The following is a 55,774-nucleotide window of genomic DNA, read 5'->3' as shown; positions in this document are numbered from 1 at the left end:
GGCACCTTTCCCCGCGCCAGCTGCGCTGCCTGGCACCAAGTCCGCACCCAGGGGAGTCCGCGGCGCACGCCGCTGCCCGGGGACTGGATGCGTGACTCACGCCTGCTTGCTAATCACTCCCCTCCCCTCCGCCCCGCGTCTCGCACAGCCCTCCTTCCCCTGGAGGGAAGCGTGCCCATCTGACACCCTGCCCGCCCGCTCCCCGTGACACATTCATCTGCCCTTGCGGCTGCCCCGGCTCAGCGCAACTCCCACACCGCGCTCCCCAGCCTGCCGCCTCCTGCTGTCGCTTCCGCCGGGGCCAGCGGGCCGGCGCGGCTGTCCCCTACCCTCTCCAGCGCCGGCACGGTGAGCCCTGAGCGCCTGGCGGTACGCTGTGTGTCCTTCCATAGCCTCTCTGCCCACCTCCACACGGAAGGGCCCAGGCCCCCAGCCTGCAGGCATCTGTGGAGAGGAAGCGGCAGCCCACAGTGGCCAACCTTTTCAAGCCACCATTCAGCTGTGACCTGTGGCACGTCCCCTAAAAGGAGGCAAGAAGAGAGTGGCTCCTGGTTTTGTCTCTGCCTTGATCGGGCAGGCTGGAAGAAGAATACAGCCCAAGTAGACGGTGGGAGGACCTGGGAGGATCAGCGGCGCCTGTGGCCTGACCCCGCAGAGCCCACCTGCTGGGGACAAATGACTCGGTCCTGCTGCACAGCAGTCTGAGGCCCAGGCCTTGAGAGTGGGCTCTGCACCAGCACCAAAGGGGACCCTGGGCAAGTGGCAGGCCCTCTTTGGGCTTCGAGATCTGTAAAAATTAGTCCAGCTGCTTGGTCCCCAAGACCACGTCTAAGTTTTCTAAGCCATGACAAGGAAAAAAACAATCTTACCTAAAAACTGAAGCAACCCCAAAGCCAACAGGCCGTGCATGTGGTGTTTCACAATATAAAGAGCTCCTTCCTTTTGTCCGGCTGAATACAGAGCTGGCTTCACAGGCCTGCCACCTGCACGGTCGCACAGGACCTTACACTTAGAAGGGCCTAGTGATTGGCTTAATGCTCTGTGGTGGCTGTCTTGAAATTCTTGGTAATTTTTAACAAGGGACCCCACCACATTTTCACGTGCCCTGGGTCCCACAAATTATGTAGCTGGTGCTCGCCAAAAATACTCAGAATGTTGGTCAAGGAGAAGCATTTGTGGATGTCCCTGCCATGTTTTGCTCTCCAGGTCTTGGCATCCGGAATACAGAAATGTGGAATGTTTCCTTATTTCAGTGCCTGGGGACCAGGGAGAGGGTGAGCCGGTTAGGAAGCCCTTGGTGAGAGTTAAATTGTTCAAGGGGACGATGAGTCCTATTACTGTCCTTGGAGTCAGACACAGGCAAGGCCCTATGGGTTTGTGTGGACATGTCCTACAGTGACACGCTGCTGTTGTTGTCCAACATCCAACCCGTCCTTCTTCTGCAGTGCTGGGATTATTAGCTGGCCATGGCCAGGATCGTGGGAAACAAAAACTACTTTTCCCAGATTCCTCTGTAGTTTGATGTATCCATGTGATTGAGTAGCTGGCCAATGGGATGGAGGTACCCAGAAGCGTCCGCCACCTTCCAGGAGCCTTTCTAAAGAAATAGTTGGTATGTGTCCTTTCTTCTAAGTTGCATTAAAAAAAAAAAAAGATTTTATTTACTTATTTGACAGAGAGAGCACAAGCAGGGGGAGCGGCAGGCAGAGGGAGAAGCAGGCTTCCCGCTGAGCAGGGAGCCTGATCCGGGGCTCAATCCCAGAACCTGGGAACATGACCTGAGCCAAAGGCAGACGCTCAACCAACTGAGCCACCCAGGCGCCCCAAGTTCTAAATCTTTAGAGTAAGATCTGGAGTCAGAAAAATATATGCTCTTTGTTGTTATCATTTCACAATAGAAATTGACATAGAGTGAATCGGCACGCAGCTGCCCATGACGTTCATTTCTTCAGATGCGAAGATGGCACCAGCGTCCTGTCTCTAAAGCGGATGCTGGGGGGGGAGGGTAAGTACAGGCTCGTGTGTGCACAGTGAAGAGCTGAGCGGGGTAAGGGAGATGGTGAGCGCCAGGGGTGCCACTCCAGGGTGGCAGGAAAGGGCCCCAGGTGGTGGTATTCGAGCAGAGATCCTCCGGAAGACGGCAGCTGTTGCAGATAGCAGGGGAAGAGCCTTCTGGGAAGAGGGGCAGGTTCAAACAGTGTCGCCAAAAATGGGGATCTCTTCCTCAAGATTCAGACTTCTGTTTGCAGCTCTCTGTTGTCCTCTCCATCTGGAGGTCCCAGCAGCAGCTCCAACTCAACGTGTTTAGAATTTCTCTTCTTCTTCCTCCTATTTCTGTTAGTAGTGCCACAATCTTCCTAATCACCTCGACTGAAATCTTGGAGTTGTGTGTACCCGGTTACCAAGTCGTGAGCACTTTTCTTCTACAAATGCTCCCCGATCTTTTCCGCCACATCTGGAGTCCAGGCCTGGGACTGGGCCCCCACAGGCCTCCCTGCCTGCGGCAGTTCCGGCGGCTGTCATTCTGAGCACTGTGGTTAGAGTCCCTTTCCTTAAGCACACCTTGGACCTCATTCTCTGCTCAAAAAGTTTCAGAGTCTCTACTGTAAAGTCTGCGGTCCTCAGCCTCGTAGCGCAGGCGCACCTTTCCTTGGAGCCCCACCTTTCCACACTCCCCTAAACACATCGTGGTTCGGACTCTTGGCACTTTTCCAGAGACAGCTCTTCCTCTCCAGCCTTCATGGCTCAATTCCTGCTGCTTCCCTCCTCCTACTGAAAATTCAATTGCCACCTCTCCCACCTCAGCTTCGCACTCGGCAGAGCCTTCTCTTCCTTTGACCTGTAAAATTCTATTTGCACCACTTCCCCCCGCAACCCCCCCCCCCGGACTTTTTCAATTGTAAAAGCACCGTAACATTGAGAGGGAGTTGAAAATGGAAAAACGATCATTCACTTTCCCATTTCAACAAGTGAGTTCACATTTGGGTATTCTGTTCTAGTTGGCGATCTGCATGCATATTTTTACATAATTGTAATCACCGTAGACATACAACTTTGATTTGTTTTCACTTCTACCCGACATTTCCCCCATCTTTTTACACAGTCTTTTTAAAGTTGGAGGGATTTTTAAAAGGGCTAAAAACTAAGTCTATAGGTATCGCATTCAAGGAGCTGTCTCACAGAGTTGAGCTACTGTCATTTCTTGAACTGTTCTATCATTAAACATTTGGACGGGTTTTGTTTTTAGCTGTGACGGACGAGAAGGGGAAAAAGGGTATGTTGAGTCTTCTCTGTATTCCCAGCACGAGCTCACTACGTCAAACAACAGTTACCGGGCGGATAGATACATCGGTAAACAAGTGCACACGATGAACATCGTTAGGCATTTTTTCCTGTTGAAGATTTTCCCGGGATCTATTTTCCTGGGATCGATGGGCCAGAGTATTAATATCATGGGGGGCGGGCACTGCACACTGTGGCAGATTCTATTTTTCAAAAATGGGCACATCAACATATGACCCATCCTACAGGATGTGCTGTAGGACTTCTCCCCACTGAGAGGTGGGGTCTAGGCTCCCTCCCTTCGAAAATAGTCAGTTCTCTGTAGCTGCCTTGGTCAACAGGATGCAGTGGAAGAAATGTGGAACTTTCAAGTCTAGGTTATAAAAGGTACTATGCTTCTGTCCCTATCTCCCCCTCTTTCTCAAGAGACTTGCTCTTGGAATGCGGCCACCATGTTATGAGGCGCCCCAGGCCACATGGTGGAAGGCCTGTGCGGGCGTTCTGCTCATATTCCCAGTTAGGCCCCCAGTCAACAGCCAGCATCAACCCCTAGACATGTGAATGAACAAGCCTTGAGACGATTCATTTCCAGTCCCCCATGGAGAGAGATACTAAGGGATTATTTTTGTTTGGGGTTACTTTGTTATGCAGCAGGAGTGGCGGACACACACACACACACAGCCCCACGTTGTGTTCTCAAAGGGTTTACCGCTCTGTAGTGCCTCCCACAGTGAAGGAGCGTGGCAGATTCTGTGTGGCCAGGAGGCACAGACTCTCACTGTGGAATAGACGGAGGCTGGCTTGGTTTCCTCTTCAGAGAAAGCACATCCCCGAGTCCAATTAGACACGTACTTGGAGGAAACCCCGCAGTGTGTCAGGAAACAGGTTGGCATCCTGTGACGCATCATAGCGTTCCCAGCCCTCATACCTCACATCTACCCCAATACAGCCCCAGCCGTGTCTGTAAGATGCCACCATTTTTGTAGCCAACTAAGAAACTACCTGCGGATGTGCATCTAGACCCCCGGCGTCCCCGGCCCCTGCCCCCGGGCCATATACATACTCTTCACTACTGAACCCATTTCCGGAGAGCCCAACAAAGAGGAATGCCTGGAAATGCAGAGTGGGCCCTCTGGGCTTCCTTTCTACAAGTGTAGGTCCAACTGCCGACCCCTTTTCTTCTCTGCCGCACTTCTACTTAACTAGCCAGACAGCTCTCTGTGGTCTTCAGCATGGAAGCACATCGAAAATTCCAGTCCAAAACAAGAAAAGGATTGGTTTCCAAATAAATTCTGTCCACTTAATCCGATTGTTAATCCAAAAATATTTCCTGAGCACCTCACAAGCACCTGCCCTCAAGCACCTTGAGGAAGCCACAGTCTAACAGAAGTTCCATCGCTTACAGGAGTCCGTCTAAGACATCTGGTTTTCCCTGGGTATTTGTTCCAGCACTGCCCACTGTTCTGCCTACCAGGACAGGGTCAGGAGGGCAAGCCAGTGAGAGCTGCAGCACCCTCACCAACAGAAACTACTGGGGGCTGAGTGGGGAGGGAGTATGTGTGGGAAAATAAGAGTTTTGAGGTAGGAAATAGTAGTATACAGTAGAAAGACAGTAGTTTCAATGAAAAATACTTTCTCTGGCTGCTTAGAAAATGTGTAGTGTCTCACTTAAGAGAATCCGTAATTCTAGGATGTAGACTTTACCTTCAAGTTCCATCCAAGGCACTTGATCTAAGTGCAGCCTAAGCACAACTTTAAGGTAGTTAACTCCAGGAATTTTCAAGATGGCTTAAAAAAAGACTTTAAAGAACTCATGTAGAACATTTCACTGGAAGCAGAGTATCGAGCTGAATTTACTTTTAGGAGTGGTTAACTAACTTGAGATGGACACCACGAAACGTCTTTCAGCTCCCAGGTTTGGGGGCTGACCTCTCTAGTTCGGACTTCCTTCTGCCAAGTCTCCCGTACACGGGTTAGCTGGACTGCGGCTCTGCCCCTCAGGCTGGCCGGGGGAGGATACCCCTCCCCGTTAGGAACACAGGGGCCTTTCTGTGGGGCTGGAGCTCAGTAAGCTAATGCCTGTAGTCTGGGCCAAAACTATCACAGAGCTGCCTGATTCCAGTCTACACACCATGTGTTTGAGGAAGAATCATGCCTGGCCGCTGCTCCTGAAAAAACAAGTTTTGCCCCCAACAGAGCAGATCACCACCTTCTGACTTTCCTCCTATGGGATGAAGATCATGAAAGCAGAGTCTGATTCAGGGTTGTTATTTTTTCCTTCTAGTTTAGAAATGGGAAAGGAAAGAGAGTGTTTTCTTGGTAGACCAGAAAGCCCAGGTTTCACGCGTACAAGGGCAGCACTGTCTATGCTGGGGAATGGCCAAATCTGGGGTGGGGGAAGGAAAGGGGGAGCAGGAGGCAGATCCAGCTGGGCGAGGGCGGTTGGGGCGGGGCGAGGGTGTGTCAAGACCATGAAGATCTCATGGTTCGTGAACGAGATAGTTGCTGACAAGGCTCAAGGGGCCATTTCCTACTTTTACACTAACATGCTGTTTGAGACTTAAAAAAAAAAAATTTATTTTAAAGAGAGTGAGCATGTGTGTGAGTGAACACAAGTGGGAGGGGCAGAGGGAGAGCAAGAGAGAGAATCTCAAGTGGACTCCATGCTGAGCGTGGGGCTCAATCTCATCACCCAGAGGTCACGACCTGAGCCGAAACCAGGAGTGGGACACCCAACCGACTGTACCACCCAGGTGCCCATTTTGAGACTCTTTAAAGCCATTTTTTTCTCTTACCCAAAACGACTGTCATCCATTATTTTCATTTAGCTTCTCCGTGATCACTGAATCAGAATCCGTGGAGAAGGGAATTGCCCTGCCCCAGTCAGGGAAGAGCTCCGTGCCCCCAGCCTCAGCGCATTCAGGCTGGTGGCTCCTCCAGCCAGACTTTGGAATATTCATTTTGCTTTGGGGGCATGAAAGGATGTAAGTGGAGCTTTCAATGGCAACGCTCGCCTCCACAGCAGTGCCTGCAACCGTGTGCACGCGGCTCTGCTGTGAACTCTCCCGGGGTGCACAGGTCCCCGGGTGCACGCCAGCCTGCTCTCCACACCCGCTCTGCTGCACCAGATTCCTCTTCCCGACCCCGGGAACCCACAACCTGTCAGGACAGCTCAGGCCGTGCGGAAATGGAATGGCTGATGATCTTCCAGGGGTCAAATGAGAGATGCGGCTCTGAACTAATACCTAACAATCCTCGCGACTCAGCAGAAGGCCCCTGGCACACCAGGGGAGATGGGGCAACGTCACCAGGGCCGGTCGTGCAGACCCCTCTCATTGTAAGGGGGCAGCTCCGCAGGTCCTCCTCCAAAGCCTCCGCCGAGTGTCCTCACGCAGCTTTGCCGCTGCCCGCAGTCCGGGGCGGCTGAGCCTGAAGCCTCCCCATCCGGCGGACGGGCGGCCCGGCAGCCCCTCCCGGGGGATTCCGTGCTGCTAAGTGCAGCAGCCTCGCCCCGGCTCACGGAGGAAGACCCCCAAGGGGACAGGAATCGGCTGTGTCATCTCCCTCACAGCCCGCTCAGGCAGTCCCCCGGCTGCCGGCCAGTCCTGGGGCTGCTTTGTCCTCAGGTCTCAGCCCAGGAGGACAGCCAGTGCGCTTGGCTGCTTGAAAGGCGTCCTTCGAAGAGGAGAAGGCGAGCCTTTCCCAAAAGGTAGCTTTAACCATTGTCGAGTCCTCCTGAACAGCAGGGCAGCCCGGACTAGGAAAAAACTCCATTGTTTTACGAGGATGAGAAACGACAAGAGGACGCACTGTTAGACTAAGTCACTTCTGAATCCATTCACATGGCTGCTGAGTGCCAGAGAAGGGGCACAGACCCAATCACCCCGGGGGAGAAATGACTGCCAGCTGGAGCGGCCAGGACGAGCTCCAAAAAATAGGTTTAATCAGAGTGAAGTCGCAAGGCAGGGGCGGACGTGGAGGGGCGGGGGGTCCCCGGAGAGCCGCGGGCAGGAGCGGCCTGCTCCCCTGCTCCGGCTGGTGCCCAGGATCTGCGAGGCTGAGGCTAGCTTGGGGCCAGATTGTGGAGGGCTTTAAATGTCAGGCTAAGGAACCGATCAGGGGCCTGAACTGATCAAACAGGTGTTTTAGGAAGATGAATTTGAAGAGAATGTGCGGGATGAATTGGAAAGTCTGGAAGCACAGCAACAATTAGGAAGCTGTGAGATTCATCAGGCTGTTGTAGTGGTCCTGCGTGAGTTGATAAGGGTGTAAATGAGCACAGCGGCAGCAGGAGCGGAAGGGGACAGCTGCAAGAGACATTGTTCAGAAAGAACGGATGAGGCTTGCTGCCTGATTGGACTGGGGACCCGGGGAGCTCAAGGAATCAAAGATGACGCCAGAGTTTTGAGTGTGGGCAACTGGCAGTACAATGAACAGAGAAAGGGAGGCTAGAAGAGCAAGCTGGTTTCAGCAGACGTGAATTCAGTCCCAGCCACAGACAGCGTGCAGGACATCCAAGTGGCAATGTCTGGCAGGTCAGAGGAGACACACCACCAGAGCTCAGGAGAGACGTTATGGCTGCTGCTGAATTTGGGAATCAAATGCAGAGAGGTGATAAATGAAGTTGTGCAGTGAATGAGATCTCTGAGGAAAAGCAGAGACGGTGAGATAGAGGACCAAGCCCGACCTTTGAGGAATGTCCACATGTAAAGGATTTCTATTCCAAAGCTGAGTTTAGAAGTGCCACCCACATGCCGCTTGGCTTCACCACTGAAATATCAGTGTAAAGTGTTCATGTATCAGTTTGAGAAAGCCGAGCAACATAGCAGTGTTACATCTCAGCGGGAACTAAATTATAAACACCTAGGTAAGCTCCCAAAACAAATTTGGCTGAAGAAAAGGCTGATATTCATAGAGGGGAAAAAAAAAGGATAAATGATACAGTGAACATAATATAAAAGATCGGTGGATCTGATCCCACAAGGATGAGTCAAGCAATGAAAAAAAAAAAACTTGTGAAAAATATCCTATAAATAACATTTAATTAGAGAAAAGTAGATATTTACTCATTTTAACGCAAAGACCAAAAAAACCCCACAATTTACCATATTTATGCAGTGCACTGTCTTCTTGAAGTGTGAATTCCAACTAATTCATCAAAGTATTTTTAATAAAGGCTACATTAAAATATAAGCTGGCTCAAACATGTGTGAAGACCGGTCAGTATCAGAAAGCTACCTAGACTACAGTAACCCCCCCACTAGACTCACAGTCGGCAAACAAAACAGCTTTTTTTTTTTTTTTTTTTTAGTGTGGCTCTCTAGTCTTTTCACATGTATATTTCCTGTATATGGTATTTTCTTGACAGTCACTTATAAAATAAAATATTATAGCTTTGAATTTTTGGACTAAACGCTGCCTAACTTAAGTCCTATAAAAAAAAAACTTTTTGTCTTATGTGTTAAATTTTTTCTCCTTATTCCCTTTAATAAAGATGCAACTGAGTAGTTTAACGGAATAACAACCGCTCTCCCATGACAGCTTCAATAACTTTTGAAATAGTACTTAGATTTTGACATGTTCTTATATTTAACATGTTTAATTGATATTTTCTTCTAAAATATCACAGCAAACATATTTAACATACATCAAAAGCAGTTAAGAGAAACTTGCTTTCCTTTGGACATAAGACCTTTATAAAACAGGAACAACTTTTTGAAAAACGGAATTTACAAATGATTAAAAATGGGCTGCATATCCAGGCCCAACAGGCAGTTACTCAGAAGATACTGGTCTTAGCCGTTTTCAGGTTTACATAATGTGACAGAAATATCTCTATCTATAGTCTCTAATAATATGTCAAACCAGAAAACAAATGCAACTGCTAGCTTTAGAGATACTGTAAACAGACACAGAAGAAAACAGAGTCAAGCAAAACCTACAAACTTAGTCACTTCTTACTCTCCAGATATTCGGAACATATCTAAAAATTTTAAACAGATATTATATGATCTTAGAGAACTCTTAAAATAATACAACATCATGGAATAGTCAGATTGAGTTATTAAAACCAAAGCAGCCATTTCTTGTTGTCTTCAGCCTTTTAACCTAAGACCCAAATAGTTTAACTCTATCAGTTAACATTTAATCCAAGAGTTGACTTTTTTAAATGCCAATACTGTTAAACCTCTTTCAATAATACTTAAAAATACACGTAGACTAATACATTACTGAGATTAAATATGGGCCATGGGCTGACCTGTAGAACAGCGGCTAGGTATAGAGATAAAAAAAGCTGAATTAGCAATTGCCTTGTTTCTTTTCAAGTACTTACACCAAATAATGCAACTGAAAAAACAATTTTTGGGAAAAATTAGGTGGATGATTCTTATTTGTAGGTTACAATGAAAAAGGACTCAAATTTCTTAATGAAGGGGAAATTGCACTGTTTTGGGTCAACAAATATCTGAAGGGTTGCGGTTTTATAGGCAACTGAAACATCTGAAAGGTAATAAAAAAGTAAAAGTAATGTCTCTTGGTGTAGAAGATTTAGGACGTACTTTTACAAGGAAGTTTCGTAATAGCTAATTTTTCGTTAAATCTAAAGAGTCTGTAACGCACACATATGTATCTTATTTCAAAATCGGCAGTGACTCAGAGATGCTTAGATTCAACTTCTGGTTCAATCAAATAAAAGTCCAAATGTCTGGAGTTAAATGACCCACTACTCGCCAAAAATCCACAAAACATTCACACCGGACAGACCAAGATTAACTCGCCTATAAAAAGAAAAAAAAAAAAGGTTTTAGTGGAATTGATTGCCAAGCATTTAAGGTCTTTTTTCAAATAACGAAAACAAGAGCCTTGACAAGGAACACAATATTTAATCAATGACATTTAATGCTATTCTGTAATGAGTTATGGTACATATGGTTTCTCAGGTGAACCCTAGTAATAGTAATTGCTTTCTTAACTGTGCTTAAAACCCAAATTTAGAACAAATGGATTTATGGGGTGTGGAAAATTAATTTTTCGGTTGATCTCTACAACTATTACACCAGATAGAGTTAACTGAATAATTTTAGCAAGTAAGATTAAAGTAAAAGTATCAATTAAAATTTTAAAATAAAGGATACAGAGATGCTAGGCCTCTTAGAGAATGTTACCTATTCAACTTGAATTAGGGATTTACTAATTATTATGGATGCTTTAGTGAATTTGTATATGGGGATTACTGATTTAGCTTAAACTAAACCCTACTGTATATATAACAAAAAGAAAAATCTACTTCTACTCCACAGAGTACCATAGCACATTCAAAGTATAAAGGGAAGAGAGGGCTATAAGCTAAATTACTCATCTAACAAACTAAGAAATAAACCTCCAATGTCTCAAACTGAAGAATCAAGAGAGCTACATGCCTCTATTACGTGGAACCACGAGAGTAGTATTTGAAGAAAAGGCTAAATGAGTTTCAGGAGGTCGCCTTCAGTGGGCTTGGGGAACACAGGGAACTGCTCATTTCTGTCAGGAACTTCTAGCATTACAGAACTTTTAAAATTATGAGTAGTTGTTAATTTTGATTAAAAAAATTTTAAAATATATATACGACAAAAATGCCCTTCAAAAGAAGGTAATTTCTATATTAACTGGTTTTCCCATTTCTTTGAGGAACTTCTTCACCAAAACTGTAAATGATAGGGGCACCCGGCTGGCTCAGTCAGTGGAGCGTGTGACTCTTGATCTCAGGGTTGTGAGTTTGAGCCCCACGCTGGGCGTAGAGATTGATTAAAAAAAAATCTTAAAAAAAAAACCTGTGCAAATGATAAATCTCAATTTGATAGAAAGGAATGTTTTGATTTTGGCTTGTTTGTATGTAAGGCTAAGCATCTTTTCATGTTTATTAGTCAGTTAAGCAACACTTCTGTGAAAGTCTTTTCTGTCTACGACCATTTTCGGTTTTTCTTTTCTAATGAATTTATTTTATTATTTTTAAAAAATATTTTATTCATTCGAGACAGCGAGAGCACAAGCAGGGGGAGCGGCAGAGGGATAGAGAGAAGCAGGCTCCCTGTTGAGCAGGGAGCCCAATGTGGGGCTCAATCCCAGGACCCAAGCATCCCACATAAAATGATTCTTAACAGAAACATGAAAAAAGAAAAGTATATGTGAGTGTATAGGGTGAAAAAAATGGATTGTAATCCTATGCCTCCTAACATATTTTAATAATAAACTTACATTTTTTTAAAAAAGATTTTATTTATTTGACAGAGAGAGAGGCAGCGAGAGAGGGAACACAAGCAGGGGGAGTGGGAGAGGGAGAAGCAGGCTTCCCGCTGAGCGGCTTGATCCCAGAATGCTGGGATCATGACCTGAGCTGAAGGCAGACACTCAACCATCTGAGCCACCCAAGCGCTCCTCTAATGAATTTATATATGCTCTTTATATATGATGGATATCAGCCTGGATTTGCTATATGTGTTCCAACCATAATATTTTGTCTCCGTTTGTCATTCAGCTTTAAGCTTTATTTATGGTTTTTTGCTAACAGAACACTAAAATTACTGTGCAGTCAATTCTGTCTAGATTTTTTTTTTCCCTTTTGGAAGTAAAACATTCATCTCATTCCAGTAACTGCAAAAATATCTGGCATTGAATTGATAATGTATTTGGATCAATCTGTTTTATGGGCATGATTCCAAATGGACTATATTTGAGCTACTTGCTTATTTCCTTTAAGTTATAGGATAGTAGTTTTTACTCATTTGATTGTTTTAGAATGTATTAAAAAGGTTGATCAATCATATTTAAAAAGTTAATTTCAAAGCTTCTTTTCCCTTGGTTAAGAGAAGACCCTCAAATAAATAAAACACGTATTAGTTTTAGTCTAAAGTGTTTCTTTCCCACTGTAAGTTGCTCATTAAGAGAAGGTAAGCACTTCAAGAATTTTATCAGTTCTTTTTGGCCTCTGGTAAGTTATTACCCCACTAAGGTTTTTGTTTTTGTTTTTTAAGATTTATTGGTCTGAGAGAGACTAAGAAAGAGAGAGAGCAGGGGGAGGGGCAGAGGGAACCTTCAAGCAGACTCCCTGCTGACCATGCAGCCCGATCCCACATCCCCGAGATCGTGAACTGAGCAGAAACCAAGAGTCGGATGCTCAACTGACTGAGACACCCAGCACCCTCCCTAATAAGTACTTTTAGTTTATTTCATTTTAATTAAGTTCTACACCCAACGTGGGGCTTGAACTCACGACCCTGAGATGAGAAGTCATACACGGGACGCCTGGGTGGCTCAGTTGGTTAAGTGCCTGCTTTCGGCTCAGGTCAAGATCCCAGGGTCCTGGGATCAAGTCCTGCATCAGGCTCCTTGCTCAGCAGGGAGTCTGCTTCTCCCTCTGCCTGCTGTTCCCCCTGCTTGTGCTCCTTTCTCTATCTCTGACAAGTAAGTAAATAAAATCTTAAAAAAAAAAAAAAAAGGGTCACACGCTCTACTGACTGAGCCAGCCTGGTGCCCCCATAATTTAAATTTTCTAACAAACACCTTAAAAATTTTATAAAAAGGAAAAAGAAATAGGTGAAATTAATCTTAGTAATATATTTCATTTAACCCAATATATCCAATGTATTAATTCAACATGTAGTCAATGTACAACATTATTAAAGAGATCTTTCACTTTTTTTTTTTTTTTGGTCTTCAAATTCTAGTCTATATTTTACACGTACAACACATCTCAATTCAGATTCGTCATGTTTCAAATGCTCAGTGCCACATGTGGCTGGTGGCTGGTCTACGAGACAATGCAGTTCTAGAACATGCCTAAAACAGGACAGCTAAGCAAAAGTGAAAACAGGCGTGCATATCAGAACCGGAGTGGACCCTAGATGTTTTCCACTCCACGCCTTTCCCTTCACATTTTCTTAACCTCAGGGTTTTAGACTCTCAGACCCTGCATTATCAGATTACCCCAGCTTTACCTGCAGTCCTGTTCCTTCAAAATTTTATGATACACTAAAATTTCAAATCACCAAAATGACCATACAATTCTGAATTTATTGTTAATAGCATGTGAGCTTCATTACTACATATTTAGAATAACAAAGTAAACAATTTCAACTGCTCATTTTTCCATCCCAGTTAACAATAATATGGAACAGGTACTGACTCAGTCTCTCTGAAATATAAAACATTTTGCAGAAGGCTTTGTGTCTGATATGGGATGGCTTTTGTTTTGTTTTTAAATTTTAAAGTGGCCGGAGCCTGATACAGATCTCGGAGTTGCTCCTCTGAGGGACACAACTGTAAAGCCAATGATGTGGTCCAACGGCCTTTTCTCCAATAGGGAAATGCAGGTCGGTGAGGAAGGAAGGGACTTGCCCAAGAGAGAAGAATGGGTTAGTGACGGGGCTGGGCTTACACCAGAAGCCCGATCTCTTGTTCAGTCCACAGTCTTTTCAGTATACGATGCTGCCTTCGGCAGAATCTTAACACAGGAAGAAAAACAGTAAATAAATTAAGTACTTGTGTTTTTAAAACATCAATACTTACCCAAGCATTCCTGACTCTTTGGTCTTTATGATGTAGAGGAACATTAACAATGTATGAAACATATTATTTCGGCCCTGGAATCAAGACAAAAAGACAGCAGGATTTAAACAAAGCCAAACAAAAAATTATGCAAACCAAACAAAAAGATAAGTGCAGATCCTATCAATTCACATTCTACTAACTCAGAATTCCGTGCAATTCAGACTTTCATTTGCATGGATTTGGACAGAAACTTCAATAGCCCAAACTATTAACACTTACAAAGTTGAAATGTTAAACTTGAAAAAAAGGAAATTAATATTCTCTCCTAGGAATTTGATGGAGAAGACAATTTATGATTACAGTCAACGTAAAACTTCTTAGTAAAGAAACTGGTAACTACAGTAAGTGCAAAGGTCATCAGCAGAACTGATGTTTGCAGTCAAGAGTAAAATACCTGAACAGAAACGTAAACTGGTACAATAATCTTTTGTAGAAAGTAGTTTGATAATGTATTTTAAAAGCCTTGAAAATATTCTGTAACCTAGAATTCCACTTTTGGACTTTAAACTAACGAAATTACCCAAAATGCAGACAGCTATATCCATAAAGATGAATACTCAGCAGTGTTCATGATAATGAAGAATTAGAACATCCAAAACGTCCAACGGTAGGGGGATGATTGAATAAATTAAGTTATAATCCTATGATGAACTTTTTTTACAGCCATTAAAAAGTGTTTCTATGGAAGCTTTTTAATGGAACGGAAAATTATGGCTTTTTAAGGTAATTAAATTAAGAAGTTAATTTTTTAAAAGGAAATAAAATTATATAAATATGATTTCAACCCATAAAGTGGCACAGAGAAAGACCAAAATGAAATTTACCAAAGGCAATACACCAAAAATTTCACAACACCTGCCTTTAAGTAATGGAATAATGACTGATCTTTCTTCTTTTTCTTTATCCTTTCCCAAATTAAGCATATATTACTTTTAGAGTTAAAAAAAACCCCGGGATATTCAAGAAACACATTTTCCCTAATTTAAAACATTTACCTAATCCATAAACAAGAGACTCTAATTTAAAAAATATTATCAAAGCAAGTCATCCGTGACACACTGTAATAGCAATTTCTACATTTAGAAGTACCTTTGGAAGGTTGTAGACATGACGCTGGTAGATTAGCTCATAATGGGGAGGGTTGATAGCACTCTGATAAATGCAAAAAACATTCTCATTTGTCACATCTGTAAAGAAAATATGCTACATTAAAAAAACAAGCCAACCTCTCTATATATCTCATGTGAAAATCTCAACTCATTCTTTTAGGAAGTTTCTACCTGGTTTATTTGGTGTCTGAACAAAGTGCTGCGAAGTAAATGTTTTTCCGTCAGGGTACTTAGGGTGCGGAGGTAATCTGGAATCGAGGTAGGTGCAAAATACGTGCATGATGATCTGAAGATGAGGAAACAATTTTTCAAAATCAGCATTAAATCTATCATGGCTTTAGTCTTTGCTTATAATGACTCCAATTTTTAAATTTTTCCCTAAAGAGAGAACTAGCAAAAATGCTTTCAAATGATTACATTTATAAGATGAAATCCGTAAAATGAAAAGAGAAAAGACATTCTCCCAGTTTTCTGTTAAGTGGATCACTCATACCCATATAGTTAACAGAAAACCGAGATAAAAATACACATACAGGGGCGCCTGGGTGGCGCAGTGGTTAAGCGTCTGCCTTCAGCTTAGGGCGTGATCCCAGCGTTCTGGGATCGAGACCCACATCAGGCTCCTCCGCTGGGAGCCTGCTTCTTCCTCTCCCACTCCCCCTGCTTGTGTTCCCTCTCTCGCTGGCTGTCTCTCTCTCTGTCGAATAAATAAATAAAATCTTAAAAAAAAAAATACACATACATTCTCAATTTCAGTATCAGCATTTGAAGCTTCATTTTTACATATAACAATCATTATGAAAACAATAAAGAACATGATTCTGAAAAACTCTTAAATGCTCAAAAACATTATACTCTTTGATCTCATCAATCTTAATTCTAGGAATCTGTTTTAATTTTTTTATTTAGAGAGTGTGAGTGCGGGGAGCTGCGGTGGGGGGAGGAGAGGGAGAGAGAGCATTTTAAGCAGGCTCCACTCCCAGAATCTTACGGCTGATCTCACAACTCTGAAGAGATCATCACCTGAGCTGAAAGGAGTTAGAGGCTTAACCGACTGAGCCACCCAGGCTTCCCTAAGAATCTTTCTTAAAGCCATAATCCCAAATAAGAAAAAATAAGCATCATGATATTCCGTGCAATATTATTTAAAATAGAAACTAAATAATTCTCAAACTTCCAGCTCCAATATAGGAGAACAGATAATTGACAGTGTGTAATAATGAAAAAATACTTAAACACTGCAAAAATGAAAAAAATACAAAATTTTACATGGAGGATGATTACAACTATGACAAAACATTAAAAAACGGTGCATCTAAGTAAAGGGAAAAAAAGAAAAAAAATACACCAAAATAACAGTGGTTAAGATGCTGGTACAATTTAAAGTTTTTATCTCTACCTTGGTTTCTAAATTCTAATACTTATTTTTATAATGGAAAAATAAAAGTACATAAATCCAGTAACATGGAAAAATGTTAAACTGAAAAAAAAAAGTAGAGACTTACGGCAGAATCAGTGGGCAGGTCTGTATCCCATTTGCGTCCTTTGAAGTCTCCACCTCTATTCCATCGAAATGAACTCATACAGCCTCCCTGAGAAAGTTCTGGAGCAACAAAGATGAAATTTAAAAAGCCAAAAATAAATAAATAAATAAATAAATAAATAAAGAAAGAAAGAAAGAAAGAAAGAAAGAAAGAAAGAAAGAAAGAAAGAAAGAAAAGAAATAAAACAACGTAAGGTAATGTGTGAACCTACACTCTATTCTGGTTAGAAAAAAATGGTACGTAACATTCTTTGCACAATTGGGAAATCTATATAGAATACTTTATATGGGGGCGCCTGGGTGGCTCCAGTCATTAAACGTCTGCCTTCAGCTCAGGGCGTGATCCCAGCGTTCTGGGATCGAGCCCCACATCAGGCTCCTCTGCTGGGAGCCTGCTTCTTCCTCTCCACTCCCCCTGCTTGTGTTTCCTCTCTCGCTGGCTGTCTCTCTGTCAAATAAATAAATAAAATCTTAAAAAAAAAAGAGAAGACTTTATATGTACTTTGCATACATGTGCGCGCACGCACACACACACACACACACACACACACACACACACACACACAGTTTTTTGGATATACAAATATCCTGCTATCTATCAGGTGATCTTGCCAAAAACTGCAACCTGAATTTACAGGAAATTCGGAGGACAGAGGATCACGTAAAATTACACCCCATGGGGATGTATTCGGTAAAAATCCATGGCAACTCTATAGGACAAACCACCCAGTTTTTTCAATAAGTAAGTTGCAGAGAAAAAAAAAAAAAGGATGGACAGGAAATCTATAGCTTAAAAGGAACTTAATTTTTTTTTTTAAAGATTTTATTTATTTTTTTGAAAGAGAGAGAGCACAAGCAGGGGGAGTGGTGGGCAGAGGGAGAGCAAGCTCCCCATGGACTAGGGAGCCCGACATGGGACTCGATCCCAGAACTCTGAGATCATGACCTGTGCAGAAGGCAGACGCTTAACTGACTGAGCCACCCAGGTGCCCCTGAACTTAAATGCTTTATCAATCAGTCATACCATGTGGTTATATTTGAGTCCCAATTCAAATAATACCAGAAAAAGTAATTATACATTTTATGAGATGGTTGGAAATTCAAACATAAGTTACGTATTTCATGATATAAAGAAACTGTCAAAAAATATTAGGTGTGATAATTGTACTGAGGTTATGTTTTTAAAAGGCCTTATCTTTGAGACACATAGAGAGCTATATATAATACAGAAAGGAAGGAGAGAGATGGGGATACGGATAGGGCTTGGGATGCCCAGGGACTGAAGGCTGCAGGGACCAGGGGCTATGTACAAGAGGCTTCAGCATACTCTTGTGTCTAGTTTTATGAATATCTGAATTCTCCTTACAATAAAAAGTTTCTTAAAAGTCATGATAAATGATTACTCCTGAACCCCAGTCCAAACCTAGGGGAGAGAGGGGGCACCGTAATGTTTTCAAATTAAAATAGTGATAAATCTGAAGAGTGAAATACTTTTTTTCTTTTTAAAGATTTTATTTATTTATTCGACAGAGACAGAGACAGCCAGCGAGAGAGGGGGAGTGGGAGAGGAAGAAGCAGGGTCCTAGTGGAGGAGCCTGATGCGGGGCTTGATCCCAGAACGCCGGGATCACGCCCTGAGCCGAAGGCAGACGCTTAACTGCTGTGCCACCCAGGCGCCCCTGAAATACTATTTCTAAAACTCGTTTTAGTGATGAGAACATTTTACAGTTTATCCAAATAAAAGCAGGGAAGCATAAAGGGAGAGTGTGGGAATATCAGGGAGGCTAAGTTTCCTGATTCTCACATCAGTCTCCTCAGAAGATCACATTTCTCTCCGAATAATCGGACATAACAGAAATACAAAGAAGCGGGGTGCCTGGGTGGCATAGCGGTTAAGCGTCTGCCGTCGGCTCAGGGCGTGATCCCGGCGTTATGGGATCGAGCCCCACATCAGGCTCTTCCGCTATGAGCCTGCTTCTTCCTCTCCCACTCCCCCTGCTTGTGTTCCCTCTCTCTGTCTGTCTCTACCTCTGGCTGGCTGTCTCTATCTCTGTCGAATAAATAAATAAAATCTTAAAAAAAAAAAAGAAATACAAAGAAGCAACATATTAAATATGAATTATATGAATTGAAAGAAAGAAGGATCAGCATGGTGACACTATAAAGAATGTCATAGTGGTATCCATTCTTGGTAGTTAAAGAGTAGAAAATGAGTCTGAAATATTTACTTGAGCCCATGTAGCTTGTATTTAAGTTTCCCTAGACAGAATAAAATTAACTAACATATTCAAGGCTAGCTACATCATTTTGACAATTTATTTATTTATTTATTTATTTGAGAGAGAGAGAGAGAGAGAGAGAGAGGGAGAGGGAGAGCGGGAGGGAGAGCGCATGCACAAGCAAGGGGAGCAGCAGGCAGAGGAGAGGGAGAGGCAGGCTCCCCGAGGAGCAGGAAGCCCAACGTGGGGCTCGATCCCAGAACCCTGGGATTAGGAACTGAGCCAAAGGCAGATGCTTAACCAACTGAGCCACCGAGGTGCCCGCTTTTGACAATTCTTAAGCATATGAAATATAAAAACCAAAAGTTGTTCAAGTATAAGCCTTAACTGAGCCATAATTAAATATATATTTATAAAATAAAAGATACTTGGTAACGCTTGAAAAAAATTTTTTTCCTTGTTATTTTTTTTGAGAAAGAGTGCGAGTGAGTTGGAGGGGAGGGGCAGCAGAAGAGGGAGAGAGAGAATCTTAAGCAGGCTCCACCACTCATGCAGAGCCCAACGCAGGACTTGATCTCAATGACCGTGAGATCTTGACCTGAGCCGAAACAAGAGTCACCACTGAGCCACCCAGACACCCATCCTTGTTACTTTTACTTAATAAAATCTCAAAGTAGTGAAATTTTTTCCTCTTCAAATTACTAGTTACCTTTGATCCTTTCAAACAAGTATTCCTGATTTGGTGTAAGGTCTAGATACTGCACAATTGTATTCAAAGTTGGAATGAGAGGAGCTTTGACCAGGGCAGCTTGTTTTAGACTCGTAATACTAGCCTCTGTTAAAAATAAAACACACAGGACAAATTATTCTTCATGTGGGTCTCTAAAAGAACTTAAAATGCTCTTTCCTCAATAGAGGTTGAAGGAATAAATGAAAGCAATTAGTAGTTGAACAATTCGCATTATTTACTTTACTTACAACTTCTTTTTATCATTTCTGGCATGGTGGCCAGATTTATAAACACAGACACCACATGCACACACACACTCCAAAAGCAGCAGCCAAGTCCATTCTGACAAATCTATAAACAGCTAATATATAAAATATTTTTGTGGGGTACATGTAAAAATTTCAAAATCAGGTTAAGTTAAAAGTTGCCTGTTATGTCAGTGATAAGCAGAAACTTTATTTGACAGTGATTTCTCTTATCACGAAAGACAACTATACAAAGAAATTAATAAACCAACAGAAATTTCCACAACGTCTAACCTTACTTCTCAATGCTGGGAAAAAGGCATTCTTCTATGTGACGTGGTTGCTAGAGTATAAACTGGTATAAGCTTTTAAAGGGTTACGTACGTCAAAAGCCTTAATGTATTTATTCCTACTGAACTAACTCCACTTCTAAGAAATTATCCCTAAAAAATAATTACAAATGTACACAAAAATTTAGATAAAAGGATATTTACTCATAGCATTACTAATAACAGTAAAGGGCAAAAGCCCTACATTTTAGATAATAAAGATCAGTTAAACACAACATATTACCCAAACAAAAAGAAATGCCATCTAGCCACAAAAACAATACTGGAGAATATTTAACAAAATAGAAAAACTGGGGGGTAAAAGTAGGCAACAAAACAGTATGACCCCAATTTAATTAAAAATATGTACATACACATGTACCATATTCCCTCAACTCCTGAATATATTTTAAAAACTTTAATGTTCTTAAATTATGGTGTAACATACAACTGAGAGACATATGTATATGCACTAACATATATATATTATATACACTAAAATATATATTGTATATACCAATACTATATATAAGTATGTAGCTATATATATTAATATATATATACTATGAAAACTATATGTATATACATACACACATGTACACACACTTACACAGCTATACAGATATAGTTAGTATTATAACCAAAAATAATAACTGATTGTGACTTAAAATTGACAGTGATTTATCTCTGGAAGCAGAATTATGGGTAATATTCTTCTACATGTACTTCTGTCTCTACTTTCCAGCCTTTCTACAATGAACATAATATATACTGCATTTGTACTCACAATCAATGTCATTCTTTTTAAAAAGCACATCACACTGGTAAAATGTTGTGGAAAATACACATTTTAATAGCTTCCCCCCCAGCCCCATTTTTATAGCTTTTAAAGAAAGCTCAACGACAACAGGTACAGGTTCAATAACATTACCAAGATCTAGAAAGTAACCATTCTGGACTTTGGAGTCAAAGAGCTCTGGCCTCAAATCTGTTCCGTGACACTGGGCAAGTTACCTAAGCTCTGTGTGTCTTAGCCTTACCCATAAATGGGACACTAACAGCTAGCTTTCAAGGTTAATATGAGAGTACGTAAATTACATATGAAACATTTGGATATTCAATGAATAGACACCTTTGGGATATACAATTCTACTCTTAGTCCAGAGAACAAAGACTGATTAGAAGACACCCAAAATAAGTAGAAATTACTAATGTGCAATCAAAAGCACTTAAGATTTTCAAGGAGAAATTTATTCCCTAGAAAGAGGTGGTTGACTATGATATTCCTTATTTATTTTGAAATCTAATTACTTAACACTTTAGGCAGATTGTATGGAACCTTAACAGTTTTATTTTTCTGTAGGTAAGAGAGTTGAAAATAGGTGATTTTAAATTAGCATTATTACACATTCTTTATGCTTTGTACAACTTTGGAATTAATATCTGATAAGGGACTTGTATCTAGAATATATAAAGAACACCTCAATGATAAAAAAGACAAATGATTCAACTGAAAAATGGTAAAGGATCTGAAAAGATATTTCTCCTAAGAAGATATATGAAAGGCCAATAAGCACATGAAAAGACGCTCAACATCAGTAGCCATGAGGAAAACGCGAATCAAAACCACAATGAGAAAACTGTTTCACACCCATTAGGACAACTATAATAAAAAGGACAGATAAGTATTGGTGAAAATGTGAGAAACTGAAACCCTCATACACTATTGGTGGGAATGTAAAATGGTGCAGTTGCTTCAGAAAGAGTCTGGCTCTTCCTCAAAAGGTGAAACATGGAGTTACCATATGGCTCAGCCACTCTACTCCTAGAGAAATTAAAACGTATGTCCACACAAACACCTGTATACAACTGTTCACAGCAGCATTATCCATAATAGCCAAAAAGTGAAAACAACCCAAATGTCAATCAACTGATAAATGGGTAAACAAAATGCAATAGATCAATATAATAGGATATTATTTGGCAATAAAAAGAAACAAAGTACTGATAAATGTTACAACATGGATGAACCTTGAAAATATGCTAAGTGAAAGAAGCCAGTCACAAATGACAACAGATTGTATGATTCCATTTATGTGACTATCCAGAACGGGTCTGTCTAAACAGGTAGTTGTCTTGGGCTGGGGAATGGGTGATGGGGGAAACGAGGTGTGTGGGGTTTCTTTTCTGGGTGATGAGATACTCTAAAATTGACTGTGGTTGCACAACACAAACCTCTGAACTGCAGACTTTAAATGGGGGAACTGTAGGTAAGTAAATTCTATTTCAATAAAACTCGTATTAGAAAATATATATAAGTATATAAGAAACATTTAGTTTTGTCTTCACCTCAAGATAACAAAGGAAGTTGTTAAATAGCCCAGTACAGAAAGTAAATTTCTATTTCGCAGATTCACTGACTGTAAATCAAATGTTGGGCTCTATTTTCACATACCTCCTATCTGAAGCTCAGGACAGCCCATTCGTCTCATCTGTGTGCTGACAGACTCGATTTCTTGTACCAGTGGCACTAATATTGTCTCATTGATCCACTAGGAAGAAACGAAGCAAAGATTTTACATGCATAATTCTAAAGCATTTCTCAAATAATTCTTTACTTTTCTTTTTTTTTTTTAAAGATTTTATTTATTTATTTGAGAGAGAGACAGCCAGCGAGAGAGGGAACACAAGCACGGGGAGTGGGAGAGGAAGAAGCAGGCTCCCAGCGGAGGAGCCCGATGTGGGACTCGATCCCAGGACTCGGGGATCACGCCCCGAGCCGAAGGCAGACACTTAATAACTGAGCCACCCAGGCGCCCCTCAAATAATTATTTTCATGAAACGCTAAGAATATTTTTACTGTCCTCTACGTGAATATCAACAGAGCACAGAGGAGGAAAACGAACTAGCAGCTGCTGCAGTCCCGAGTTACGTAAGCAAGCTAGCAGAGGGTAAGTTAGCGATGTCATATTCTTAAAGCACGTACGCCTGCCTATTGCTGAAGAAAATATAAAAATTTCAGTTATATCTTAAGTTTTTCTTTTTTAAGATTTATTTATTCATTTGACAATGAGATAGCACAAGCGGGAGGGGCAGAAGGAGAGAGAGAGAATCCCAAGCCGACTCCGTGCTGAGCATGGAGCCTGATGTGGAGCGTGATCTCATCACCCTGAGCTCATGACCTGGGCTGGAACCAAGAGTCGGACGCTCAACAGACGGCACCACCCAGGCACCCCGTGTTACGTTTTTCTTAAATTTTAATGATTATTATACTTAGCTAAAAGGGTAATTTCCGACTTACATTTCTACAGTAATTATCACACATTTTTTTATGTCGTTTATATTTTGTAATTAATAAGACAGCTTTTCAAACTAACGTAACTGATTAACTCAGAAGGCTTACCCAATTCCCTAGCTATGTGGAAACAGGTCTATTATACATATCAGATCTACTGGTTTACGAAGATTACAATGTTACTTTAGAACTAGAAACCTCAAATGCCATTTTGGATGGCATTCTGAGATGTGAAAAGATTGTCCAAGGAAACACCCCATTTGAATTGCCTGCGTGTTACGTGTTTTGTGTATGTGTTCATGGCAACTTCAACTACTACTTTCGTTTAACCACAAAAATGGAAGGATGAAAAAGTTTCAGATGAAATAGAAGTCTGCAGCTTTTTTTTTTTTTAAAGATTTTATTTATTTATTTGGCAGAAAGAGAGACAGCCAGCGAGGGAGGGAGCACAAGCAGGGGGAGTAGGAGAGGAAGAAGCAGGCTCATAGCGGAGGAGCCTGATGTGGGGCTCGATCCCAGAACGCCGGGATCACGCCCTGAGCCGAAGGCAGACACTTAACGACTGAGCCACCCAGGCGCCACAGAAGTCTACAGCTCCTTATACAAATTTGTGAATTAAGAAATCTTTTATAAAAACACACGGTTTTCTGGTAACCCATTTAGCAAGCACACTGAATATACTGGCAAGATCTGAACTGAATTCCCACGAGGCTATTTACAGACTTTATCCCACTTAGTGTGACTATTCATAGGCTTTGCTGCAAATATTAATGTGGTTGATTACTGACTGAGTGCTCATCAGACTGCTAGTGGTATTATAAAATACATGGTATATGCATACTGCTTTTTAAAAAAAAATCCTAAAAACTTGAAATTTCAAGCCTGTAAGTAGAAATAAGAGAGTATAGTTCTAGGATATCATTTTACTTATTCATTCTTCCAACATGTATTCAATGCATTCCACTTGCCAGCCACTCTTGGGCTGCAACAAAATTACCTAAGGGGTTCAGGACTATATTCCCTATGCTGTACCTTTCATCCCCATGAGGGAATTTTTATGTTTAAAAAGCGATCCAGGCTTCTGGTTCAAGAAAACAGGCTGCTATTTTCATCATTCCCTCTCAATACCCTATTAAAATTATAGTAAAAGAATAAAAGAGGAGCATGAGTGATTTCAACAGATTTCTAGAAGATATAGAGCGATGCATGAGTGCTGAAGGATGGGAGTGGAGGCAGTGGCAGCCTCTGCAGAATCTACGCGGAGCCCTGAGTGGAGGAGGGCCCATGTGCCCCTCAGAACTTGGGACCTCCACATCCTTCCCAGAGTGGGAAAGAGGCAGGGCTGAAACAAGGAAACTCACTCACTCTGCATGAGTCAGCCTTCCCAACCTCCAGGCCAAAGATGAGAGGGTTCTTCTCCAAAACGATCGAAGAAATTGAAATATTCTGAAGTAGCTTCTAGTATTTACTACATTCTCTCTCTAACTTAAAGTTCTCTAAGGGTGAGGACCTCATTTGTTTCCCTCGCATTTCCGGACATATAATAGGTTCTGGCAGAAAAGCTCTTGGAGGAAAAAAATGAAAAAAAAATTGAAATATAATAAAACAAAACAAAACAAAACAGGGGTGCCTGAGTGGCTCAGTTGGTTAAGCATCTGCCTTTGGCTCAGGTCATGATCCCAGGGTCCCGGGACTGAGCCCCACATCAGGCTCCTTGCTCAGTGGGGAGCCTGCTTCTCTTTCTCCCCCTTGCTCGTGCTCTCTCTCTCAAATAAATAAATAAAATCTTTAAAAAAAAAAATGAAAAAAAATAAAATTGAGCTGCTGGGAAAGGGAAGAAGATCTTAATAACTAAATATATTATCCCTTAATCCACTCAAAATAAACTGATTGACTAAAATGGAAAGAAAAAAATCTGATGAAAACAGACACCATAAGGTAAATGTCGTGTTTATTCTTATATATGTGCCATCCATATTGTACTTTTAATAATAATTAAATTGCTAATTATTCTAATTAGCAATTAACACCTCAAATTATATTCTAATAACATTCTTTGCATGTTAAGAGGCACTAGTATTGTCCAAAGAGTAATGTCAGCACTTACATTTCTGAACTTTGCTGTCCATGAATCCATATGATCAAGAAGTTGTCTATTCATAGTCACTCTTGCCCAAACCTATTAAAAATATGTTTAAAATGAATAATGAGTGAGGTAAAATCCTGCCAGAAATTAGTCATTTTCCTCCACTCTCAAAAATACGTGGAAAAAGATACCCGACAAAGAACTTCACAAACATTGACATTGATCTAATTAATACGTGATAATTTTCTTACTTCCCACTTGGTTGCTATTCATGCACAGACCCATCTTTAAAATTCCTTATGTTGGTATGTTTAAAGAACATTCTTGCTTTTATGAATAAAATAAAAATTTCATATTTGATATTAAACTGATGGTTACAGACTGTTGAATGTTCTAATCCAAGTGTATTTTATTATTTTTTCAAAAATTTATTTATTTGAGAGCGAGAGACAGCAGGGGGAGGGGAAAAGAGAGAGGGAGAGACAGAGAGAAGCAGACTTCCCACTGAGTGTGGAGCCCGATGAGGGGCTTGATCTCAGGACCCCGAGATTATGACGTGAGCTGAAATCAGGGGTCGAACATTTAACCGACTGAGCCACCTAGGCACCCCAAATCCAAGTGTATTTTAAAAGCAACAGTTTTATATATTAAGTACAAACAGATACTTGAGATACCTTTTTATAAATGAATGCAGAAAAATGTTTTAGGCAGGATGGTAACATCAACTATGTGTTATAAAGAATAAAACATACAATATAATTCAGCTTTTGGTGCACAAAGCTAGATAGGAGCTTTTCCACTACTTAATGTGTGCCAGATTTATGTTTCTAGCCAGTAAAAGTGAAGGTTACAGGGGTACCTGGGTGGCTCAGTGGGTTAAGCGTCTGCCTTTGGCTCAGGTCATGATCCTGGGGTCCTGGGATCGAGCCCCACGTCGGGCTTCCTGTTCAGTGGGGAGTCTGCCTCTCTCCCTCTGTCCTTCCTCCTTGCTTGTGCTCTCTTTCTCTCTCAACTGATAAAATCTTTTTTAAAAAGTGAAGATTACAGAAAAAAAAAAAAAGTTCCAGAAGTAGAAGAGACTTTCCAACAATCTACAATCGAAAATATGAAGTCACTTTTATTTTCCACTTACGTCCTCTGCGGCTTGTTTAGAACTGAGATCCGCTTCATCTTTGTTAGCACAGGGGGCCTGAGACCTACAGGCAGGTTGATACTGAAACTTCTTTAAAGTTTGTGCATAATCTCCCATAGAACGATTGTAGTTCCAGAAAGTAGGACTGGTGGAAGGTGAGGTAGAGTCTGGACTCCCTACAATGATGAATGTAAAGAGCATCGGTGTGCGCTGTGGTAACTTTGACCTCCAGAGTTAGCTCACGGACACTGGGTATCTAGACACCCAGGCAAGGGCAAACGAGAGAGACAAAGCCCCGAGGGACTCTTCTCCTCCCTCGTCCCTGACATTTTTTCTTTACAGAACAGATTTGAGCTTGTGCTAAAAATTAAAAAGAATATTTTCTGAGCAACATCATGTGAAGAACTCCAAGTGGTTGAAAGTGTCTGTTTATTTTTGTTGTAAAATTCAGCTTGTTTCGTTCCCTAAGACTTCCAAATGATTCAGCAAGAAACAAAAGACACATTTCTTCAGGAAAGAAACAGGCTAACGAAGTTTCTTGCTTGAATTTTTAGTAGCTCTTTCTGAATGGGACAACTACAGTCTACTATTAATAAGCTACTCTTCGGGTCAGCAGCTACACTCGCTTTTCCCTGCACTACACTGCGTTCTTTATAGTCCATAGTAACTCCTGTGTGTATTAAGAGAGACTGCCGGTCACACTTCTAAACGCATACATTTACTCTCGGGAAATATTAATAGTTACATATGGGAACCTCATCCTCTAGAGGCTTCTACCAGAGTACTTATCACACTTTAAGGTTATAGTTTATCTTTTTACCCAAACAGAATTTGAGCTCTTTGAGGGCAGGAAGTATTATTTTTCCCTAGCATCCCTGTGAGCGGTGCTGTGGCTGCTCTGGAGAATTCTGCAGGCTTTGGGAAACTATCAGCTTGGATTTCACTGCCCGAACGGGAACTGTAATGAGGATGCAGGCCCAGGAGAGGTAGAGCTGGATTGAGACCCTTCTCTTACCTCTATCCCCTGTACCCGGCAGAGGGCCAGGAACCTCAAGGGCCACATTTTTGGTCGATAAGAGAAAAATCTGTCCACTGGCACCAGGAGATAACAAGGAAATTTGTCTGTCTTTGGTTGTACAGGGATTTAAAAATTATCCATTTTCGTATGGGTCTAGAATACCCATTTATACTACCTGTGAAGTCCAAGAACCTCCTAGTCCAGAAATTACCTAAGTTAGTTCAAGGTCAGTGATACTCCTTCGGCACTTGGCAGAGGCAAACAGAAAATTGCTCGGAGGAGACAAGGCTTCTGTCCAGGTTGCCCAGGATAGAAAAGCACAGAAAAATAAAACCCTACTGCAGATGAGCTCACCAAAAACAAATAAAAAAACTATAAATCACAAGAGGAAAACAGGGTTCCAAGCAAAGGAATCAAGACAAAAATGTTAGTATTTAATCTCCAAGAACTTCAGATAACTGAACGACTGGACAGAGACTTTAAAAGTTACGTTTAAAATGACTGAGATAAGAATTGAAAACATAAGAACAAAACAAGATATTCTAAAACAAATCATGCATGTTTTAAAGAGAACCAAGCAAAACCTGGAAAACTGGGGGAAAAAACACACACCTACAGCAAATTAAAAAACTCAATGAGTTAAACAGCAAGTTAGAGCTTAAGGGAGAAGCAAGCATCAGGGCAAACTGGCTAAAACAAACGGTGGGGTGAGGGGTAAAACATAAGAATGCCAAGCTACTAAATGCGGAAGAAATGGAAGTACTAGAAAGTCTCCACGTTGCCACCACCACTGCATTAACTCATTTGGGAAGAGGACCATCACTGGATGCTAAAACCACTTGGTGAAAGGCTACTGGGGAAACAGGATGCACAAGTCTCAAAGTATTACACTACACATTTTTTATTAAATACAAAAGGGAAAGCCAAGGTTGCCATCATCTCGCCCAAGTGATCCAATTTAATGTTACCAATAAAGGGACAAAATGGTATCACGTGTTTCCTGATATGATATATTGAAAGGAGCACACCACCACCAACTTGGCAAGCTGTATCCGTGCCAAAAAATTATATTTAAACTGATTCTCATCTAATCTAATAACGAAAAATGACCACACAAATCCAAATTTGCAAAACAACTGGGCTGATCTCTTCAAACGTAAATGTCATAAAAAATAAAATAAACAAAAAAGGACAAATGTTCTACATTAAAGAAGACAAAAGAAGCGTGACAAAGAAACACATGATCCTTGAACCAGATCCTCCATCAGTAAAAAGAAGAGAAAAAATGCTGCAAAGGCCATTATTGGGTCAACCGAGAAGAAATGTGAATATGAATAACGCTCGTATCTTAAGTACGATAACTATGTTGTAGCTAGAAAGGAAAATGTTCACGTTCTTAAGGGATGCGTGCGAATTAATGAAGGATGAAGTAGCCAGGCAGCAAAAAAAATGCATGACTAAAAGTAAATGTGACCTGGTTTCTTACTGTTGGAGAAAGGAGTTATAAACATGAAAAGGGAGGACGCTGGAATAAACCCTGTGTAGTTGGACTGGAATTGGAGGTATCAGTATGAACTCATGGTTTTTAATATATATAGATGGACAGATACAGAAATACATATAGGCGCCTGTGTGTACATATATTTCCAGTTGTCTGTTGAAAGGACCTAGAGTAACGACGTCCCATCAACAGTGACATATCCAGTGCCCAGACATTAATTTCTTAATATCATTCTCCACTAAGCGTCATCATGGCCCCTGGAGAAACAGACTGACTCCAGAGCTAGTGAAACAGGGAAAGTACAAGAGGAGCCTGAAATATCTTCGGGTGCTAGAAAGTAAAACAAAACAACAAACAAACAAAACAGAAGGCAGAGGATCCCACTAGCCCAATCTGAGACCATGTACCCGTCAGAATAAAGGACATCACTGGGGAGAAAAAGCTCTATCTCACAACAGAACGCCAACAAATAAATGTAAAAGCTGGCTGCACGACACGTCAATGTCCTCACCACCACTGACTTATACACTTAAGAATGGTTAAAATGGTAAATATTATGCATATTTTATCACAAAAGATGTTTAAAAAATGTAAAAGGGAGTAATAAAGAAGGAATGATGGAATTAGAAAGTCACTATGAGAACCAACATGGCAACAATCAGTTTTGAAAAGAAACTTGGGGCGCCTGGGTGGCACAGCGGTTAAGCGTCTGCCTTCGGCTCAGGGCGTGATCCCGGCGTTATGGGATCGAGCCCCACATCAGGCTCCTCCGCTATGAGCCTGCTTCTTCCTCTCCCACTCCCCCTGCTTGTGTTCCCTCTCTCGCTGGCTGTCTCTATCTCTGTCGAATAAATAAATAAAATCTTAAAAAAAAAAAAAAAAGAAAAGAAACTTGAAAGGATGTTAAAGCTACTAAGACAAATATGATGAGGAAGAGGATATTTATACCGCCTCAAAGTAGCTCCTCACAAAATACTTATTATTTACAAATTAATGTATACAAAATACTAAATTACCTAAAACCTACAGGTAATGGGTTAGAAGTATGGGGATGGACATAAATATACTAGGCAAACACGAACCAAAAGAAAATTAGTACAGTTGTGTTAATATCAGAGAAAATAGACTTGAAGGCAAAAAGTCTAAGAGATAAAAATAAAAGGAATGACCATGATGATATTAAGAATCCTGAATTTACATGCACTTAGCATAATTTCCTACATATTTAGCAAATTTGACGGAATTATGAGGAGACACTTAATGGAAGACAATCAGTGGGAGCTTTTAACGGACTTTCTTCCTAACTAATAGATCAAGTGGATGAAGATTAATAAGATAAAGACTTAACACCTTCAAGAAGTTTGGTTCAATGAACAAATATGGAGCCCAATATTTAGAGACTATGCATTCTTTTCAATATACCAAGAACCATTTATAAAAAGTGAACACAAAGCAGGCCTAAATGCAAGTCTTAAGAAATACCAAAGAATTGACAGGGTACAATTCACAATCTCTAGCCACAGCACAATTCACTTAGGGGAAAAATAAAAGATAACCAAGCCTTCATTTCGTACGTTGGAAATGAAAAGCAACACCAATCACTAATAATACTTCTAAGCAATACTAATGACACTTTTAAATAACTCCAAAGGATCAAAGAAGAAATAAAAATGGAACCCAGAAAATATCTCAATAAGACAAAGATATGTAGAGGGAACAACCTCGGTTGTTCTTTGCATTATACTCTAATAATTTTCAGTAAACGTGAAATACTTCAAAATTTAACAAGAAGAAAAAGCATGCATCGACAAATAACAAGATAATATTGATTTGTTTCTTTGACATTTCTGGCACTTTCAGGCAAAATTAAATTAAAAATCAATGGGGAGATTTCAAGTGACACAAAGAGCCATGGCCCAATAACGGACTTCCTCATTGTGGCCATACTTTAGCACCTAATGTGCTTTCTGTGAAAGTTCCTGAGGGGAAAAAATCATTACTTGGCTCAATAACCCAATTTGGTTTCAAATAATTGACTTTGTTATAATCAAATCCACCCCAAATAGATTAAGATTTGCTAACATTGTTTCCCAAAGTAAACTAAAGACAAGTTCAAAATGTTAAGAAAAACAGCAGCACTTTTGTAGTAAACCCATTCTCTCTTCATCCCTCCCCGCCACACCAATCTTCCCAAGTACCCAAAGGAGACAATGATCACTTCAATAACCTTTGCTATGCACTGCTTTAAAAACATATGACAGCCTCGACTTTTAAATAGAAAGTATAACTTACATTATATGAAAAAGCTTTCAATCTTAATGTAGATGAAAGGCTGAAGATTTCTCGTTCAGCTATATTTTACTTCTTAAATTTGGTGAGCTTAATTCTAACTATACAAAATATAAAACCAAAATATATTTCTCTCCTAAGCTATACAAGGTATGTTAGTAAAAAAGAAACATTTATGGACAGGTATCAAAATACTGAAAATGAGTTAAGGATAATTGTAAAGTAACACCAAAAATATGTACATTAGACTTAACGAAAAATATACATACATACCCAGCTTAACTCTGTGCTGTTTCTCTTCTTCACTTCTAAGAAAAGTATCCAAGGTTCGTAGGTCTGTCATGTAGTCTTCTTTGTCCGTAGGGGAATTATAGACAGTGGGTGAAGACCGGTAGCGTGATCTCAATCCACTGCTCTCCACTGGTCCAACAGTAGTAGGGTATGGAGAAGAAGGAGAGGGACTATAGCTTGCCAACTATACAAAATAAAAGAACTTCTTCTTTATTGAAATTTATTTGTTTGGGTTCTTGACTTTCAAAAAGTAATACAACACCAATTAGAATGGCCTGAATCCAGAACCATGACACCACCAAACGCTGGTTAGGATGTGGAGCAACAGGAACCCTCAATCACTGCTGGTGGGAACGCAGAATGCATGCACAGCCACTCTGGAGACAGTTTGGCAGTTTCTCACAAAACTCAACTACACTTAGCACAGGATCTAGCCATTGCGCTCCTTGGTATTTACCCAAAGGAGTTGAAAACTTATGTCTACCCAAAAACCTGCATACAGATGTTTACAGCAGCTTTATTTATAATCGTCAAAACCTGGAACCAACAAAGACATCCTTCGGTAGGTGAATGAACTGTGGTACAGCTGGACAATGGAGGAGTATTCAGCATTAAATTGACATGAGCTATGGGGCACCTTGGTGGTTTAGTTGGTTAAGCATTTAACTCTTGATTTCGGCTCAGATCATGATCTCAGGGTCATGAGATCAAATCCCCCAAGTCAGCTCTGGGCTGGGTGTGGAGCCTGCTTAAGATTCTCTCTGGCCCTCTCCCTCTCCCCTCCACCACTCACTCACTCTATCCCCCACTCACACATGAGCGTTCTCTCAAAAAAAAAAAAAAAAAAAAGAAAAAAAAGAAAAAGAAGTGACCTATCAAGCCATGAAAAGACATGGAAGAAATTAAATGCACATAACTAACTGAAAGAAGCCAATCTGAAAATGCTACACACTGTATGATTCCAATTATATGATATTCTGGAAAAGGCAAAACTATGAAGAAAGTAGAAAGATCAGTAGTTGCCAGGGACTGGGGAGGATGAAGAGGTAGGGCACAAAGGATTTTTAGGGCAATGAAATGACCCAGTTATGATACCGTACAATAATGGCGGATACATGTCATTATTTATTTGTCCAAAACCACAGAATGCACACCACCGAGAGTGAGCCCTAAAGTAAACTATGGCCTCTGGGTGATAATGATGTACCAATGTAGGTTCATCAACTGCAACAACTGTACCACTCTGGTGGGGGATTTTGATAGTTGGGGGGAGGCTATGCCTGTGTGGGGGCAAAAGGTATATAACATGTCTCTGTACCTTCCTCTCAGTGTTGTTACAAACCTAAAACTATTCTAAAAAATAAAGTCTATTTTTTAAAAAAGCAATATATGCATGTTTTAAAAAAATGGAAAGTTTGAAGAAAATAAGTCATACTTTTAACTCTACAACCTAGAGAGAATATAATCCCCTTTCATATTTTATGTTCAAATCTTTAAATGTACACAGCTATATCTATATATTTTTGCTTTTACATAATTGAGATAATACTGTTTAGCTTTATAACCTCATTGTTTTTTTATTTTCATTTTTTTAAAGTTGAATTTATTTATTTTAGAGATGGGGACAGAGAGAGAGTGCGTGCACGTGTGTGTGTTGGGGGGGGCAGAGGAAAAGAGACAGGGAGAGAATTCAGACTCCCTGCTGAGCCAGAGGAGGGCTCGATCCCACAACCTTGAGATCACAACCCAAACAGAAACCGAATGAGCCACCCATGTGTCCCCTCGTCTTTTTTTTTTATTAAGTTAACCAAGGTTTTCCTGTAAAACCCTTTTTAAGTATTTCTTACTGGCTGTATAATATTTCATTGTACAAATATACCATAATTTATTTTTACATTCTCTTATTCTAGACATTTGAACTGTCTACAATTTTTGGCCACTGTAAATAATGTTATGATTAACATCTTTGTACATAAATCTTTTCTTAATTTCTGAGGACGCCCTTCAGGGGATTCCTAGAACTGAAATTATTGGATCAAAGCATATGAATATTTAAATACATATTCCCACTTTATTAAATGAAAATGTTAAACTAAGTACAATTCATAAGAAAGCTGATAGGAGGACCTATTTTGGTATATATCCATCAGCATTACTACTTTAAAATGTTTATTTGATACAGAAGAATTTTTAAAAATTTACATTTAACTTGTTTCCTTACACTTAATGAAGTTAAACACTTTAAAAATACAATTACTGGTCACTGTATTACCTATTTTATCAACTATTTACTCCATACATTGATAATTATTTTTACTGGGGTCTCATGATAAATTTATATTAGCTTGTGGGGCGCCTGGGTGGCATAGCGGTTAAGCGTCTGCCTTCGGCTAAGGGCGTGATCCCGGCGTTCTGGGATCGAGCCCCACATCAGGCTCCTCCACTATGAGCCTGCTTCTTCCTCTCCCACTCCCCCTGCTTGTGTTCCCTCTCTCGCTGGCTGTCTCTATCTCTCTCAAATAAGTAAATAAATAAAATCTTTTAAAAAAAAATTTATATTAGCTTGTGATAAATCAAGGATTAAAAAATCTTTTATTAGTTTAATGCTGTTTGAAAATAAAAATGTTAATCCTCTTCCACAATGGCGTGGAGCCTACTTACAAAAAATCCTTACACATGCTATGATGATATTTGGGCTGTTGTTTCATTAATTGGTTTATTCTTAAGGGGCATATTTTATGCATAATATATATTACCTTATTTTATCCTCTCAATAATAGGTAAATATTACTACTTTACTAATTTTAGATATGAGAGGCTAGGTAACTCACTCAAGATCCTACCAGGATTTCAATCCAGTTTTCTGACTATAGAATTTATGCTTTTAACGTGTTTTACTGGATCAGAATTAGCTGTCCATGCACTAGTAGAATGTAGGTAACTATTGAAGATGGGTAACAGGTATGTTTGAAAACTTCCATAATCAAAAGTTTAAAAGTAACTTGTTTCTTGAAAATTTAAAAGAACTCAAAAAGCAAAATTTCAGGGCTCTAATATATTCTGCAGATATATTTGATTAAAATTTAAAATTTTTCTTCTCTATTTATTTAGGTTTTCTACTTCTTAGTCAATCTTGGCATTTTTCCCCTAGAAAAATAATTATTCCATTTCATTAACTTTTCCAAGGTATTAGTTTGGTCCAACAAATACTTATATAGCATCTATATTCCATACACTGTGCTAAGAAAACAAAGATGAATAAAAACACACAATCTTGGGGCGCCTGGCTGGCTCAGTCATTAATCGTCTGCCTTCGGCTAAGGGCGTGATCCCCGCGTTCTGGGATCGAGCCCCGCATCAGGCTCCTCCCCTGGGAGCCTGCTTCTTCCTCTCCCACTCCCCCTGTGTTCCCTCTTGCTGTCTCTGTCAAATAAATAAATAAAAAACAAAACAAAAACACACAATCTTATACTTGAGGTTATAATCTAGTAGAAAAAGATACTTAAACAATGTTACCAGCTTTATGTGAAGAGCTATTTGGTACAGATTAGTAATAGTTTCTAAGAAATAAAAATAACTTACTTATTCAAGAGTAAACTATAGTATTTTCACTAGATGAGTATTAAGTGACCATTAAACAAATTATATTTGGGTGGTAAGACTAGGAGTGATTTTTCTTTTCTCATGAAAATGAAAGCTATTTTTACACATCATATTTACCTATGGGTTACGAATTATCACTACATATACATTTCCTCATAATACTTAACTTGAACAAAATGTCCTAAATTCTGTTACTTGCCAAAATTATTATCAGGTAACCAGTAGTATGAAATTTCATTATAAAGAAATATTATGTAAAGAGTAAAGGAAGTGTGTTGATTTCATTTCCAGACATTCCTCATTTAACTAGCAGCTATAGAGATGTTAGTCTAACTAGCGAGAGCATCTGAAAATGTGATCATCCCCCCCTTCTAAATGATGTTTTTTCTCAAGATTTTATTTATTAGACAGAGAGAGACAGAATAAGCAGGGGGAGCAGCAGAGGGAGAGGGAGAAGCAGACTCCCATGAAGCAGGGAGCCCTATGTGGGGCTTGACCCCCAGGACCCTGGGATCATGACCCAAGCCAAAGGCAAACGCTTAACTGACTGAACCACCCAGGCGCCCCTGATTTTTTTTAAGTAATCTTGACACACAACATGGGGCTCGCACACACAACTGTGATATCAAGAGCTGTACATGCTACTGACTGGGCCAGCCAGGCGCCTCTGACCATCTCTTTAACGCTCCTTTTATGTTCTTATGCTTCAGGCAGGAGCCATAATTTCAAATTTGTCAATTTTGCTTCTATCAAGTCCAAAAATGAGAACTACATCCCACTTTACTGTGGGAGTTGGAATGAAGGTTTCTAATCATCCTTTTCGAAAGGGGTGTCCATCCTCAAGAGTCCAGCTACCAACGCTTTTTAGCTTAGGAGGTAATCCAACATGATGAAAGCATTAAAATTTTATTTATTTATTTAGGGTTTTTATTTTTTATTTTTTATAAAGATTTTATTTATTTATTCGACAGAGATAGAGACAGCCAGCGAGAGAGGGAACACAAGCAGGGGGAGCGGGAGAGGAAGAAGCAGGCTCATAGCGGAGGAGCCTGATGTGGGGCTCGATCCCATAATGCCGGGATCATGCCCTGAGCCGAAGGCAGATGCTTAACCACTGTGCCACCCAGGCGCCCCTATTTAGGGTTTTTAAAAAGATTTTATTTATTTATTTGTCAGAGAGCACAAGCAAGGGGAGCGGCAGGCAGAGAAGTAGGCTCCCCGCTGAGCAAGGAGCCCGATGCAGGACTCGATGCCAGGACCCTGGGATCATGATCTGAGCTGAAGGCAGATGCTTAACCGACTGAGCCACCCAGGCATCCCAGAAAGCATTAAAATTTTATAAGGATATACAAAAGTTTCACATAAACAAGCAAGAAAGAAGGCAAACATGAATTTAGAAACTAAAGTAAAAAATTACTATAGTCTCAAATAGGATGAAAAACCCTGCAAAAGATCCTAGATGGTGACCCTCAGTCCATTATCTTTGCAAACTAATTTTTTCCCTTTTATTTTAGGATGTAGTATAAAGAACTTCTGACTAGGTATCAGGATCTGGGTTCTGTTCTTAGCTCTTATAACGGCAATTTGGGCAAGTCAATTACCCACTGTTCTTCAGTTCCGTCAGTGAGAAAATGAGGAGTTTTGACGCATTTGCTGATTTTCAAGGTAGCTCCCAATTGTAAAATAATGTTACTGGCCAAGAGAAAGGATTCATTACCTTGTTATAACCACTGATAGGAGAGTAAGTCACTCCAGGGCTATAGGAACCGCTGCCCCCTGATGACAGACCTTGCAGCTGAGGGCTATATCCAGTTATACAGCTGGTGGTGAACTTGGGGCTGGTACTGGGTGAACGAGATGGGCTATAACTCAACACACTCTGACCCTGAATTGAAGGAGAAGGTGGAGAGGGAGGGATTTGGGTTGCTGCCAGATCATGTGGAGGAGTAGTCTGTACAACTAGAAGGAAGGAAAGAATAAATAAATAAATGAGCGAATAAATGCTGTGTGTGCATGTATAAACAAAATTTCTATAAAAACAGATTTAATGAACGGAATCTTTTTCAAGAAAAGAGAAAGTAATAGGGTGACTTGGTTGTCAAATTACATAACGTATTATTACCTAAGGACACAAAGTAGTTGTTTACCATTTCCACAGATTTCAAAGTAAGAGACTGGCTTCAATGCGATAAGAGTTAGTCATTTAATTTTAACTGTATTTAAACAATGGAACAAACTTTCATGAGGCTGTTGAATATTATTTCCACTCAGTTTATACAAATAGGAATGATAATCTTTGGCCTTAAGACAATTTATTATAGATTTGCTTAATACAGTTGAACCAGATGGCCTTAGAAGTCCCTTCCAGCTCAGCCTATAAAAAGGGCAAATTAAATTGAGAAAGATTTATTGCCAACCTTTCCCCCACCTTTGCAAAAGATATAAAACACTTACTAGCTGTTTTCAACCCTAAAAGTGTTTGCTGTCCAGGGCTGACGACCAGACTTGTCGGTGCCACAGTGTATTTGAAGTATCTCCAAAAATCAAATAAGGCGTTTAGGCTGAAGAGGGATGCAAGGGCAAGCTCTGGAAAAGAACAATATATTTTATTTATAAAAGGGGGGTAGAACATTTAAGGGGGGGACAAAATTCTTCATACTTCAGCAAGTTAACAAAATTGAAAACTATCTTCTTATTCCTTGTAACAGTTACCATTTAATGAATGTCTACTATATACAATGTTTATCACATAAATCTCTATTTAGGGCATTAACTAGTGAATTTCAAAATCTTATCAGGGCACCTGGCTGGCCCATTTGGTGGGGGATGTGACTCAATCTTAGGGTTGTGAGTTTGAGCACCATGTTGGGTGTAGAGATTACTTAAATACAAAAAATCTTTTTTTTTTTTTTAAAAGATTTTATTTATTTACTTGACAGAGAGAGAACACAAGTAGGGAAAGCAGCAGGCAGAGGGAGAGGGAGAAGCAAGCTCTGCAGCAGAGCAGGAAGCCCAACATGGGGCTCGATCCCAGGACCCTGGGATCATGACCTGAATCGAAGGCAGATACCCAACCAACTGAGCCACCTAGGCGCCCCAAAAACAAAAAATCTTTAAAAAAAATACGATCACTAATTCTTACAACCTTATACAATAAACATTTTCACCTTCACTTGACTAGAGAGGTCAAGTGACTTTTCCAAGAACACACAGCCAGTTCCTGAAGCCATGATTATACCTCAGGTATGCAGATTTCAAAACTCTTGCTTATTTCCTTGCCACACCACATTCCTATCACAGACTCCAGGTTAATATGTGTATTAGACTATGGAATTCACTCTGATGGCCATAAATTCTCTTCAAAATCAAGGACTACTGAAGAGCAGAAAGAAGCAGACAGAGAGGAAGAAACAAGGAAACTGAGAAAGGCATCAATGGAACAGAAATCTGGTTGTTCTTGAAAGGAGCAGTGGAAGGGAAGTAGGGAAGGCATTTCACCAAACCTTGTTTTTCATCATGGAACTCCAATGATTACCTGGAATTATACTGTTTAATTTGTTTCCTCTACTAAAAAGTTCCTTCCGTGAGGGCAGGGACCTTGTTCCCTTCTTGCTGTATTCCCAGTTTTTGGAACATAGTACATACTCGAATATTTATGGAATGCAGGAATGAGTACTAAACTGAATTAAACACGAATGCAGTTTTTCAATGGTAGTAAATCTAAATCATAGTAAAAATTAATTACTTACCAATATACCAGAGGGGCCAGTATGTCACATTATAATATGAACTAATCAATTTTCCAGTCCTGAAAAAATTAGAAAGGCTTTTCAAAATCTTAAAAAAAAACAAACAACAATGACAACAAACACCCAAAATCAAAACAAACACCAAACCTGTGTAACCGACCACTGGCCTCTCTAAGTTTCGCTTTTTTTTGGCTAATTAACTTACATTTCAGTATATATCATTCCAGCCATAGATACATTTAGGAGTCCCCAGGCTAAAACCACTTTCTTAGCTTCTGTTTCTTTTCTCATCTTGATGGTTCTGTCAATAAGGGAAGCACTAGGATTTGTCTCCCCTTGCATCTATTAAAAAATAAAAAGCACCAGAATTAATGAAGAGAAACGGCTTCTCCATTGAAGAAACATGTGTCCTTTAAAAGAGTAACTAACAAACTGCACTTTTCCTTATCTTTAAAATGTCTTTCCAAATTTTTTTACATCTTACTATTATTATATGAAAAGGGAACCCTAAATTATAAGTTTATTGGCATCATATTGTAATCAACAGAGAACTGGCTCGTCACTTCAGAGAATACTTCCAATGAATAAAAATGTCTTATTTTGTATTTAAAGGATGGTGATTACATCCACAATTACTCTGTATTGTACTTCTGGAATATGTTACAAGGACTAGCCCAAGCGCTAATTTAAGAAACTCAAAATACCAAGCTTAGGGAGAAAATATTCCGTATTAGCTATAAGCCATTAAAGACTCTCCTCTTACATCTTCACACAGAAGCCATTAACTGCCTACCATCGTAAACAACTCTGCACTCGGGCTTTCGCACGCCAGACACCCGTATTGTGCTGCTGATAAAATGTAAGGATTGAAGTTTTATAAGGGTAAACACTCATGGTGTGAAGGGAATGAGAGCCGCTGGGGAGTGTGCAGTTTGGGTCCACATGGGATTTATATTTCCTTTGTTTCCCTAGGCCTCATCTCAGACAAACATAAGACCTTTCCGTATCTAGAATCGTATCCAAAGAGTTCAGAGAAGCACCCTTCGCGCCTCCCAGTACGCGAGACAAAACTTTCCAGTCCCCAGAACTTCCCTCCCTGGATCTCCCAGCACAAACTTTAGCAACCCTTATTGCTTCTTTCGTCCTTCCACTACAGGTGATGGGACGCCTGGCCACACCCCCCTTTGGCTGAACCCTCGGCAGATCCACAGTCACGGAAATCCCACAGCCCGCGTGGACTCCACGTCCAGGAAGCACAAAAATGACCCCCAAAACGCACCATGTTCTTCGGCCGGAAGCCGCCGGCTCGCGCCACTCTCTACTGCACATGCGCGAAGCCAAGAGCGGAGGCGAAGGTTACCGGCTTGCGGGACTACAGTTACCGGAAGAACGAACTTTCTCGCGAGAAGAGGAGGGTGGGGGAGGGATGAGAGCTAGGAGCGTTACCAAGGAAACAGCTTTAGTGTTTGTGGCTCCCACTCTTCTGCGGGGAGAAAGCTGAGCAGCAAAAATTCAGACCAAGTTCTGAACCCGCAGTAAAAAGTAATAACTGTAACAAGCTGAATTTCTGTATATTAATATACTTTTAGCTTCCTTAGGGTATTTATGGACTCACATTTTCCAGCAGATTTTATTAAGCAGGGCAGCTAATTGCAGGGTAGAGTTTGTGGTAACGTGTCCAGACACCCATCAGCGACGACAAAGCATTTCTCACAAAAACAAGTGTTCTCATCCGACATAAATTCTTAAATATCCTTGTAATAAGGGTGCTGCCGTAGGAAGAAAGCCCCAAATGTGTTAAAGTTGCTAGTGGTTTTGAGGTTTTAAAAAAAATCCAATCGTTACTTTTCTTGCATGTTCTTCGGAAGAACTTCTAATCCTGAGGAAAAGGTTCATCAGGGAGTTCAGTTTGATTTTGTTTAACAAATACAAACGCCTACAATGTGCAACTGAGCCACGCGCGGGGACGTAAAAGTGGAGTTCCCTGGTTAGTGTCTTGTGGAGTTCAGCCGGCTGGTGCACTAGAGGGGCAGGAGAGGTGGGGCACAGTGAGCCTGGAGGGGGTGCGGCTGGCAGGCTCCTGGTGAGCTTCCTGGAGGAGGCGATGCAGGCCTAAGGCACAGGGCCAACAGCCACGATGAGGAGAGCGTGGGAACCCGCCATTGGGGATGTGGAGAAATGTTACCCTAACGAAAACATCACGCCTTTTCACAATAAGATAGTGGATTGTTACATCATGTACGTGTCAATGACCAAAATTTTTCCTAAGACGCACCTAAGGTCAAATAGAAGAAAATTAAGTTTCCTCGTGGTATTGCAAATTAATGGAATCTGCAGGTATGCTATGCTCTTGAAGATCTAACAGGTTTTTTTAAACTGTGATTTTAATAATTTTTAGACTGCCTTAGCAGCATTGGTGTTTTGCTCTAGTTTTGGATTCAGTGATGAACTAACTCAAAAATTGTTCAAAGTGAAAGGATTCAGTGTATAGTCAAAATTAGAATACCAGTTTCCTTCCCACCACATAACTCTTTCCTGAGAAATTGTATACATTTGATGTCATTTACAATAGACACATCTTTTTTTTTTTTTTAATTTTAAGTAGGCTCCATGCTAAGCATGGAGCCCAAGCTGGACCTGAACTCACAACCCTGAGTTCAAGACCTGAGCTGAGATAAAGAATCAGAGGCTTACCAGACTGAGCCACCCAGGCATCCCTACAACAGACACATCTTTATTTCTTCTCTTAATGTCTTTAAGTTATTGTGCACTTATTGAAGACTTAAAAAGGAACACTATTATACATAGTGTTTTGCTGTATAACTGGCATTACATATTAGTTTGCAAGGGTTACCATAAAAAATATCACGGACTGAGTGGCTTAAACAACAAAAATTTATTTTTGCACAGTTTTGCAGGTTGGAAGTCCAAGACCAAGGCACCAGCGGAATTGGTTTCTCCTAAGACCTCTTTCCTTGGCTTGAAGATGGCCACCTTCTGTGTCCTCACATGGCCTTTTTTTCCTGTGTCCACACACCCCTGGGGTGTCTCTTTCTCTTCTTATGAGGACATCAGTCATATTGGATTGGGGTCCTATCTTTATGACCCCTTTAACCATAATTATCTATGGTCTATCTTCCGTTATGGTCGAATCGGGGGTTATTCATTCAACATATGAATTTGGGGGAACACAATTCAGGCTATAACACGTTAGATGTGTGCGTGTCAATTTACAGTGATATGATACATACGAAAAGACTGAAAAAAATGAATGGATACCTCAGAGACTTAGATTTTCCAGACATTAGAATTTAAAGAAAATATAGTACGTACAAGTTTCAGAAAAATAAAAAAAGATTAAGGTAGAATGCACCCTATTGATGTAGGCGGGAAATACCATAAACTTTCATAGAAATAATTAAGATAAATCTTCCAAAAACTTAGAAATCCAAGAAGTGTTTATCATTTCCTGTCGCGGTTACTGAAGCATATGTCACAATAGGTTGTCAAGGATATTGTCATACACATGGAGTGAAGTACTTCCCAGTCATCTTCATTCCTTTGAGCATGCTTTATTTTCAAAGCAAGAAGCCATCATGGGAGACCTTTTTTCCTTATTTTGGGAGGTGGATCCTCCCCCCATACCTTTAAGTTTTACCATTCCAAGTCAGGAATATGAATGCCGGAAGGAGGACTCTTGCGGGGCAATAGGGAGTTTCCTGCTTTGGTATTTTGTCATTATATTGGTCCTGATGTTCTTCTCTCGGGCTTCTGTCTGGGTAGGATATCCTATTTCATTTAAAATAATATGTTTACTGTATCATAGGGGATTTTCCATAAAATAAATTCACTTTACTGCGATCAAACTACTTTTTAAAAGTTTGTTTTCTAGTTTTAAGAATAATGCAATCTCGTTCTAGAACATCCAAGAATACAGAAAAGGATGAAGAAGCAAATTTAAACTACTGTAATCCTATTCCCTAAAGATAACCATTGTTAATATTTTGAAGTAATATTCTAGTTTTTTTTTCGTTTTCTCTATCTCAATCTATTTCTCTCAATCTCTCTTTGATCTTACATGGTTGGTATTGTATTGTTTATATTTTCATATCCTGCTTTTTAAAAACTTAATATTATGTTGTAACGCTTCCTTACATCATATTCATACAGCAGCACTCTTAATGACTGCATAATTTTGTTTTGTGGTTGCACCATTACAAATCTGCAATTCTGAGACATTTAGTTTGTTTGCAGTTTGTCCATAGGCTATGTAATGCTGGGATAAACTTCCCTACTGGTACATGACCTCCAAATTCCTTTTGTAGCCACGTAATTCTTTTTTTTTTTTTTAAAGATTTTATTTATTTATTCGACAGGGATAGAGACAGCCAGCGAGAGAGGGAACACAAGCAGGGGGAGTGGGAGAGGAAGAAGCAGGCTCATAGCAGAGGAGCCCGATATGGGGCTCGATCCCATAACGCCGGGATCACGCCCTGAGCCGAAGGCAGACGCTCAACCGCTGTGCCACCCAGGCGCCCCAAGTAGCCACGTAATTCTAATCAAAGATACAAAAGTTGTCATATTTATAGAATACATGTTGTAGGATTTGGGAGCTTTTAGAATGAGGCAACGTACTCTCCCGAAAGATAAGATGCAGAACTAAGCAGAACGAAAGTCATCACTTTAGACCACCTACTAGCGGAAGAAAATGCCATGGTCTTAGGAATGAGATAGCCCAGTTTTTCAGGACTGTGACTCTCCAACGTATTACGAGTAACCGAGCTCTTATACATTGCTGACATAGAGTCCTTGCTGGCCATTAATACCAGGCTGATGATTAATCAAACCACTGTCATTTGGCATTACAGCCAGAGCGCTGGGCTGGCAATGGTCAGCTAGACTGACTGCTGCCTCAGCTCTAGATGGCGAGGAGGAGGTTTGTTATGTCTATGCCAGCTGGATTCCATTATAATAATCAAAGGCTCTTCCCCTCACCACCTCTTCCCTCTAAGAAGTTTCATCTAAAGTCTAAATGCTTCTTAAAGTAGATACTTTGCCAAAGGAGATTTAGAATAGCAATCCCTTATATGCGTCCTAGACTCCCTAGCTAAGTATGTTGAATCTGTCTGGATTGGCCAGAAAAGCTACTTTAGAAAATTAACAAAAAATTGAAATCGATTCCTGGCAATTTCATCATGAAGACCACTTAAGACGTCTAAGTTATTCTTCTGCTCCTTGGCCTGCATCAGCTCTTTGGAAGCATAGAGCCTGAGCCTCAAGGACCTGAGAGAGCACGCAGTCCAGCCTCCTTTTTGTGGACAAGTAAGATACCAGTATCCCTCCTTTTTTTTAATTTTTTTAATTGGTAAGGCCTAAGGAAATTAAGTGACTTGTCCAATGTCACATAAGTTGTTAGTGATGGAGGAGAAATAGACCCAGGTTTCCTGCCACGTGATGCATTTGCTTCAAAGCATAGCTGAAATGTTGAATTAAATCTATTCAGGGCTGATTAAAACCTTAATTATCTTAGAGGTTTCGTCTTTCACTTTGTACCCCTATGGCAGTTACAATCGGGCTGAACTGCTTCTTGTGAAGGGTCCCAGATTTGAAATCTGAGAACCATATGAGAGCTAGTCAAGGAGGATGGAATTTTTCTTTCACTTTGAACTTCATTTTCTCTGCTAAACTATGAGCCTTTATTTACAAACCTTGAAGTAATGGTAAAAGCGTGATGGAAATGTGGTGGTAATTATCCTTAAATGTGAAGCACACTGATTTCCTCTGGATTTGCCACTCTTTAAGATGCATTTACCCTTTTGCTTTCAGACACTATAAATACTATATTTAGTTTATGTATTTGTTTAGTGTTTATTCAGACTGCTAGTGCTGGTATTTTTCCAAACAATACCGGTCCAAGCTTCTCATTTTGCATATGTAGAAACTAAGCTTTAGAAGGTGTTAAGTGAATTGCTAAAATTGCAGAGCTGTTCCATGGTGGGAAGGCAGAGCCCTAGCCTAGATCTCTCCACTCTTCTCCCCTACTCCTCAGGGCAGGCACTGCTGATGTTTTTACTCACTGACTCACACACAGATAGTTAATAAAATGCTTTTGGTAACCACAGTTTATGTCATTCTTCTTCGCTTGATGCAAAATCTTTTGATTTTGTGATTATATTTTGATTTGACATTAAGTCAAATATGGAAGCTTTCCATAAAAATGATGTAAACCTAACAAATATTTTTAAACATTTCTCCCTGTCCATTACAAAAGTATGCATTATAGAAAACATGGAAATTACAGGAAAGTGCAAAAAATAAGAAAAAACTGCTCCAGATTACATGAAAATAACCAACTACTATGAACTTTTAGGTGTATAAACTTCTAATCATTTAATAATTATCTCTATACATATTAAATTTAAAATAAGTCTCCCCCCCCAATCATTGTTAAAAGATATCACGAAAGAGGATTCCACTAGTAAGGTTTTCAGAGAATGTTTGCAGTAACCCAAAACGCAGAGAGGTTCCTCATTAAAGATACTTGCCTGATGTTGTAGAGATCAGATATTAAGAAAGGAATAGGCCAAGGATCTTGGATTGTAGTTATGAATACCAAGTACAGCACTTTTAACCCGAAGGAAGTTTGACTTTCTACAAAAATTCACTTTTTCCCCAACTGTAGACAAGTTGAAAAGTTAGAAGGAAAAATATCACTGTTTCACTCACAGTCTCAACCATTGCTAACACTTGTGTATGTTGTTTAAGGTCTTTTCATATTTTTAGCTACCTTGTGATTATACTGCAATACATATTTGCATCTTGATTTTTAACTTAGTAGTATAACATGTATTTCCTCATGTTGAGGCATGTTTTTCTTATAATAATTTTTACAACTATATATTATGATTGTCCATAACTTATTTCACCAATGCCTTCTTTTGAATTTTGAATTTTATATTATCCTAATTACACTGTGATTATTTTTGTGCACAAAGTTTTCTCTCTTTGAGGGGTTATTTCGGTGATAGACTCCTGGTAAGAATTATCACGTGTCAAAAGTGTTATGAGTATTTCTAAAGTTTTGATATATTCTGAAAGAGTTGCTTTATGTTTATAGTTTAGCGAAATCATATCCAGCATCAAAAAATGGGGGGCTGATCTGGACAATGGAACAAATTTATTTATGGAGTATTGGGCTAGGATATTTGAAATTGGAACTATTCAAAGAAATCCATTTCTTTTTTGTTGCCAAATTCACAGATAATACGTTACGGTTGCATAACTTTCCTTTTGGAGGAAAGTTTCCGAAGGACTTTGGAGGTAATTAAGTTTATGAACTCCGGTAAAGATCTTCAAGGATTATGAAAAAGGTCACCTGATAAAATGTCCTTTACAAAGTAATTTAAAATGAACCCCGGGACCATCAAATCTGTTTTTTTTTAATTTATTTATTTATTCGACAGAGATAGAGACAGTCAGCGAGAGAGGGAACACAAGCAGGGGGAGTGGGAGAGGAAGAAGCAGGCTCCTAGCAGAGGAGCCTGATGTGGGGCTCGATCCCATAACGCCGGGATCACGCCCGATGGCAGACGCTTAACCGCTGTGCCACCCAGGCGCCCCTTAAATCTGTTTTTAAATGATATTTAAATGATATTTCATTAAAATGTGAGTACAGGAAAACTTTATAACCCATAGATCCTTAATCAGTATTATTTTCTCTCAAGTCTTTGTTCCATTTGGTTTGGTTCAACACATTTTGGCAGACTCTGCTATCAAAGCCTGGTCTTCCAGTGGGCAGCAGAAGAGAGGATCACTATAATAGGAACTCAGTAAGAATTTATTGAACTGTACTGAATGTTTAAAATTAGACATTGTCCAAGAGTCTAGGGCAACAGTGTTTTATGTAAATGAAAAACAACCAACTGAGACTGCTGTTACTGATCTGTATTTCTGAAACAGATGTCGGAGAAGAAAAAGGATGAAGACAGTGGGACCAGCACCTCAATCAGTAAAGGTGAGAGCCGGTGCATATTTGGTATTGGACCATGATGAGAGCAGTACGTGCTGAATGTGGAAAGCAACAACCGAGAGTGGTGACAGGGCCTCCCCAGACCTGTGGTGGTCTCTGGGATGGGCTCCTTGCTTTAGCGCAGGACAGCTTAGCCACTTTAGTAGAGCGGCCGTAAATTACAAGTAGGTAGAGCTCAAGTTCTCTTATCGTTCCTCAAGCATTCTCCCTTCCTACGGCTTGCCTTTCATAGAACTATTGTTAGTGTTGCCACAGGACTGTGAGCTTTATACGACATCTTTTTTAATAACCTATAAGCAGTGGTGTGCTGGTAAATGTTTAACAACCGGCTCTCCAAAAATGGGTATGTGTATATACATGTTTTTTTAAAAAAAGTTGTTGATATAAAGGATTTATATCATGCAATTTACAAGGAATAAAATGTATAGTACACTTTATGGTAAATTCCATATAGATGGCCAATTTTGGTAAAACGCTTTCCATGATTTTCTGCCAGACCCTTGCATCCTTAGCCAACCGATAGCTTCAATGGATGAACAAGTATAGTCCTATATGAATGTTATTTTCCTTTAAGTTAAGGAGTAAGATGAAAGAAGCAGGAAGACGTATGTTACAACTTAACTTGGGCATCAAGGAGGTGACTTCTTTGCTGAATTGGATAATCGTTTTAGAATACTCTGGAAGGATATTTCCTCGTCTTTGGGTGCTATTCACTAGGTAGTAGCTACAGGATGACACTTTTAAATGTAATCTATGTAATATGTTCTTTATCACTTTAGGCCTAGATAATCAACAAAACCATAAACAAGACCTGATTAAAAAAAAAAAAGACCTGATTTTTAGTGCTTGTTGATTTTTATCCCACCCACACTGATTTCAAATTACCAACATGCTGTTACCGAGGCGGAGTTGGGAAGAAATGCACAGTAGCGCACAGTTACATAGCATTTCCAATATCCAGATACAACAGACGTAAATAGCTTCAAGAGCTATTTCTTAATAAAATGTAATAAAATAATTAGGAAGTGGTTAGTTTTGAATATTTATTACATTTTTGTGTAACAAATGGATTTAATGGCAAGTTCGTATAATTTAATTTTGACTAATGGCTGTGTTTTAACAAACATCGCACAGAATTCCTGAACGTTTAACCATCTGTTCTTGTGAGCTAGCTGGTAGAAGACAAGTCCAGCACACCACTGTACAAAGAAAAGATCCTTTCTAGTTTCCTGCTACCCAAATCACATTCACAAACATGCTTGAATCTTTCAGACTTCAAGGCAAGGGAAAAAAAGGGTCCTTCTCTGGGTAAGCCTGGCGACCTTTCCCTTGATCTTGTATCAGGGGTCCAGAAGGCTTCAAAAAAAAATAGTGTCCAGCCTCTATTTGACCCTTCTGCTCTATGGGCGATTTGGTATTGTACTGGAAAATGCAGGCAGCTGCCAACACTTGCAAATGAGTGGAAATAAGTGGTGGCTTGCCAAATGGCAACCGAGAGTGAGTCCACACATGCCGTAGGCTTCCTTAGGTGATAGGAAGTTAGAGTAACCAATGATATGCCTAACTTCTTGATTTGTTTCATTGGTTGTTAGCAAGCAAAGACACTTCCTATAAGCGGCAGAGCAAAGATGGTGACTGGGACTCTTTACAAATGATGAAAAAGCCAAAGCAGAGCCAACTTACCCCTGTAACTGACTCAGAAGTGGCTTTGGTCAATGCCTATCTTGAACACAGACGAGCCAGGCGCCATTCTCAGTTCAGCCAGGTGAATCAGAGCCAACACGATAGTGATACTACTGAGTGTGACAGTGAAGAATCTAACTCGGGAGCCTCCTCGTGGAAGGAGAGTGAAAGTGAACACCATCCATCACCAGCTAGTATGAAGAAGAGAAAACTAGCTCAGAGGCAAAGGAATGTGGGAAGTTACCAAATCAGGGAAAGGCCCTGCCTCCACTGCAAAGCCATGAGAACCAATGAATGGTTGACCCGCCATTTCCTTCAAAATACTTCAGTAACCCACATGAAGGGAGATATCCAAGAGGACAATTGTGTACCTGACATTAATACAAAATTCAGTAAATTTTGAATTTTATCAAGTCCTTACCTTACTTGCAGCCTGATGAAAGAGATGAATAAAACATAAAAAAAAAAAAAAATCACCAGAGCTCTAGGTGCGGAGGCTTTTACAATAAAGTCTCTCTGCTAACAACAAAAGCATACTTGAAACCCAAGAGGTAAAATTTCAGATAATCCTTTGTCCAAAAACAGGCCAGAGTATTTGTTGGAACATCAGTGGAACATCAAAGATCTGCTTCTACTATGATTTGTTAATTGAAAAGAACACAAGACATATTTTATTCCTTGAATGTATGTATTTTGTTTATGTCTGTAATACAAATAAGGAAGCTCTTTGAAAATATATTTACGTTCAGAAACCATTTAAATTTATTTGTATGTTTTGATTGACTGAGTGGATTAGGCGACATTGGTTGGCATGGAATGGACTGTATTCTTCAGGTCCCTACTTTCAGGTGACTCTAAGCTGTATTGCTGTGTGTGTGTCAGCTACAGTTGGTGAGGAGGAGGAAGAACTCAAGAGCCTGGAAAAAGATCTGATTCCCAGAGTAGAGCTAGGAGGGAAGGCAGCGTGGCCCAGAGGGTGGCTGGGTCATGGGCAGTCCACAGGTTATTGTCCAAAGGTCATGGCAAATGTTAAAGAGAAAATGATTCTGACACCTGTTTTTTGTTTTTAGATTTTATTTACTTATTTGAGAGAAAGAGAAAGGGAGAGAGCACAAGAGGGGAGAGGAAGAATTCCCACAGAGCAGGGAGCCCCACACGGGGCTTGATCCCAGGACCCTGAGATCATGACCTGAGCTGAAGGCAGATGCTTAACTGACTGAGCCACCTAGGCGCCCCTGACACTTGTTAAAAATGGTAGGGAGGACTTTATTCAAGACAACTGTGGTGCTCACTTTGGCAGCACATATACTAAAACGGGAACAATGGAAGATTAGCATGGCCCCTGTGTGAGGGTGACCCCCAAATTCATGGAGCATGCCATATTTTTAAATAAGTCAGACAGAGAAAGACAAATACGGTATCATCTCACTCATACGTGTAATCTAAAAGAGCCAAACTTACATAAAGAGAGAATACTGTGGTGGTGACCAGGGGCTGGGGTGGGGGAAAATGAGGAGATGTTGGTCAAAGTGTTTAAACTTTCAGCTGGAAGATGAATAAGTTTGGGTCATCTAATGTACATGGTGACTCTAGTTACAAATACTGTTAGAATTACATAGTTGAAAGTTGCTAAGAGTAAATTTAATATCCTCACCACTCACAACAAAATGGTAGTCATGTGAGGCAGTGCCTGTGTTAACTAATCTTATTGTGGTAATCTTTCACAAAATATATATATATGTGTATCAAATCATCATGTCGTACACCTTAAACTTATACAATAAAATTGCGATTACATCTCAATAAGGTTAAGATTGAAGAATTAAAAAAAAATAACTATGCCACAAAGAGCTGTAAAAGAAAGTAAGTCTATCAACCATACCTTGAAAAGAAAAAGACTATTGTATAAAAGGGGTCAAATCTATTGCCGTAGGGGAGAAAAATCAAGCTCAAAGCCAAATACAGCAAGAACAAGTCATGACTTATAGCCAAAGAGCAGGGTAAGGGGGTCAGTGAATGGAAAATTTCTAGGACGAGACATCAAGGGTGGGGGGATTCCTGCTAAGCTGACCTAACAGGGTTCTTGCTAAAGGCAGCCAAGGACTCAGATATCAAAGGTAGAGCATGAAGAACTTGATCAGATATCAAGGGTGGGGGGCTCTCAATAAACTTACTTAGCAGGATTCTTGCTAAAACTGGGCCAGACACCAAAGTTGAGATCTGGTCTTGAAGAGGGCTCAGAGGAGCCTGACTAAATTTGGGTCAGAGAGAGCCTTTATGGAAAGTTAGCTGCAGGGCGCCTGGGTGGCTCAGTCGTTAAGCGTCTGCCTTCCACTCAGGGCCTGATCCCAGGGTCCTGGGATCGAGCCCCGCATTGGGCTCCCTGCTCTGCTGGGAGCCTGCTTCTACCTCTCCCACTCCCCCTGCTTGTGTTTCCTCTCTGGCTGTCTCTCTCTCTCTGTCAAATAAATAAATAAAAAATCTTAAAAAAAAAAAAAGAAGAAGAAAAGAAAGTTAGTGGCAATCTAGATATAGATGGGGTTGGGCTTTTCAGGTAAGTGGGAACCCCAGCAGTGGGGTATTCAGGCAGGCCTTAGTAGATGGGTAGCCATTCTGGAGACCCTTCTCCAGAGGGCTAGCGGAACCCCAGCTGGGATGTAAAAGAAGGCCCCGATTCCGGAAAAGAGGGCTGGCTGGCAAGGAGAAGATAAACAGCAGGGACTGCAGGCACTGGGCTAGAGTTCAAAGAAGAGCTTAAGTCTTAGGGAAAGACTTAGGTATTGCAAATATGATAAAGACTGCAGCCTGGTAATAAGGGCAATAAGGCTTTCACGACTCACTGGCAGAGAGACCACAGGCTATGACTTTGGGCTCAGGAGTTACTCCTGCTAATAGTAGCTTTCTTAACTGATTGCAACACAGGAAACTCGGTGAGGGGGACAAAGTGGGAGCCCTGAGCACTGGAACTAGGCCTCTAGAATCCAGGACATGGGGTGACATTTCTGAGCGTATTTGTGGGGACTGTCTTGTTCAGATTGCCTGAGTATTGGAACAGGTCTGAGGCCATGAGCAAAAAGCAGGATCTCAAGCATCAACCTTTTCCCCGAAAACTTCCCTTACTCCTTGACACCCTCCTCGACTTTCTTCTCTCAGGCAGAACTCCCCTCTCAAAAAACAAACGAACGAACGAACCAACGAACAACCAAAAACCAAGCTCAAAATACAGTAGCAAGTTGCAGGGATAAGATTTAGACCCACGTTGTCTGGCTTCAGAGTTTGGGCTCTTAATTCCAATGATCTTTTAGTCATTATTCTCTGAAAATGAAAGATCCTGATTTCAAGGTAAGTCACTCACCACCTCTCCCACAGCCGGAAGTGATGTCCAAGCAGATATGAGCTCACCAGGAAAAGGAGGATGAGGACTATTTTCCAGATAACAGAGTAAGGACCCGTGCCCCAAATGTTTTGCTTGTGGATCTAGAATATGAACCAATGACATTATTATCTGCAGAGTCATATCACAGACTGCTACTTTTCTTGTCTATGGGGTTGGAACAGATTGAGGGGGTAGGAGATAGTGGGGGGTACAAGAAGGAATCAGGATTGAGTTAAACCAGGGGCTATCGTTGTGAGGAGATTAGGGTAATCTGTGAGTACATTAAAGCAAAATAGAGGCGAAACACAGGTGGGAGGACATCCAAAGCCAAAGAGAGAAATCACAGAATCAATGGAATAAGGCAAGGACATGGTGGGGGAGGGGCAAAAGTATAGCCAGGCACATTGGAACTGGATTACTGCGAGAGGAACAGTACCTGTGAGGTGGCGGATGGTTCATGAAACCAGGGCTGCAAACACGACTCGTGGCTGGGTGTTGATTGTATGCAGAGCCTGGGGTGGGGTCCCTGGGCTGCGATACAGTCCCTTCTTCAGTCTCCCCTTGCTGCATGGGATAAAGCAGGCCACCTCTGGTTTTCACGGTAGAAGGTCGTAACCTGTTCCGGTAGCTTAACTTGAGGGGAGGTGTGGAATTCTGGGGCTTGCCTCCTCTCTGTGGTCCCTTCACGCAGCTAACTGATCAGAACTGACCCCTGTCCACTTACATCAAGCATCACAGTTTTTGTCAAGAACCGCGATGCAGAGAACTATGGGATGGAAGCAAGGGTCTAACTGAGATGGATACGGGGAAGGATAAGAGTATCACACAGGAGGTATTTGGAGAGGGGGTGGGGAATGGGGAAAGGGAACTGTGTCTACAGGGGATGCTGTCTCAAACTCGGAATCAGTATCTGCCCTCCAGGACTGGGTGGTTGGTTTTGGTGGGAGAAGAGATAAATCAGGAAGTTGAAGCCAATAATAACAGCAACAATAATACTGATAATAGACAACATTTAGAGAATGCTTGTTATGTGCCAGGCACCGAAGTAAGCATTTTATAAGGATTATTTAGCCTTCACAAGCCTGCAAAATAGATATTTTCCCAATTTTATAGATGATGAAACTGAGGTTCAGGGCAATTAAATGACCTACCCAAGGTCAGACAGCTGGTGAGTGTGGGGAGCTGGGTCTTGGGTTTTGTCTGGCCACAAAGATTTCGTTTTTACCATGATGATAATATGTTATCCATGTTCTTAATGAAGAGCAATTAGATAAGAGCTTGGGAGATTCAAATACCAAACGGAGTCCAGAGACCAGAGAAGGGCTGTTAGTGGAAAACGGAGCCAAGAATCAGAGATGGGAGCAGTTAAGCTGGGGAGGGTCCCCACTGTTGAGTGGAGAGGTCTTACAGCATCAGCTCACGTCATCTGCCGCAGTGAGCCCGGCCAGCTTATCCATAGATCAGGTGGAAACTCGGGGTGGTCTTTTGAAGAAAAGGTGGGGGGCACTGGGGGAACTGGAAACTTGGCTGGAAGGCTGCTCTGCAGTGTCCAGGAACAAGAGGCAGTAGTGACTCGAGCAGTGAGGTTGATGGCCAAGGATGTGGGTGGAGAGCGAGAGAGGACACTGCCAAGGAAACCAGGAGCAACCCCAGCTCTTCCCCAGCCCCACCCCTTTCTCTCAGGATGGAGAACTATCTCCCCACAGATCCCAGTGTTTCCAAAACAGCAACCCATTGATAGATTGTGGAATCAGTTTAGAGGGTTGTGACTAGCATTTATTAAAAAATAAATAGAAAATAACAGTGCATTGCACATAATAAGGGTAAGTATTTGTTTTTGTTTCAGTGTGTGCAGACCGAGTTGCAATGCAAAATGTGTCACTTACTACGGTAAGATACAAAATAAAAGCCACTGCTCTGGAGTAGCTTTCCTTACAGATTTTCTATCAGCCAGCTACTCCCCTAAGTTAGGGAAGGCAGTTGTCACTGGGTGCTTTCCCGATTGTTGTATGCGAGTACTTAGGAAATCTTCACCCGTACTGCAGGATGCGCCAACTGTCTAGATTAGTGAAAAGCTTGAATTAAATTATACTACTTTAAAAGAACTTTAGGTTTATTATTTTCAAATAGAGTAAGTGGAAGCCAGCTAAACCAACTGTTGCCTGGTACACAGGGCTAGGTTTTGCCTTGATGAATAATAAACAAGTGTAATTTGTAATTGACATTTCAAAGAAGGCTTAGAAACAGGCCAGCCTTTGTTTAAATCATAATTACCCTGTTTGTATGTAAAAGGATACTTCTAAAGCTTTTCAAAACAACTGGCTCTTTTAAGTAGATAATTATTCCCCTTCCAATCTTGTTTACACTATTCAGAACTTCAGTGAACTCTTTTTTTTTCCATAGATAGTACAAAGGTTAACTTCAGCCAGCCCTTCCTCAAATTATCACAAATTCCCAATTAGTAAATTCTAAACAGCGTTTCCCTGTAACAATATACCAAAGACTTGTATGATGTGTTCTTTATTGCTTTGAATAACATCTGACAAGTTTCCAAGTACCAGGCCACCTGGATATTCTCTATCTGTCAGGAACATGTGGTCACAGAGGTGCAGGGGAGGCTAAGAGGAAACACAAATTATGCACAAACATGCAGGGATGGCGAAGGAGACCAAAGGGAGAAAATGCCTTTTATTCATTTATTTTTTTAGTTTCTATTACATAGCAACTGAGCTGCACATTTATAGGCCCTTTTTAGTGTAAAGAAGAGCTACACTTGACATCTAAATTTCACAAAGCTGCAGATAAAAACAGAAGACTGAACCTTTTTTTTTTTTTTTATGTAGACTGGAAGTTATTAGAGAGACCTCGAGGGGTTGGCAGGGGATAGATATATTACGAAAAAAATTATACTTGTCCTGTTTTGAATAACTTACTTCACATTGCAGATTTCAACTCAGTGCACAAAGGGACATGCATGAAATGCTTTTTTAAAAAACAAAACTGTTATAATCCCAGGCCATGCTCCTTTCTAGTTCTTACCTTTTTATCTTGGAAGTTTGGCCTCTTCTGTAGATGGTTCCTCAGGCTGCCTTATTACTGGGGCCTGCTGTCTATTATTGTGTTCGTTTATTAGGGCTTTCTGTCACCATGAAGTTTCGTGTGTTCGAAATCTTGATTTAGCAGTGAGAATATCAGGCGGGGAGCCAACTCTGCTACTAATTAGTATAAATCAAGAGAGGGAAGCAGGGAGATAAAAACCAGGTCCCAGGGGAAGGGTCTGCAGCCAGAGTTAGGAAGACTGACTAACAGGTCACAGAGTTGAGTGCGGGACAAAGGGATTTGGAGAAATGGCACCTTGGGCCTGGGGCTGCTTGTCTTTTTTCCGATGACACCGCTTCGGATGTGTTCTTGCCCCCATTCCCATGTTCATGAAGGGTGGTTCGTGAAGGGGCGTGTTAGCTAATTCTGGAAAGGAAGTTGGCTGCAGGGGGCATTCTGAGAAAAGCTGCTCAGGAAAGAAATGGTCCCTTTTCGTTTGGTGAATGATGTCTAGTCTGCATGTGATGGCAGCAACGGTGACAGCTACCTGTGTCCCCAGGTGTATGTGTCTGAACACACCCAAGTGAGAATATGGAAGAGATGGAAGAAACTAGGTCCTGAGCTGCTGCATTAATG

General features: G+C 40.7%; 2 protein-coding genes and 1 non-coding gene across 4 annotated transcripts; 2 read left to right on the top strand and 1 right to left on the bottom strand.

Moving 5' to 3' along the window:
- Window positions 1–8,305: 8,305 nt before the first annotated feature.
- On the bottom strand, window positions 8,306–40,383 carry TMEM209 (transmembrane protein 209). Of its 2 annotated transcripts, none has more exons than XM_045792645.2 (15): window positions 40,291–40,383; window positions 39,217–39,353; window positions 39,012–39,070; window positions 37,717–37,848; window positions 36,980–37,221; window positions 31,642–31,843; window positions 26,561–26,736; window positions 25,450–25,521; window positions 22,503–22,599; window positions 19,453–19,578; window positions 16,487–16,584; window positions 15,153–15,267; window positions 14,962–15,059; window positions 13,831–13,904; window positions 8,306–10,061 (listed from the first exon to the last, which is right to left on the bottom strand). In XM_045792645.2, exons 1-15 carry the CDS (start codon window positions 40,291–40,293, stop codon window positions 10,007–10,009), a joined length of 1,686 nt encoding a protein of 561 aa, XP_045648601.1. In that variant the 5' UTR covers window positions 40,294–40,383; the 3' UTR covers window positions 8,306–10,006. The 2 variants fall into 2 exon arrangements, with proteins under 2 accessions (XP_045648601.1, XP_087716958.1); XM_087860832.1 differs by lacking the exon at window positions 40,291–40,383 and adding an exon at window positions 40,128–40,269.
- Window positions 40,384–42,607: 2,224 nt separating this feature from the next.
- On the top strand, window positions 42,608–49,126 carry SSMEM1 (serine rich single-pass membrane protein 1). The gene is made up of 3 exons (XM_045793630.1): window positions 42,608–42,790; window positions 46,971–47,025; window positions 48,633–49,126. Exons 1-3 carry the CDS (start codon window positions 42,608–42,610, stop codon window positions 49,124–49,126), a joined length of 732 nt encoding a protein of 243 aa, XP_045649586.1.
- An 881-nt stretch (window positions 49,127–50,007) lies between these two features.
- On the top strand, window positions 50,008–50,110 carry LOC123789733 (U6 spliceosomal RNA). The gene has a single exon (XR_006778893.1). It is a non-coding gene; the product is annotated as a U6 spliceosomal RNA (small nuclear RNA).
- Window positions 50,111–55,774: the final 5,664 nt, after the last annotated feature.

This window comes from Ursus americanus, chromosome 3, assembly GCF_024610735.1.
Source record: "Ursus americanus isolate L20-20 chromosome 3, mUrsAme1.1.p, whole genome shotgun sequence".
In the NCBI taxonomy this organism is placed as follows: domain Eukaryota; kingdom Metazoa; phylum Chordata; class Mammalia; order Carnivora; family Ursidae; genus Ursus; species Ursus americanus.
This window is presented reverse-complemented; position numbering and strand designations above follow the sequence as displayed.

Excerpts from the sequence above, each read along its gene's own strand:
- TMEM209 (XM_045792645.2), bottom strand. Across the intron at positions 22,600-25,449 it reads GGACAGCAAAGTTCAGAAAT|TGGATCAATGAGACAATATT; the intron begins GTAAGTGCTGAC and ends GTTTCTTCCTAG. Across the intron at positions 15,060-15,152 it reads TCAGACACCAAATAAACCAG|ATGTGACAAATGAGAATGTT; the intron begins GTAGAAACTTCC and ends TTTTCTTTACAG.
- SSMEM1 (XM_045793630.1), top strand. The coding sequence starts at position 42,608 with ATGGGAGACCTTTTTTCCTTATTTTGGGAGGTGGATCCTCCCCCCATA. Across the intron at positions 42,791-46,970 it reads TCTCTCGGGCTTCTGTCTGG|ATGTCGGAGAAGAAAAAGGA; the intron begins GTAGGATATCCT and ends TTTCTGAAACAG. Across the intron at positions 47,026-48,632 it reads CAGCACCTCAATCAGTAAAG|CAAGCAAAGACACTTCCTAT; the intron begins GTGAGAGCCGGT and ends ATTGGTTGTTAG.